General features: G+C 38.7%; 2 protein-coding genes across 7 annotated transcripts; one reads left to right on the top strand and one right to left on the bottom strand.

Annotated features, from left to right (window-relative positions):
- Positions 1-3,183: 3,183 nt before the first annotated feature.
- Positions 3,184-34,697, bottom strand: ACOX3 (acyl-CoA oxidase 3, pristanoyl). 5 transcript variants are annotated; one of them, XM_032108246.1, is made up of 18 exons: positions 34,493-34,602; positions 32,203-32,381; positions 30,523-30,756; positions 29,420-29,491; positions 28,593-28,682; positions 27,977-28,120; positions 27,040-27,128; positions 16,803-16,899; positions 16,221-16,403; positions 14,841-14,963; positions 13,060-13,180; positions 12,459-12,578; positions 11,163-11,276; positions 9,695-9,810; positions 6,974-7,148; positions 6,434-6,501; positions 5,653-5,739; positions 3,184-3,603 (listed from the first exon to the last, which is right to left on the bottom strand). In XM_032108246.1, exons 2-18 carry the CDS (start codon positions 32,368-32,370, stop codon positions 3,484-3,486), a joined length of 2,121 nt encoding a protein of 706 aa, XP_031964137.1. In that variant the 5' UTR covers positions 32,371-32,381; positions 34,493-34,602; the 3' UTR covers positions 3,184-3,483. The 5 variants fall into 5 exon arrangements, 4 of the variants coding, with proteins under 4 accessions (XP_031964137.1, XP_031964136.1, XP_031964138.1 ...); XM_032108245.1 differs by lacking the exon at positions 34,493-34,602 and adding an exon at positions 34,329-34,480; XM_032108244.1 differs by lacking the exon at positions 34,493-34,602 and adding an exon at positions 34,611-34,697 and having other exon boundaries at positions 3,185-3,603.
- TRMT44 (tRNA methyltransferase 44 homolog) lies at positions 34,626-51,309 on the top strand. Of its 2 annotated transcripts, XM_032108242.1 has the most exons (12): positions 34,626-35,101; positions 36,620-36,737; positions 37,616-37,835; positions 39,049-39,117; positions 41,317-41,424; positions 42,818-42,889; positions 45,497-45,603; positions 46,212-46,395; positions 47,040-47,427; positions 48,275-48,391; positions 49,470-49,673; positions 50,790-51,309. In XM_032108242.1, the coding sequence occupies exons 1-12, from the start codon at positions 34,699-34,701 to the stop codon at positions 51,020-51,022; spliced, it is 2,223 nt and encodes a 740-aa protein (XP_031964133.1). In that variant the 5' UTR covers positions 34,626-34,698; the 3' UTR covers positions 51,023-51,309. The 2 variants fall into 2 exon arrangements, with proteins under 2 accessions (XP_031964133.1, XP_031964134.1); XM_032108243.1 differs by lacking the exon at positions 49,470-49,673 and having other exon boundaries at positions 34,631-35,101.
- Positions 51,310-60,948: the final 9,639 nt, after the last annotated feature.

Raw genomic sequence — 60,948 nt, 5'->3', positions numbered from 1 at the left:
TCTCTGATGTCCATACAGCTGAGAGACTGGTCATGCTGGTAGCATGTGCTGGTATGAAATCACCACTCGTGTTTGAAAACACATTAAGTCAGTAAAGAAAATATATGAACAAAGGCAAACAGAAGAGGAAATTGCAACCCTGCAGAATGCATGATAAATCATTTATTACAGTGGAAAGGAGGCTTTCAGACAGAAACAGCAGCATATGAGTCTACTTATTCCTGCAGAAAACAAGCACCTCTGAATCCACATCCACAGAACTGCAGCTGTAAAGGATGGCAGAGCTTCCATCTGACCCATAAAACATTTCTCCTGAAACTATCAATCCTAAAAAGGTGATGTGTAATATTCATGTATTTATCTTGACACATCAGCAAGGGAGGTGTGTGCACTCAGTGTTCTAATGCACATAAACAATTTAATTCTTTCTGTTAGAAACTTCTTGCTTTGAGTCACATCAGCAGAAGTATTTTACCATAGAAGAAATACCTGGTTTGAAATACCCTGGGCAGGTAGGTGGTTTGACAGTCACAAAGCAGAAAACTGCCATTCTCCAGGAGAGAAGCAGGGCACAGGGCACTAGGGAAGCAGTGTTAGGGCTCTTTCAGGCCTACTTGGATTCAACTTCCTGGTGCCTTCACACAGCAGCTTAAAAGGACAGATTCCTGTGGCCAGATTGTTTTGGACTGAAGCTATTTGACTGACTTTGACCCAGCTCCCCAACCAAGATAAAATGACACATCCAACTTTATTTGGCATTTGAAGTGGAGGGAAATGACTTCTCTGTTCTGCCAGAGGCCTCTTTTATTTAATGTTCTACAAAGAGGAAGAAACTGCATATAATAATGACATCTTGTGGTAGTTGTTGAATTATTGCCCTATGATTTAGTAGATAATAGGATGCCAAATTTCATGACATCTCTTTCTTTCCATGCTGCAGCTCTGCAAGTTCAAACTTAAAAATTCTCCTGCTCTGAGAAGCTGGATGTAGAAGACCTCTGGAACCTTGGCTGTTGACTTCAGAGGAAAAGGATTATTTGCTCATTTGATTACACAGGTCTGGCTAAAAATACAGGTCAGAAATTCACAGTCATACTCAATTAAAGAACCTGATCACAGTTATCCGGTATTCATACAGAAAATACTACTTTTGGATAATGTTGAGTGCAGAGTGGCTCTGGTCCACAGAATGAGCCTGCCTTTACCTGCCCATGGGCTTTGTACTGGGTGTGAGGTAAGAATGACAGCCTTTGCTGCAGCATGTTAAGCCTGACAGCTGCTGAACACCTGCACTGAGCTTGCAAACAGCCCTGGTGAGCAGCCACCAGCACTCCATGGCTGGGGATTTTTTGAAGAGTAAATCCCCAAGGCCTCACAGTGTATCTACTTATTTCAGCTTTGTGCGCAGGTCTGTGAACTCCTGCCATTAACCAGGTATCCAAGGGTCCCATGAAGCTCCAAGCTTACTGCAGGCTGTCTGACGTTCCATATTAGGGTCCATAATCGTGCTATTAAACTGAGCATCCACTTTGCCTGCCCATAATCATGTCCCTTCCTGGTGCAGCCTCTGCAGTGCTTGCTTTAGTTGAAGTTAGAAGCTTTTCAGAACAAACAGCACTTTTCCCTGCCAGTTTGTACAGTCTTTATCAGCAGAGAGGGACTCAGCTTTTATCAGGGAGTTTGGCTATTGCCAGAATAGTCATAATAAATAAGATTAGCAGGAACAGCTTAGGGATATATTTTTACAGGGTGTCTGTTTATCTTGTCATGTGTTTGGTGAGTATCCTTGTGGTTCACCAGGTCTTCAGGTCTGTGCTACTGTGACACAGTTTTGCTGTGGTTTTATTGGGATGAAGGTGGCTTAAGCTGTATGCCAAATACCTTTGTGTTTTCTTCTGGGCTAACAAGGCTTCATAAACAGACTTACAGTTTATATGCAAGATTTACACACAGCTGTTTCCCAGCTGTGAGGAAGGAGGCAAGAAAAGACTGTATCACTTATGAAGAGCTCAGAGGTGATGGTGAAATCACAGACATGTATGACAGTGAAATAATGATGCTGATCAGCATTAATAGTACGGAATGTGGAGTGACAGATCAATGCTACTACATTTCATGTAGCATGGCTTCTCTTCCCCATTTGACTTTTTCACTGCCAAAGTTCCTGGTGTTCACACTGGATATTGGGCATAATGAGCTCTGCCTGTTTCCTTCAGACCTGCAAAAATCCAGGTAGGAGACACTTGTTGGATTCCCTAAGGATATGGAAAATTCCTAATTATGAGACCCCATGATTCCATAATATCTAATGACAAGTGTTTAGCTGTATTGATCTATTTTTTTTTTTCATAGGATGATGCCACCTATTAGACTTTATTGAAAGAGGCAAAACATTTCAAAGAAAATAAATACTTTATGCTGGGTTTTTTTTTTTTTTTAGCAAAGAAGGTTAAGCTTTCTTACATTTCAGTTGCAAGAAAAAGAGCTCCTATTGGGACATCCTGAATTCTGGTACCTCACTAGAAAAGAAGAAAAAATGGAGGCAAAGTTTAACAAGATTTTTTTTTATCCACTTTTCCAATGGAACTCTAAACAACAGTTACAGAATTTCAGGCTGCTTTTTTTTACATTTTTTTTTTTAACTGAAGTGTGTTGAGGGTGATCATTTTTAGTTGACCTTGAACTTGTGGTGGAAAATTTATTAATATTCAAGACTGCTCTGGGTCTAGCTAGGAAGTTATCTTTACTAAAAGAACATTCCTTTCAGCTAAAAGCTGGGTGACTGTTTCCAACTTCCCACTTCTGAGCTAAGACAACACAGGGTGCCACTAATCAGAGCCATCTTTTGATATTGCCACGTTACTCACTGTTTGGTTCCTTAGAACTGGGGCAGTTAGCAAGCTCCCAAAGGCATCCCGTGCCTCCAGGGATGAATACCTGGCTTTGTTAACATGGAAATAATTGCTTCTCCTTATCTCTTCTTTTTTTCTGAGAGGTGATATAGGTTGGTTCTCTGCAAGATGCTCCCCAATTTTTCTCTCACTATGATCACTGTTAATACAGGCTTTTTTTTCCAAAATTTGTCCTAAATTTTTTTTTGCTTTTATCAGCTTATTCATAATCCCTGGTGGCAAATGTTTTTAAATTATTTACCTTCTATAATACGAAAGTAACAACAAGAGACTGATTGGAAAATTTCTTTTATATAAACTTTGCAAAGCAGCAATCATAATGAATCTTCATTTTTTACATTTAATTGAGTAAATATGTATAGTGTGCAACGTGTTGCTCTTGCTCTTGTCATTATTATGTTAACAGTCCCTGACATCAAGTTGGACTTGATTTCAAAGTTATTTTAAAACTTGGCAACTCTCATGAAAATCTCTTCCATTTTCAGTGTTTGACATATGGTCTTGTTTCCTCCTGATGTTTGAAATGAGGTATCCATCTCAGGCCCATCCAGACTCTTACAAGTTGTTTGGTTTACAATCTTGACCTCAGCCTGCCTATAACAGGCTTATTAATACAAAATTCTGCCCACCATGAAGGTCTGTTCAGAGCTTTGTTGCCTTGAAGGATCTCTCCCCACATATTTTTATATAACTGCAAAATAATAATAAAAAAGGATTAATGCCTTTGAAGAAACAAAGAAAACTTCTGCAAGGTAAATTATTTAACTTATTGATTGAAATGAGATTTTGATTGAATTTCTAGATAACAAATGTGAATAATTATGTACAGGCAAGAATAAACATAATGATAACAATGAATAGAGGATTAAATATAGACAGCCAGGAGACAAGGATCTTTATTAAGTTTTTTTTTTTTGAGTGAGAGATTGGCAGCTTTTATCAAATTTCAGTTGAAAATATTTACACAAATTGAAAACCACAGACTTACAGGCAGTTCAGAAAACCTTCCTGAACTCTACAGAACATGGATTGAAGAGCACTGATTGAAATTATTTTCTCAATGATTTAATGAATTTATAAAAAATTAAGTACATGAGGAAGTGTTTAAGGTTCCTATGTGCATTTCTCACATATTATACTCCTAATATTAATAAGTCTCTGTGGCTTCTGCATTTGCAAGAGCTAAGAGCTACCCAATGAGGAGACAGCCATATCCATCACATGACAGCTTTATCAGCTGCTGATAGGAAAACTCCAGGTGACTGCTAGAATACTATTAGGATACTATTCTAGGAACGGGTCACTGTGAACTTGTACCATATTTTATATTTCTGCCTGCAGCATTTGCTCACTTCTGCTAGAGACAGAAAAATGTGTTAAAATGGGCTTTTAGCCAATACAGAGACTCTTAACATTCATACAAACTATGCTCCTTAACTGAAGAGTTACCTTTGGAGCTTCCCTCCCATGACCTCTTGCGTTAATTTAACCTCAAAAACCTATACAAATGGAAACAAAGTTTCCAGTGATGATTACAGACCTCTAGGAGATGGCTGGATAGGTAGAGCCAGACTTCCCTGTCTCATTTGCAAAGACTGTGTTAACAAAGTAATCATTGAGTTAGGTCAGCTTAGAAACATCTGTTCTGCCTTCTGTATTGCTTGATCACCATGGGAACAATGGGCAGCTTTAGACAAGAAGTCACAGGGAGTACTGAAAACCACAGAGTCCGTTTGATGCAGCATTCCAGTGTCAAACACCCTGGCAGTGGACCCAGGCTCCAGGGACTGTCTACAGTGTCCACCCAAACTACTGTACTGTGACACTGGTCTCTACAGAACAGTTATCCCACAGCTTGGCCCCGATGAGCAGGTTTGGCCCAAGAATTCTGGTTTGCTGAGACTTTGGAATAAAATGCAGATCTTGAACTATGTCCAAAAAAAAAAGGCAGGGAAGGACCAGGAGCTGTTGTAGCCAACTCCATGGTGCACCCACATTCTGAGTCCTGCTTGTAGGTCTGGTTATGCCAGTTCAGAAAGAATATGGTAGAAGCAGAAAATACACAGAGAAGGAAAACAAGATCTGTCAGAGCAATGAAAAGGCTCTCACAGACAGTAAATAGATATGGACTGGGATTAGGAAGTATTTTCTCACAATACTCATAATTAAATTGTAGAAATGATGGTGTGATATAAGCAAAATGACAGCTGAATTTGAAAATGGATGGAAAAAATGAAGAATAGACACATCTCTGGCTACTACACAGAATGATACAAACAGAACCTATGGCATGAGACATCTCTTAAACTTCTAACAGCTGAGACATCAGGGAAAGAACACCTCACTGTTTCATCTGTTTAGCAGCATTCTCTTTGGCCATCCGTCTCTGTCAGTCACAGAGTATTCTGCGAACTGAATCCAGTATGGCCATTCCTATGCTCTTAGCTCTTACTTTGTGTAACTACACCAAAAAATTTCCTTCAGCCCTTTTTTGGTTCAGTGCACAGATGCCCACAACAGCAAACTACAGCAATACTGCACAAGTTTCCCAGTGAAGCTTATCTCCAGTAAATGCAAAACCTCATTTTCTGCTGACATCATTTAACTCGGGTAGTATTTTCTGCTGAAAAAGTGTCTTTCTTTTCTTTTGTACTTGTGAAATGTCTTGAATATGTTAAGGCTATTTACAGGCAATAATCTTCATGATTAAACTTACAAATTTTACAATGGGTTTGCTTACCTCTCCACTTGCTTTACCTATGGGAGAATTGAGAATGAAGTCGGGAGGAGCAAAGACATCAACGAGGGCAACTGCATCATCTTTCAACTGTTTAAAACCAAAAGACATACTTTTGACAACTTCTGTAGTTGTCTATGGCTCAACTACAGAGCAGCATAAAAATTATTTTCATAAAGTACCAGCTTCGATAATTTAAGAGAAATCCACAATAAATAGCCTAGTTTTATTTTGATTTTTTTCACTCCCAGGGTAAGTGCCAAAAGAGACTGTACTTTAAATGTCTTCCTCCTTTACTTAGGGGGGTTTGAACACATGTTAACCAATATACTGCTGTTTACACATATAAACACATATACTTTTGGACTTTAAAAATATAATGACCAGATTCTTCTTTGAAATTTTGCTGACCTGCAAAGAATATGTTACAGTTTGGAAAGCTTTTGTGCTAAGAAAAAAAAAAATCACAAACTAACTCAATAATGAAATAAAAAGAACTGGATTGAAATATTTCACTGGCTTTCCACTGAAGATTGCAAGGCCACAGATGCTATGGTGTTATTTTGTAGGACATACTGTTTTCCATTTACTGGTAAATAAATTAAGACTAGATTCATGGTCAATGAGTTGCTGAAGTTTACAGAAAATTATTCAGGAACCATTAATGTAATATCCTGCTAATTTACCCCTTGAAGTACAGAATAATCTGATGACTATAAACCATGTATCTCTTTTTTAGTATTTATATACTATATTATTATTTAATCACAATAAACAGGCTTACCCTGTAGCAGAGCTCCAGAATAGCATTCTGAATAAATCTCCCAGGTTGTTCACCTGAAGCATAGCCACCTTAAAAACATTCACAGATAAGCTTATACCAGTTAAGATTACACTGATACAAATTTTTTGCGAAGTTCATGAGTCCAGTAGTCAAGACTAAGTAGCTGCACCTGTGTAACTGAACTGACAGTATTTCATTAATGAGCTGACTGCAAAATTGTTCATCTCAGCTACGTAGAGCCTTTTGCAGTGACAAGCTATGCTACAGCATCGTGCTGCCTACGCCTCATCCTCTCACACAAGCACTGGATCACAGCAAAACTTGTAATCTCTCCATTATCTCTGAGGTAAAATAGAGCCTTTTGGGTTAATTTTCACTGCAGATTCCTGCTCCTGAAAATTTGGTGGAGAATGATTGTTTTATATTAAACAAGCAGTAAGAAAATGCTCTAGCAGAAATCATCACTAGGATTCCCTGCCCCGGCCAAATCAGGACTTTATAAAAGTGACATGCACAGCATATTCAGGGAGCTGATCTCACCTTGGTAGAGCACAGCCAGGTGTTTACTCAAGGACCAGAGCCCATAGAGAGCACTGAGGCTCCTAAGCACTGGCTGCAGAGCCACCGGGACGCTGGTATCGTGAGTGTAGTCGTGGTACCGTTGTAAGACTGTTTGCTCAATAAAAGCAATCGCCAGAGACCGACAGTAGTACACCTTAGGGGACAGGGAAGAAGGACACTCAGTAACAAAATGCAAAGAACCAGTCCTCAGCCAGTGCAGAATGGCATTGGTCTTAACTTAGTGGAGTTCTGTTGATTTAGGTGTGATGATCGAGCTTGAGAAATTCAAAGAAACAGCAGGAGAAAACACTTTCCACAATGTCTATGCAAAGGTTAGTTATGAAATGTCTCATGAAATGCCTCTTAGAAATAAGATTTCACGCCTATTACCAGTGTAATTTGGCAGTTGCACCCAGGCTTTATGGGATTAAGAAGCTACAGCAGAACGAAGACAATGTAAAGTAATGTTTGCTGATTTTAGGATTGTTAATAAACCTATATAACTCTAAGAAGTAAAAGGTAGATTTATATTTACTTAATACGATCCAGAGTTTTATAAAGAGGATAAAATATTCCTATTGAAAAAATTTTACAGTCCCTTCAAATAATAGACAAAAATCTGATCATGTCAGCATGAGTGAATTCTGTTGATGGATTGAAACAGATTGCAGTATGTTTTGAAGGAACTATGCAACTAGTCCTTGCCAACTATCTGATGAGAAAGACAGGTCACCAGTTACTGTTAATGCAGAGTATAAAACCTTAAGTGATTGTATGTACTTACATAGGAACACTTGTCTACATTTATATACTGCACCTTTGCTATATGTACTACCATGAAATAGATCACTGACTGACATTCTAGCTGGTGAACAGCAGGGGAATGTGATGCCATTGCTGTCCTGGCTGACTTGTTGCAATAGTGTAACTCTTGTTTGGGTTTAGCTCACTTGTTAAGGGTTAGGTGGTTGGGTTGTGTTTTTTCATGTAGAATTACTTGATCAGTTTTATTTTTTTCTTTTAAATACTTGCATTATCCTTGCATTTAAATCCACTGCGGCATGTAAAAAAGGCATATTCCAAAGATCACTGTCTCTCTCAACAGCTGCCCAGTGGCACACTTATGTCCAAGCTCAGATGCATATATGAACAGCAAAATACACATTTTGTCTCTGCAGGATTACAGAGGACTGCCCACTTACTAGTTGGAGTTTTTGAGATATGAATGTTAATTCCCTAGTCAGAATGAAATAAGTCTTAACAAATGAAACATTAAGAATTAGTTTCCTGTTATTCTCCCCTATAATTTTATTTTCCTCTTTACCTTTGCTTGCACTTCTGTATTGTTTCTATCAAGTTGCCCCCAAACCAAAATAACCTAGGCCTAGGCTAGGAATCTCTTCCAGATCCCCCATAGCATGAACAAATATTTTGTATTAGTCAACCACTGGGCTGACAGAAAAGTGTTTCTTCATGCCCAGAAAGTTTTAAATCAAATATGTACATCTCTTCAAAGCACAGCTTGTAAATAATTCTCAGATGTTTTTGAGGCATGACATTAAAATAAAAAGTCCTCCTGTCCTGAGGATGAATTGCAGGGAGAAAAGAAAAACTAATGACCTAAAGGATATCAACGCCTGTTTCAAAAGCAGTTGTGTGCCTGAGTATCTTTGAATTTTAAATATAATAGAGAAGAAAATCTTCATACTTCTGAGCACACCACTCTCTCTAATGCACTGGCCCCAGCACCAGCTTCACCAAAATCTGGCCAGCTGACAGGCAATCAGACTGGAATTTCTGGCAATTCCCATTCTGGAGTGGACCCTGAAGAGTTTCTTTAATAAGCTGCTTCTAGGGTAAAAACAGGAAAGATTTTCTCCACTCTACCAGTGGTTTCAAACAGATCATCCCCTGTTGAAGACAGGCTGGCTCTTTCTAGGTGCAGAGTTAAATATTAAATATCCCTTCCTGCTGTTCTTTAATGAGCTTTGCAGATAAGGTAAATGACACTGACCATCTTCAGGGAACTGATCTTTCTTGGTGACAAATAACAAGTGTTCATTCTTTGGATGTGAGCCAGTTTTTCTCATGGAGGTAGCAGAGGAATCTGGTGAGCTTGGGGATATATACTGAAATTTGGAGTTAAGCCATTCCTAGCTGTTAAAACTCTCTGGTGAGATTGTGGATCTGCTATATGTAAATTGTCAATGTTTCCTTTTCAGGTTCCAATGCTGTCAGTCTGGTATCTTTCACGACTACTTTGCACTATAGGAATCAGAGATGAAAAAGACCTATTAGGTCATCTAGTTTACCTACCTGCCAGAGCAAGATTCTTTCCCACAGTATGTATTTGGCCACAAGCACAGATGGAGAAGTAACAATCAGATGCTGCAGTGTATTTAATACTCGCAGATTTAGTCTTCAGAAGTTGTGCTATCAAAGTTGCCAACATCACACAGCACATGCCTGCAACATTTCTGAAGGGAAATATATCCTGGAAGACTTTTGCTAATGGCAACTGTCCTGCTATCATGTTCTATGCAATGCACATGGTCAGGTATTAAGTTTTATTAGTTACTTGACTTACTGCTTTATGGTTTGGGAAATTGCACTTTATGACACAAGAAGGTAAAACTGACAGAAGCTGACAGACTTGGATGAAAATAAATAAATAACATAAGAAAGATTAATAAGTATTACCTGACAGTTGTTTTTTGCCTCAAAATCACTTCTTCCAGCCTGTTTCTCCTTATTCATTTTTAGGGCACTTTCTCGGAGCAGGTAGCAAACCAGCCATTTATAAGCTGCTAAAGGAACTATGAGAAAGAGAAAAGCTAAATTCTTAACCTCCACATTTATGATGCAAGAAGTCACATGAAAATTCTACTGCAGTCCCAGATTTTGTTACTTGAGATAAAAAGTGAAAGCATTAGTTAATCAATTTATTGACATGACACACTGTCCATTAATGCAGATACAGTAAGTATCAGGGGAGGACAGTCAGACTGTGAGTATACAATGAACACATAACCATGTCTGGCCGTACACTGCTTCAAACTGACCCCAAACTGGAAGATGAGGTATATCCACAGCTCAGTTTAGACTTCTCACTTGAATAATTTTTTCAGATTGCTATTTTTTTGCCATATTAAGACTTAGGCCTGCAAGGTACGAAATCTCTTCTGAGAATACAAGAAGAGAAGACAGTCCACAATTAGTGGAAGCATGTGACTTCCAACATTGTTTTCACTGGTGGCTGAATGTAATCACATTTAAACTTTGTAAATAATTGTGTCATATTTCTAAGAGCAGCCTAGAACTATTAAGTTAAAAAGTTATTCAGCATAAAGTCCTTGCATGAACCCTACTTGCTTGTTTCTTAGCTGAAGATTTAATGTAGAGTATACCTTAGGGTATTGGGAGTGTTTACATGCTGCTGAAATTCAGGCATCTAAATTAACAGTCCGGTTTCTAACAGAATGGATCAATAAACAGATTCAGATATTTTTTAAAACTGTGGTCTGGTTCAGTTGGTACTACCTGAGAGAAACATGTGCTGTTGCTCTCCTCATTATGTGTTGGTATTCCTTCTAGTTTTTTGCCTCCAAGGGCCAATCTGGGCTCACAGTGATACACAAATGGGAACAGCATCTAATGTCATTACTTGACTCGATTACGCAGAGTAAAGCAGGGAAACTGCAGGGAACTCTTTTTCCACCATTAGTCATTTTTCTCTATACAACCAAAAGCAACTGTCAAAAGCAGGCAAACTTCATGCCTTTTCAACAACTTGTCAATCCCTTGTACAGTTTTCTAGAGGAAGATATTTTAGTGATAGAAGGTAGTGGCAATCAATCCCCTTAGAACTGGAAAACAGCAATACAGTGGCAAAAAACCCTAACTCAGAGATGTTATTTTAGAGGAATGAAAGAGAAAGAAAAATATCTGATGCTATCCTCCATTCCAGAAATGAAGTTAGGGAAAATAGAATGTATTTTGAAATGCAAGCTATGTTCTTAGTAAATTAAAATGCATATAATACAAAAAATGTCAGCAAATATGACAAATACCTAATAAGTAGCAGAGGTTGAATCTCAAATTTGTGGATCCTTTCCTTTGGAAAGGAATTTAAAATTCTAGAATCAGTTTAATAAAAGCAGAAGCCTACCTGAGGAGTCCATGCAATCTTCAACACTAATGGCTGTGAATTTCCAGCCAAGGATATGATGGTAGTCTTGCAAAAAGTTTATTGTTCCCAAAGGGGATTCAAAAGGAGCTTTATCTGAAATACCAGAGAAAATAAAAATGATTTATGAGAAAAGAAATCAGACTTTTTGGAACTAAAAGCCTGTTACAAAGCCATGCATACACTTGACAGGCCAGATGCAATTAGGCCATAATATTTATTTTATTATGGCCTAGTCCAGCCAAAAGAGGACTGGTGGACAAGTGTGGAAAAACCTGACATCACTGCCTATAATTATCCCCCATAAGATTTCAACTCCAACTTCTGAGTTTTCCAGCTCTGTAAGATGCTAGTGAAACTCACTGCTGGAAAACTGAAACAAAATCTAGAGAACTACAAGATGTGATGATGGATATTGCTACCAAGTCAGGTGATAGGAACCGTCCCAAGTACAATAAGCAGACTTATGATGACTTTACCAACACAGAATCATAGAATCATAGAATGGTTTGGGCTGGAAGGGATCTTAAACGTCATCTTGTTCCAACCCTCCCATCCTGGACACGGACACCTTCCACTAGACCACGTTGCTCCAAGCCCTATCCAGCCTGGCCTTGAACAGTTCCAGGGATGGGGCATCCACAACTTCTCCAGGCAACCTGTGCCAGTGCCTCATCACCCTTGCAGAGAAGAATTTCTTCCTAACATCTGATCTGAATCTCTCATCTTTTAGTTTAAAACCATTCCCCTTTGGCCCATGACTATCTGCCCATGTAAAAATAGCTCTCCCTCTTTTTTATAAGTACGGGGAAGGCCATAACAAACCAATGGACCCTCTCTTCTCTAGGCTGAACATAATCAACTCTCTCAGCCTGTCTTCATAGCAGAGCTGTTCCAGGCCTCTGAGCATCTTGGTGGCCTCCTCTGGACCCTCTCTAATAATTCCCCATCTTTCTTGTGCTTAGGACCCCAGACCTGGATGCTGTGCTGAGGTAATTCCATTGAACTAAACTGCCCTTTTCAGGGAGTAAGATACGACTTAACCTGAGCAGGAATGGCAAAACGACTAGCTAGCTTCTGCAAGACAGAAGAAAGAATATTTCTTGCAGCAAATATTTCTGTATTGTGAATGTACCATATGATGGAGTCTGAAGCACATTATTTATGCTCCACAAAATTATTAAATGACTGTCAATTGCTTTCAGTATGAAATTACCTCCTAATTCCATTAGCTACGCACTGTTGGGTCCAGCATAAGCTTCCACAATGAAAACATACCTCTTATGCAATTCATCCAGCTCATTAAGTAGTTGCTGGTTTGCTGAAGCAGGACGTTGTTATCTCCCTCATATGTGCAGTTTGGATCATTGTCATTTCGGATTTCACCCAGACGATTCACTTAATAAGAGCAAGTGCGTAGTTTAATATATTGCAATGTATTAGTAGAAGCTAAGAGAGAGTAAATAATTTTTCTGTGACAAAATGCAAGAGAGCTGTCTATTCTTGTACGTAGAACTATTGTTACAAACAGATGAGCTTGAAAGTTCACTGATTACCTGGTACAGTAAAGATTTTAGAAAAGTGTGGCATTTAACTTATATGAGGAATTTTCATCTATAAAGTCTGCATCTTTATTTTTGAAACTGAGACTGAATTACTCATAGAGTCTGCCCAAACGCTGGTGCAGATCCTAAACGGGTTTAATGGGGTTTTTTTGTGACTTCAGGTATGAAATAAAATTTAAAAATATGGATATGAGGATAAAATACTTTCTAAACACATTGCTAAAATTCAGACATCATGGCACAACAGCAATCAAAGAACACATCAAAATAACCAGTCTCTTTCCGATCAGTGCATGCAGTGGCCTGTAACTTACTGGCAAGGTAACCATGTCCTCCACAAGCTTCTCGGCACTCCTGGGCTGCCTGCTGAGCAGTCCAAGATGCCAGAGGTTTGCTGGCAGCAGATAAAGCATGAATCTCACGTCCCAAATCCACCTTTGTGAAAGGAAAGATTTGTAACTTTGTGAAAAAGAAGTTACAAATGAGGAATAACTTCTACAGAAAGTAAGTTGGTGACCAGCTAAAGCTATAGATACGTGTACTGCTTTATAATGAACAGTAACTGGTAATACAGGCATAAAACTTTCTGAGATCTATGTAAGTGCAAAGCATATTCTTTGGTGCCACAGAAAAACCCTGCCACAACAGAGGAACCTTCAGCACCAACTTTCTTTTATGGGACAGCAATAATTTGTGTCAGGTAATGGACACATGGGTGCATCTTAGCTCAGATGTACCAGCTAGCACAGCATTGAGTGAGTTAGTTTACCACCTGCCAAGCTTTCCCTCCCAAAAATGGAGAGGCAGGTGGTTGAGGGTGGCCTGTCCAGAAAAAGCTTCTATCCCTTCTGTGACATAAGCAGTATCTCTCTTCCCAGCCAGCAATAGGATATTTATAATATTTATTGCCTTACATAGTTTTCACTGATCTTTTAAGCATCAGTTTTGCAAAGAGCAGGAAAACTTACATATACACCCCCAGAGATTCCAGGGAATCACAATAGCCTGCATTTACACTAACTCTGTTGACTTTCCTTTGAAAACATGTTTGGAACTCTGGTTTCTGGAGATAGGGGCATGATACAACCAAAGCTTGTTTAAGAACACCTCCCTGGTTGGTGTCATTTGTTTTAAGATCTCCTGTAGAAAAAAAGAAATCCATAAGGATTACATTCTTAAAATTTTCAACAATGAGATTCTTTCCTATCATGATTTTTTTTCCTGATAGCCACTGTTTTCCCTAAGATTAGTGACTGCACTGAAGATCTACAGAGATGAAGTGTCAGGAAAAAAAATCAAATAGATTCTTCTGTGGTTTGTGCCAAGAGGAGAAATTAAAATACCCTGCCATTAGTACAAAAGTATTTAATGAGCTTTACTTTAGCTGAAAAAAGCTTGAGTATTTAAGTAAGACCTGAGCAATACACAGCCAGTTTGTAGGCCCTAAAACTTTTTATTGCCAAATATTATAAAACTAAATAAAATTTATATGCTGTAAAAACACAATACTGCAGCTAATTTGATTAAATCAAATTTTTGATAAATTAATCAGTCTTTGCAGAGAGGCTGATAGGTTAAACTATTTCCTCTGTAAAGGGATGACTTCCAGTGGGCTGATTGTGGATGAAAAATTCAGTGTTAAAACTCAAAAGTCAACTTTTTTTCTCTAAAAATATTTATTTTAATGCATGAATTTGAATTGCAAATTCAAGACAGACACACAGAGTCTGTGCAGGAATTAAGATAAGTATATTTTCAGAAAATCTTTGATATATGCTCCCTGCAGAATCATTTACAACAGTTATAAGCTGAATTTACACCACCATAATATATTTATGATAAAAAATTCTGCAAGAGAACATAACCTTCAATCCCACAGAAATCAATAAAACTTTAATCACTCCGTCAAAACTAATTTGAATGCTTTTCTAAATGCAACTTTAATTAGTATTTTGTATGCCCCATATTTCTGAGACATTGCTCTATCACTCTTGATCATAAGGGAGCCTAAGACTTCTAAACAGATCCTCCATTTAACATTTTACAGTTTATTATAGTAAGAATTCAGTGAAGAAGAAATATGTAAATATCTCACCTGTCTCTGACTCCTTTGCTTTGTCAATACACCTGCAAAAAACTCTACAAAGTTCCCACACAGGGACTTTGAGAAATAATCTAAGGCATATGCAGCAGCCAGATAAGGAAAAAGACGCCATTGCTGGAATAAAAGAATTAAATTGATTTGATCAAAAATTGATATATATATATTTTTAATAGTTATTATATTGAACCAACCTATTAATTTTTACTGTGTTCAAAATGGAAAACTGCTTAATGGAGAAGAGAAAAATAACCACCTATAACATAATTACATTTAGTTATGTAGGTGCTTATTGTTCTCTTTATACAAGTTATGGTTATATTATTTTAGTTCTCACATTTCATGAATTTGTGATAAGCATTTCCGTTAAACCAGGGAAAAAGTTCACTGAAGCTTTGGGGACCAAAGACGTATTTTTGCCATGTGTTTATAAAATATCTGGCATGCCAGGGTCAGTCAGGATTCATACATTTCTTCAGTATGAACATGACAGAGGTTGTTAGTATTTCATGCGGCTCATGAAGGAAAAGAAAAACTGCTTGAAAGTCTTTGTGGCAAGGAGGAAGGGAGTGAGTTTCACCAAGCAGAACCCATAGAACAAGCCAAAACTGGGAAAAATTGAGAGATTCAAAGAATAGTGGAAAGCAGGCCCTGGCTTATTCAGAAATGGTGGAAGAAAGGCACCTTTCACCAGTTTGTAGAAACCCATGAAATCTGTCAACATTGCAAGGTAAATGTCAACCTGGAAAAAGGCACCCACACTGCAAGGACAAACTGGGCAGGTTTGTTTTCAGCACTTCTTATATATTAACCTTTGTCATTCAGCAGATCTGAGTTTTCCCTTTTTCCCAGTTACTTTACATATACTTTTTCTATTTTTTTCATCTGCATAAACTACAGGTAAACCTTGGTTATAATCCTCTTCAAATCAGTACTAGCTTGAGACTTCTCCACAATGAATGCCATACTTTTAAAGCATACAGGCTACAAATGAGAAAATTAGTGTAGCAGCAAAAGAAGCACTGATATTTTGAAGCAAATGCTAGTTTCTACATCTGCAGTACTTTCACATGTGCATGTAAGACAGTCTTTCTCTGAAAAGGTTACTATTTTAGAAGACAAATGTTTGCAGGTACTTCAGAGGAACATGAATTGTTTTGGTTTTGCTATTCCAAGAATTTATGTTAAAAGCCTGGTCATGCCAGGAGAAGGTTTTGAGTTGGAATGAACCCCCACAGCTGAACTAGAATGATGCTTCAGGTGACACAGACAACGTTAATCCACTAACTTCACAGTCACTATTGTGATCTGCAGTAGCTCTGAATGTGAGTTTCATTATATAAAAATGTTTAGGTTGAATTCCAAAATATTTACCTGTGTTTGGTATTCAAGGACAGGTATTTCTTCATCCTCAGTTGGTCCAAACTGATGGCGAGCTGCTGAGAAGCGAATGGCTATTGCCAAGGCAAGCTTTAAATTGGTCATGCAAATTCCAGTGATCATAATTCTGCCAGTGGACAAGGATCCCACAGTTGCACTGAAACGCTCTTTAGCATCCTGAACAAATAGAAGACACAGAATGAATGCTGAGGCTAACATTTCATTTTACCCCCATGAAGATGCAACTTGGTAGCATGATCAGAAGCAATTTTGGCAATTTTGTTTCTTGACTCCTTCAGATGAGGTATTCAGGCAGGACTCAGAATAGTCTTGCCTGAACATAGTCACACTCTAAACTCTTTGGGATTAGTAGGGTCGTGCAAAGAGCACAAAGTTCAGTAAAGTCAGCAAGGTGAGTTATCTCTAAAACGCAATTAAAAAACTGACATTCATACTTCATGTGAAATTGTCAACAGTTCAGGTATCCAGTACTTCCCAACATAAGAGGCCCATTGCTCTGTCTCTTAACCTACTTATATCTTTGTATATTTAATGAAACAAGGCCTTGTTTCATACCTTGACTGAACTTGAGTACTTCCCCTCAGCTGTGACATCTCCAGCTATATTCAGTATATTTTCTTTTGGTATCCTGACATTGTGGAACATGGCAAATCTGTTTAAACAAATACACAAACAGATCTAAATCTAAGATGTCTACATAGTCTGAGGTGTTTATATTACAGAATAAAGGTCACAAGAAAGACGGGATTGCAAAATTATCTCAGGCATGTCAGTGAACCAAAAACAGTGTCCTTCAAGCCAGGTAGGTGATTTTAGGGAAGTATGCCTGGGACAACAAAGACTTTCAGAGCAGCACAATAAATTCAAGACGAGAAATTATTTGTTATAACTCTTCTGATTTTTGTTTTTTTGTTTTAAAAAGATGATGTTTACAAAACCAAAAAAAACCCACTTTAACTCTGGGAGACCATTTCAGCAGCTTTGTAAGGAAAGAAGTCAAAAAGAAATGGAAGGATGAGCAATGTATTCTGGTTAAGGGAAGGGACAAGTAAAGTAACTTATTAGAGACCTTGTACACAGGCAGTTTGACAGGTACTTTCACTGACACTTCAGAAAGCTGAACTGAATTCTCAGGCTGCATGACTTAAGTTCCTTAAGCTGGTATCTCAGCTGTAAAAAGCTTGGGAAGATGAACAACGTCCTTCTCCCACCTAGAATGTGACTGGGCCTTTCTTATTCCAAATTCCCTGCCCCAAACAATTCTGCCCTAACTATATTCTTTACTGACGTGTTGTTTAGTCCAGTCTGGAGACTGCTTTGGGACAGAGACACAATATATTTTTATGAGTCTAGAATATAGATCTGTGAGGATCACTCATTCTACTGCAGTACAAATAAGGACATAGCTGAAATAGTGCCCTGAGAAGGAACCAAAAGGAAAACTTTCCTTTGTTTAAACTCAAATTAGGAATTCTGTTCTGTGAAATGTGGCATCTTATAAAAGGAAGAGCAGGATAACCCTTTCTAAATTGCAGCACCCTAGCAGCAATAAAGAGGGAAGTTCTTAAGATAGGGAGAATGTCCTGAGTACTCGTATTCTTCAGGAAGAAAGTGATTGAACTGTTTCACCCAAATGGGCAACACAATTTGGCACAATAGCAGCAGTATCAACCCCACTCACAAATATCTCACTAATAGCGCTTGAAAAGCTGTATTTGTAATCAAAGAAAATTCCTTTTTCCTGCCAATAAAGGCTGATATATTTAATATGGCTCACGAGAGCCAGGTCTTTCACATTAATAAATTACATAAGGGCTGCATTGCTGCTTGTGTTTTTAAATTATGAGTTGTTTCCAAGGAAACGTATCTGAATACTGAATTTATTCAGCCTTAGAGATACACAGTATTTTCAGACTTATACACAAAGAAAGGCATGCTATCCTAACCAAGAACCAGCTGCCTCAACAATGCTAATAAGTGCTTTGTTAAATGCCAGTTTCAGTGAGACAACACTACTTTGTAATAGAAGCAAATTCAGAATTTCCAAAAATCTGATTTCCATCTATATTAATATTTTTTTCATATCACTGAAAATAAAAAATCTCATTTGAGAAAGATCTTTTGGCTAAATTCACATTCTCTGCTCCCTATATCCCAAACAGAATCACAACTAAACCTATACAACAACCAATATTCTTGAGTAATAGCATGCATCTTAGAAAGAACTTGAGCTTTTTAATTATTAGTACTCATTAATTACAGAAGAGTGTGTGTGGCAAGGTTTAGGTTTCTAGTTTAGTATGCTTTTTTTCACAGTTGCTGTACATCCATAGAATTCCAAGAAGGTGCTTCCTCCTAGGACCTTACAATGCAAGCATTAGGCAGGAAACTACAAATATGTTCAAATGGTGAAGCAGACACTAATTGCTGAAGAATATTTTCCTGACAGGATGCCTGTCAGTCACAGTACACCAGCAGCTAATCAATGCTATTTTTTTACAAGCCGTTAGAGCAAATGAGAATTTTAAGAAGGAATCAGAGTGATGAAAGTAAGGGAGCTCCATGGATGTTTATAAGGATCCCTCCCAAGCAGGAAGGGATGCATGGAAGAAAGCAATGAAATATTATTTTTAAAAGCTATTGAATAGGTGATTGAAACTGGAATTATAAACCAGACTAAAGGAAGAGCTGACCTCTGATACAAAGATGATACAATCTTTGGGGCATAGATTAGGATGATATTTCAAAGGGCTCCAGTCCTTGGGCCTTCTATCTGCAAATACATATCTGGAACATGCTTAGCCTCATATGTGATGAATGGTAAGATTCGTGGCAGAATTCACAGAGTCATTAAGGCTGGAAAGCACTTCCAATATCAGAGTCCAACCATTGCACCAGCAGCACCGTGTTCACCACTAAACCATGTCCCCAAGTATGACATCCACACATCTTCTGAACACTTCCAGGGATGATGATTCCACCCCTTTTCCCTGAGCAGCCTGTCTCAATGTCTGAACACTCTTTCAGTGAAGAAATTTTTCCCATTATCTAACCTAAACCTCCCCTGGTACAACTTGAGGATATTCCCTTTTGGTCTGTCATTTGTTACCTGGGAGATAATGACAATGAATAAACCAGCAAATTATCCCTATTCTGTGTTGTGTTTTACACTGTAGTGATTAGTTCAATTCACTAAGCAAAGTTGTGCAGTTGTAGAAAATTTTTATATTGGCCTGCCTGAGACTCAAGTGTTTCTAAAAAGCAAATTCAAAGCTACTACTTTATAAATCTATATACTAATTACATACTTTTAGGAATCCCAAGCCTACTCATAAGGAATATGTGACAGATGTGCGCTGAACAAAACAGCTCCCAAAATGACCTAAACAGTTTTACCCACTTTCATTTGCTGTGATACAATCCCAAACAGTTAAATCTAAGGGAAGGCTTCGGTCGGAAAGAGTGAGAAATCTTCAAGTTTTATTATAATCTGACACAAATACAAGGAAGCTAATTCTATACCACATAAAAGATGACCTAGAACTATTTTGATTAAAAACTACATGCACACCCTTCTTTAATAACTTCTTTCACAGCTAGTGAACCAGAATACTGAATTTCCTATCATTATACGATAACCTATTTTCTTAAAATCAAAATGAATTCAAGTAACAGGTTTTGAAAGTTTAGATTTTTTCCCTTGATATTATCCATTACAGATACATTATATAAGATATGTTGCTATGCATATCAGATGGAAAAGACTTTAAGAAGCAAAGCAGAGTGGCAGAACTAGCAATTAAAAATTCAACAGAAAATTTCCATATGCGAAGAAACAAGATATGCCTGTAAGCACCAGTGTTGAAAATAAAAGCAGAACCTCACAGGACTGGTGGGTTAAGTGACCTTGTGAGATTGCTGCCAACTGCTGTTATGCTCCTTCTCCAAGAACTTTGCTGTTGGGAATTGTTAGACATACTGGCCAATTGGAACTTGATATTAGAACATATTAAAAATAAATAGTAAGATTTAATGAAGTCAACGATCACATTTTTAATGGTTATTAGCCTAGAAAGCATAGACTTGGCCCACATCTGTCAACACATTTAGGGGAAAAATCTCCTTAAAGAATTGAAGAGATATCTTACAATAATAGAACTGTATACACAGTCATGGGGATATCATGTACCAGCAAGTTTGGAAAATGGCTAAATTTCACATGGTGATGACAAGACCAGAGGGTTGAAAGCTGCCCTACTTAGGGCCTCTTCAGCACAGCAAATAGCGTGACTGAGATTAAGACCTCTCAGCAAGACAACTGACAGCTGTCACTTTAAATAGATATCACAGGGCTCTACAGCAATGTGCAATTTTGCATCATGTAGACACATTTTTTACCACAGATAAAAAACCACTGTATCACACAGATTTCTACCAAGAGCAGCTGAGCAGAATGAAGTGCCATTCCAATAGTAGCATTCTTGTTTGGGTTCTTTGGCCACTAGTTGAGGGAACATTTCAAACTAAGTTAATCTCACTGACTTTAAATCATGCAATAGAAATTCATCTGGTGTGCAGTGATGCTGATAAAAGAGAAGCAGCTGGAAAAGCTATGAGCTCCTTTTGCCAGTACTAAAGTAATAAACTGTTACCTATAGTACAAATAGCTCAAACATGCTTTGGTGAACTTGAGACTCACTAAAATGCCTTTTCTGCCAGCTTTTGTTACTGACTACATTAGAGATGGTGCAATGACACCAGCCATACTTCCAGCCAGAAACAGAAAGCAGGTGAATGGTACAGGAAGGCTGTTCATGGGATACAGTAAACCTTGGGAAGAGTAACATTTCAGAGGTTTGATGAAAAACTTGCAGAAGGAAAGAAAATTGCCACATATTCTAGGCTGAAGCTCACAGAAAGGTTAGAGCTGAAAAAAGTTACAGAGAAACGGGGGAAAACTGCATGGCAGTATTTTAGCTTTATTTTCTACAATCAAGGCTCTAATCTAAGAATGCAGCTCTGTACAATAATGCTCAATAGCAATGATAAAACAACATAGCTGTTTATAGACCTCCTAATCCTAACCTAATGGACTTCACAGACACACAAAGACGCACTCACACTAAAGTTCTTATAGTCCAAGTGTCAGTGTTGCAAGGAGCTCTGAATGTGCAGACTCCTGCAGCTGTCGAGAGGTGACAGAACTCTAAGGAACAAAAATCGTTGGTTGAAGTTCACTGCAGATGTGAGGCTGTATTTCTGCGGGTCAAAAAACAAATGTGTGACCAGATCTAAATCAACCTTTCCCTATTTTCAACCACATCAAGTGCTTTTCAGTGTGAAGTAGCTATGGCTGAAGAGTTTTGAGGCACATGAACATGACAAAAATGAGGGGATAAGGCAGCACTCTTCAGCAATGTGACCACAGCCTAGTAACATGCACAGCACTGTATGTACCCACATAGTGTCCAGCCCTGACTGCAGAAACTACATGAAGAGGGCAAAGCAGGGAAATGTGAAAGATTCCACTGCAAAAATCATGACTTTAACTTAAACTGCAAACATGCAAGATGTGTTAGGAAAATACCTAGTTTTAACCGAGGAAGTGGCACTTTTCACAAGGACTAATGTGGCAGTGCAAGCGGCTACAACCACCCTGACCCCTGAGAACAACACAGACACCAAGAAGTGGTGGTCAGGCCCCGAGGTTTAATGCCTCACTCTGTAGTTAGGGTGAGAGCCCATAATCCCCCAGTTCAGTTATCTGCATACTTTTGTATGGTTGGTGAATGTTTTCCCCTTTCTATTTTATATATAATTCTATATATATTTCTTTCCCTTAATTTAATTTGTATAAGTTCTAGAAAGTTCTGTTGTGTTCAACACTCCATTGCCTCCTTCCCCAAGTCCCTCCTTGGTGTTATTTCCATTGGTTCCCTCAGCCTAAACCCCACCTCCTGTTAAGTATTCCATTGGCTGTATCCCTTATCCCTGCATTTCCTATCCCCACTATAAAGTCCCTGGACACCGGCAGATCCTTGGCTCTCTGTCTCCTCCCCTCATTGTTTCACAGGAATAAACCTTCTGTGTGGAACCTATACGGAGAGTCCCCTCTCTCTGCTTCTTTGCCTCCGCCTGCGTGCTCTCACACTCTGCTCAAGGGACGGCTCCCTGGGGTGAGGAGCACCTCCCCTCTGATCCTTTTGTGTGTGCCGCCCTAAATCAGAGGCTGCGTGGCTAGACCTCCGGGCTTCTCTTCGAGCCAGCATGTGTGGATATTATAGACTAAAGTATGGATGGTATATTCAGATCATGTAAATATAGGCACAAGCATTTTTAACATTAATTTTTCTTCTACAGCCACTTCATTGGTATTGCTATTGCAATTGTTTGTGACTTAGAGGCTGTAAGTCAATAAAAAATATTAAACAAGCCTAAGCTGGTTTATTTGGGAAGCAGGACCAATTTTTACACTTGATTTCTTACATCTCTGCTCTTTTTCCTGTACTGAAACAGCCACTCCTAAGGCCTTGCAGTGAACCAGACCTGACAAATTATCTGACTGAAGACAGCTAAAATTGGTGGGGTTAGTTTCAGGTAGTTCCAGTTCCCTAGCTGAGTCCCCTACACAGCTACATAAATGTTCATCAGAGCAGAAAGGAAAAGACAGTGTGGGAGTAGAAGCAAATAACCAAAGAAGCTGATATGAATATTATCTTCACTGAACTACTGTTTCAGATTGAAAGATGAAGCTCCAAAGACTATTTAGGCTTCAACTGTGTATTGTAACTCCTATCTTCCCAGTGAAATAACTTCAACAGTTGCAAGATCTAAATGACAGGGAAGAGGATGAATAGTACAAGACAAAAAGGACTAGACTTTCATTTCTTCTGTCCTTAAACTAGCAGTAGCAGAATCATAGTGTAATTGGCAGTGATACTGAAATAGTAACAAAGAAACAAACTATGAATTAACCATTTAAAGCAATTTGTAAAGGCGTGGAAGTCATGTGATGTATGCCATCTTTGCCAATATACAAGGGATTGTAGTGAGGGCTTTCTGAGCCTGCAATCTCTTTCCAGAAGGGATTCTTTTACACAATTTATTGCTTGTCTCTCCAATAAATCCCCTTTACCCATTTCTTCTTGGGCGTTTTTTTTCAGTATCCAGAAAAGTGAATCTGGCCTCACTGATTGCTAGAGAACATGCTGAACATCTTAAGTGTGTTGTATGTGCGCAAAGATTGACCACATTTTAATTGTAAATGAGAGGCTGTTAAACAGCTAATAAACCCCATCAGTTTTCCCAAACCCACCATTATCATTAGATGCAGTTAATTCATCCTCCAGAAAGACCCTTTAATCCCCTACAAAGACTTAAGGTAAAGTGACAGCTTTATTGTTCTAGTTCTTCCCTTACCATAGGTTTTATCTGCTCTACAAACTATATACATGTTATCAGTGGACAGAGCTGAACAAGCTCATAACATGTTTTACAAAGAGAGGCATGGTAAGCACCACTTCAGAAATATAATTATATCTGATTTTCACTCTTCCCATGCTGATTCAGTTGGGCATCATTTTCATCTCTGGAGAGGGGAAAGCAGGAATTTGCTGCTAGTTAAAACGGGACAGGAAATTGGTTCACCACCAATTCAGTGCCAAACATTTACTGATGTGCACTGAAGTAACAGGTAATGGGTAATTTTGGCAATGTTCCATTAGCCAAGGTACAGCTCCTCCCAGAAAACCCCAACCAAAAAACCCCCACACCAAAAGAAAGAAACAGAAATGCACATCAACACTTAGCCCTGCTCTTGCTTTATGTGTATGTCACCCCCCTGCCCCCACTCCTTACACCTGCCTTTCATTTTATTGAAAAGCCCCTGAAATCCCAAATACTCAGGGATTTTTTCAGTAGTTTTTTTTTCCCTCAGCTACTACCATTCTGGGTCCTCAGTGAACAGCATATTTCAAAGATTGCCAGAGCACTAGCAACAGGGGGACATTTTAATATTATAAAATAAAGACTGAAGCATTTGCACCCCCTGGTGGCAGTCTGATTTAATTTTGGTAACAAAACACAAAACCAGTCTAAACTCTCCATAAGAAAAAACAGAGTTCTATTTTACCCCTTTATGCAATGATTACACAAATTGTTGTAAATTTCCTAGGGAAAGGAAAATATTTTAAAATATTTTACAGTGATTTTGTCTTTTTTTCTTTTTTCTTTCTTCTCTAACTAAAAAAATTACACTCTGCATTAGCAGGAAACCAGCTTTCAGCCAAACAACCCAAGAGATTAATTGTTTTTCAAAGCCAGAATGGACAACTACTATCAACCACTCTGTTTTCTTACATAGCATAAATCAATAGCATTTTCCAAGGAGGCTCTGGAATTTCTTCCCCATGACCTTCATTAGTGTTCAGGAAATTAACTGTCTGTATCCATACTGAAAATTATTACCATAAACCTCTTGAAGCAGAGGAACAAAATCAAACATCTCTGTAAGAGATCTCAGACTCTGATCCTCACTGTGACCACATATCCTGAGTGTAGCTACATGGAAATAGACCTGATTTACTAAGTGTTCATGGTAGTTGAACCAGACTTCACACACACATTCAAAAAAACCTGGCAATGCATCCAGTAGAAACTAATACTTGTAGTCACAGCATAAGGGAAGGTTTTCTCCTCTCCACATACAAGTCCGTGCTTCCTCTGGGATAAACTAGGATGTAAGATTGCTAAATGGCCAAGGAGAACACCTTGACAAGGCAGTATCTGGGGAAATATCTCTCTGTGGATCCTGGCATTTTGCAGATCATGCAACCAAGAGTCCCTTTTCTAGGGTGGCATGGCTTGTTGTCTCTGCAAACAAATGCAGAACTTCCTCTCTAGTCCCCATCCAGACCTTTGTGTACCTCTGAGAGCCAACATCTACAAGCCCTGACACTTCTGACATCTCAGTGTGAGCAGGAAGGTTACAGAACAAAACTTGGTTCCCTGGTTCGTGAGAAAAATGTTGGCCTGCCTCTAACCTTAGACTTCTCCAAAAAAACATGAGCTGAGGTAGTTCAGGAACACAGGCCCCTGGAGTTCTTAGCTAAATGAAGGGTATCTATTGGTAACCTTGGGCTCCCTCACCCTTCTGCCTTAATCTGCAAGAGCTGTCTTAAGGTTTCTAACACACAGACTGTCTTGATGCACACTTAAGAGATCTAGATCCATGACTGGGGCTCTTTGGGCACTACTGTTTGAACACAATAATAATTTTTTAAAAACAACATATACAAAGTAAACAGGAATGCCCTATGACTGCTTTAAATGACACATGATGCCAACTAAGATAAGGGACTCCATCTGACATTAAGGTAGGAAGTCACTGGTATCTCATTTGCACTGTATTTTATGGACTATAATTTCAAATTATTCAGTTATTACCAACATTTTAAGAAATACTTTATTTTTCCCCAGTAGATAATAGAGAAATGGACCTAAAATTATGTACAAAGTCACATAACAAGCAGACTCTTCTTTCCTGAGTTGCACGTAAAACTGTGTTTCAATATAAGAATGAACAGCAGAATTTGAACACTTCTACAGAAGTATGACGTTGAATAACATTTAGATCACTCAGGCCCATGCTGCTGTGCCATCTGGTGGCTACTAGTCTGTAATGCATAAGCAAGAAAAAATACCCACCAAACCTTAAACATCCCTCTTTTCAAAGTCTTTCTCACAGTTTTCCCCTATAAATTAATTTTGGGTTGTTTTGGTTTTTTTACATTTATTTTTTTGGTGTCTTCAGAAAACAGAGAATCAGTGGTAATGAACTACATACCCATAAAATTCCTACAATCTTCTGGAAAGATGGTCAAAGCCATTATATTTGAAACCAGGATACTTTAAGATGTCTATACTGTATTTACTGCAATGACATATTTTGAAGGACAATACAGTATCTGTAACAAACTGAATCAATAGAAAGAAGTAAATTTGAGGCATAAAGAATGAAATCCTTGTTTACCATTTTAAGTTTCTGTCTTTATACAGAGCTACATAAGTAATACAACAGTTTAAATAATTATTACATAATGATGTTTTAATGCAGAAATCTACCTCTGTTTCTTCTCTGTATCTCCTCCCTATCAGACACCTTTGGATAGTAAAGTAGACACAGTAAGGCCACTGGAGTCCATGACTAAGAAATGGAGCCAGCTTCTTTTTTATTTCAACTGAACATACATAATATGGAATAAAATAACTAGCCTTCTCTTTCTTGTCTGTAGTCTAGAAATCCCATGGTTTAAACAAGATACATCGTTTCTCTCTTGGGTCTCACTAATCTTACATCTTTACTAAAAATAAAGCTTGTCTGTGGACCACCACTACCCTTCCTGTGGGCTAGAAATCAACAGAGAAAATAATTAAAGGCTTACACCCAGATGGGTGCAGAGGTTGATAAAGTTCTTTACTCAGAACTTAATGCATTTTTTTTCCATTATTATTGTTGCAGAGTCTATAACTGCAAGACTGTCTGGGGATATTCACAGAATACCAGGAGCACTTCACATTTTAAAAAGTGAGGAAGGCTGAAAGACTGTTTATTCAGATAGAAAATACTGAAATCCAAGATCTTTCAGTCTAGGGTTTTTTTAGAAATATCAAAAATTTAAAATCACTAGTGAACACTTCAGGAATAAAGACAGAACTGATACAGGGGGATCTTTGCAACCATTACATTTTGAATGTAATTAGAATATTTTCTCTTTCAAATGTATTGACTTACCCATTATCCAACCCATTCTGCCCAAGTTTCTTTCCTATGTCACCTACCATCACACCTGGCATTGGTAGGAGAGTTTTTGTATCTCGAATCTGTAGAGAAGTGAAACACAACATTCCAGTAGTGGAACAATGTAAGTTATTGGCTGAATTTTTCAAAGGTTGAAAATATTCCCATCTTGTACCCGTTATTAATGATAAAGAGATGTCTCTGTTTCTTTCAAGCACATAATCCTGGATATAACTTGTACTTATGCATCCTCTCATTCAGGACATAGATGCTTTAATGAAAATCCCATTGGAAGATGACACTAATCACATCACTATGTTAAATATCCCTTAACACTGATGACTGCTCTCATCAGATTAGCACTGAAACCTCTTCAGGTGTACACAGACACAGCAGGAACCAATGGAATTTTTATGTAAAAATCAGCTTTGAGATATTCCCTGATTCTGTAATAAACTCTGTTCAGTCTGCAACTAGTTCATTTTACTATGTACAAGTTTTCTATTGCACTGACATATTTTATGATGCCTTTAATCTTCTAAAATGATTTCTGTGGTAGAAGTTTGCAGATTTCATGCAGATCAGCCTGCAGCATTGGCAGACATAAATCATCTTAAGCCCCATGCAAGACTTTCAGGACTTCATATAACACAGATGAGTTCTAACTAAGTACCACGATCATCTGGAGACTTTTCAGCTCTTTTGTATTTTGAGAAATTTTGCAGAAAACTGACAGTATAAAACTAGCTCTACAACCTTCACAAAATCAGTGACCATTTAAAAAAAGTACACTGGTTACAACTGCAATGAACTGTGAAGGCATTAAATAAGGAATCTGCTGGTCGGGTATAAATAACAGCATAATGAAGTTTTTAATTTGAACCTACTCCTCCCCAAAAGAAAAAAAGGATTAGCAATATTTCCACTCTACCTGTACAATAAAGGAATGTAATCCTTGGCACTGTCCATCAGGAGTATAGAGCTGGGCATACAAAACGGCATGAGTAGCATGTTTCCCCATATTACCAACCCAGAACTTTGCAGCTTCAAAGTCAGGTGTATTGATGACAAATTCCTGTAGCCAGGAAAGAAAAAGAAAATTATATAAATAATAAAAATCAGGTCACAGCTTTTCTTTTTCATTACCCTGGTAATGTTTTGAAAACATTCATTAATTGCCAGGATTTTATTCTGTACTGCATTCTAACACCTGAGATCTCTCTTATTGTGTTCAAGTTTGGAGAGAACACATGTAGTAAGGAAAAAATTTCAGAGTTCAAAAATCTCATTACTTCATTTACCACTGTAAAGCCTGAAACTCAGCTTTTTTAACTGCTCATTTAAGCAGTTAAAAAAAAAAAATAAAGCAGACTAATGGATTGGGAAGCATTTCCTAGATCTTAGGTTAAACTGAGCTGTGAGTTCAAGTAAAGAACTGAGAGGGCTGTTTCAACTGTGAGAGCTGAAGCCTAGGCAGGGACCAACTCCTTCTTACACAGTTTTGTATGGAAAGGAAGCCTGGTTGACAGTGTGCATTAAGGACTGACCTGAGTGCTAGGATCAAACGTGGCCGTAGTCCGTATGCCTTTGGTGTTAGTTCCATGGCTGAGTTCAGTCAGAGCAAAACATCCAAAAATCTAAATAAGGAGATACACTGCACAGTTCAAGACCACTTTCTGACATTAATTAAAACTGCAAGACTTTCAAATGATTCCAAATGCAGCTATTGGAAAGTAAATTGGCAAAAAAACCCCCAAAACAGGAAGTGATAAAGAGCAACAAAAGAAGCACAAAGCTCAGTTGAGGTGCACTCAGAATACTTATCTTGCAAAATCAAAGAGGGTCTGGGCAGCCAGTGAATGCTGCTCACATGGCCTAGAGAGGAGAAACTGTTTAGGATTGGCACCTTCTATATCAGGCAGGCTGCACTTATTCTGCAGAGTACTTGGTCCTGAGTCTCCACTGAACTCCATGTGGTGTTTCTTCGCATTAAGACATTATTATTTCCCGTTTTATAGCATTAGAATGGAATTTTTATGGCAACACATCAAGGTTAAGAGTATCCTAGTAGGATACTCTTAAATGACTCTGGACAGAGCTTAAACTGGTGTAGTGTCATCTATATTGCCTTTTGGGAAAAGTTCCTAAATCTTGTCTGTATGTTAACTTGGACAGCTTAAAGCATATCCAGGAAGTAGTTTATGAGCTAGCAGTGAGGACAGCCAGAGCTCAGTGCTTGAATCTGCTCCATGGTCTTTTCTTTTGCCATTTAGAAGTACCTAGGTATGTAAAGAGATCAGAAATAACACAAAAGTGCAAATAGTGATGCAGTTCTGGTAGTGTCCATTTCTCACAAATTATTAGAAAAAATTACCTCCATGCTATAAATTTGTTTCACAATGTGTGCAAACCTCTTAGAAGCACTTATAACTGGTCCTGCAAATACCTGTAAAAACAGAATTATGAATGAAATCAGTGTCCTGTGATGAAAAGCACAAATTGCACATGATTTTTAATAGTGATGTCCATGATTTTTAATAGTGATGTCCAGTAAACAGACCAGGGAAAGTGGGCTGCACAGTAAACTATCATTAGACTGTGGCTGGGGGAGGTAAGTCAGGATTTGATCTTGTCAAGGCCCCTTTACAGATGACTGAACTTGTCCCAGCTCTAACCTGCTCAAGCCTTCATTGCAAATGCTTAAAAATACTTTCCACTTGTCCTTAGTGATGTTCCCTTGAGCAAAGGAAAACTTAAAAGGAAAACTTAAAAAACTGCTTTAGTTCATTTTACTGCAAATGGATTGGGAACTGAAGGTAGCTGCTTCAGGATCAAACAAGAATGCTGATTTGGAAGCTTAACTTCAGTTTTCCTACAAGGATATTCACACAGCAAAACTCTTACTTCCTAGATGCTCCCCAGCCATGTGAATAGTAACAATTAATTAATTCAACAGATATTATTTGACCAGCTATGCTGAGTATTCTTTGTGAGAGACCCATCTGGGAAGCAACTGAATAACAGAATACAGCCACTGATGTGAGAAATTTTATACTGGTTTCCATTCCTTCTGGATTCTGCCCTTAATTAAGACACTGGGGCTTAGGCAGGTAAGTTTCTGATACCTGCAAATCTTTAGCAAATACACAGCCACCAACAACCAAGTTCTTGAGCTGCTACTGCCCTAGAGAGGAGGCAGAGGAATAGACAAAAGACATCAAAATTTTTCTGTGTATCTGTCTGTACTGTTTCACCTTTACTTTCCAGGTGAGATTCCAGTGGAGACAGGGGTTTAACAACAAAGATTACCCACAGCTCTCTGATTCTTCTAAACAGTTAAAACTTAGTTCCATTTTTGGAAAGAAAGGATGAGGAAAATATCTACTTTTAATAAAATATGCATAAAGCAACAGAATTATGGTATTAGAAGTTACTTAAATTCAAACACTACCACTATAGCCCTTGAACTGTACTTACAACACAATGTAAGGCAAGCTGGAGAGATGGAGACCAATCATACATTCCTATACAGAGAATCATAATAAAACTCCTTAATGGGTTCTCTATGATCTCTTGCTGAGTAAGAAATTCATACTCAAAGAGCCTTTTACAGCGCAGGAATGTCAGCTCCTGATATTTCTCCCGGCACAAATCTTCTCCAGGATGATGTGCAAAGAGAGGATCATTTTCCAGAGCAGAGAAGATTCTGTTCTTGAAGGGGAAAAACTGACATGAGAACGTTAACCTAAAAGCATTAACAAAAACAGTTAACTTTCTTCCAGAGCAACACTGGGTCTCAAACTACAATTGTTTGCTGGAAGGTATAAACTTATAAAGCAAAAATTTCAGAGAATTAGAAAATATATTTAATGGTCTGTCATTATATATACAACTCATGCAGCTAAATTTTATGAGATCTCCTTCACCATGAAGTGATTCCCTGATTCAGTCTGAATGTACGAGAACAGTATGGTAAAACTTAACTTGCTTCCTATAGCAGCTTCATTATCTCAATATATGAAGCTATAGCCAGAATCTAATAGGCAAAAGTCCCTCAGTCTGAGGATAAAGGTAAAAATTCAGGGGTCACATTCAGTTAGAAATATGCCATGACGGTAAAGCTATTAAGCTACCACAACTACTCTGTTCCCAGATGAAAGTAGAAAAAGGCTCCATTTAATGGAACCATCATATGCAGCCCTTCAATGTGGGGATGTGCATCTTTTAATGTTTTAATTTGGATCCTTTTAGTATTAGATAATATATTATGGCATTTTTTTATCTCAGAGCTGTGTCTTCAAGATATCCACATCTTGTCTTTCACGTGAGAAGGAAGAAACCCAGACTTCCTGTGCTTTCCTTTGAAAGGCAGTCATTCCCTCTCTGTGTAAACAACACTACATGCCCACACAGCTTTGAAATTCCTTCAGACGCAGAGCACTTGTGGTTTCTTCTGTGCTCTAACACACACCAGTCAGATGCAGAACCAGGCCTTTTTGATTTCTCTGATCTACCTGCCAGGATTTTTATAATTATGGTGAAGATTCAAGATTAGCTTAAATCCATGTACATCTACACCACCTTCAGAAAACTAGTTCCTTCTCCTCCTACACCTCCAAGTCATGCATTTCCACACCATCTCTTGTGCTGCAGTTAATCTCTTCTCTTGGTAGGGTTAGCTTTCAGTGAGGTACACATGCTCATCTCCAACTGCAGTGCCACATAAGCATTAACACAAGCACAGAAGATTGTAGGAAGTTAGGTCAAAGTAAGACAGAAATACTGTTTGACAGTGGCTTGAACTTAGCTCCCCTTAAGTGCCTTGCAAGACCATGGGGTGTATGATTTAATGCAAACAGTAAAGAAATATGGTAGAATGTAGTTCTTTCTCAGTTTGAAATGAACACTCAAGCTCTGAAATGCACCATCTGCTGGTCTCCCCTGTACTGATGTTCAGTAATTAAATGAGTCTTATGAGACAGCAGAGTAGATTGCTTAAAAGTTCAGGTCTGTTCTGAAAATTGGCTGTGCAAATCAAATTTCTTCATGCTCCATATTTACAGAGTATTATTAACCATACTCCCTTTAAAAAAACCATACTTACTTCCACAGATATCTCCACAATTAAAACATGCTTACAATTCTTGCAAAGTTTACCTTCAGCTGGATGATATCTTCACCATCTATGAACACTGCCATCTCCTTCCAGTTGAAGGAAGCTTTCTTACGATATCTGGAAAGCGGGCCTTTAGGGAAATCTGGTAGCAAGCTATCCCATAAATTTTGGTGGCTAGTCATTTCTTTCTGATTCAGTGTGGATGCCATTGTTAGCTAAACTGAAGCAAACAAAAAAAGATAAAACACAAACTGAAGCACCACAGATGTCTGCTTTTTAATAATAAAAATAAATTTAAAGAGTCGTTAATTAAATCCATGGACTTGTTTAAATGTATGAGTACAGAAGTGCAGAGCCAACTAAAAGCTTGCTCTTCCGTTTGTCTAATTCAAGTGGTTGGATACAAAGTAAGAAAAAACGTGTTTGATCCAATGTAAATGAATTACATGGCCGTCGTTATTAAAATATGAACTAAATATGAAACAGGGACACCACAGGTTATCACCATATCATGTAATAAGAAAGGGAGAGATAAAAGACTCCAGCAAGAAAATACCACGTCTTAAGCAACAAGCGGAGTAAGGTCCCATGAAGTCTGCTGGCAACTTGTGTGCATCTAGGGGTCAGGCAAGAGCACCACAAAACTGCACAGACCCTGCAGGATTTCCTTGTCAGTAGGTACAAATACACTGGTTCAGGAGAGAAGGAGAATCTTGCTTTTCATTAGAACCCGGCACGAAGAAGTAGAAGCTGGTGTTGGAGGGCCCTCTGCTGCTCACGGCACACCCAGCGATCCCTGCCCACACACAGACGGCAGGAATCTCTGCTATGCTTGGAAGGTGCAAAAACCATCGGGCAGGGCGGTAGAATCTGGCCACGATTCAACACGACTGGCTGAAAGAAGCAACTCAAAGGTGTAGGTAGGACATCCTGGCCCAGGGCTGACCAAGTGCTCAGTATAGACTTTGAATATAATGAAGTACAGAAACTACTACTTCAGCAGTCTGCTTTTACCACCCTTTTTTCTTTCCCCCTCATCAGCTTGATGTATCTCCTTGATACCTCTCTTTTCTTTCAACCTTATCCTTTTATGGAGGTCATCCTCTAGTTCTGAACAGTACAAACATAGTAGAAATGAACAGTAGGACAGTATTTCTGCATGTGACTTCCAAATCAGTTCTAGGAAGATGCAGCTCCAGTACTGAGCAACAAGTTTGGAAAGAGAGAGGAAAAAAAAAAGACATTGAGAAAGTGTTTCAACCGCCAGCCAAATAAATATATACTACACTTCTAACTGGAAAATAGGTAAATCAAGCAGCAGTTGGAGGCTTTTTACTCATAAAAGAGAAAAAAATTACATTGTAATATTGCATCTAACTTTATTTACATTGCAAATCAGTGATATTACCCAAATGAGGAAACCTAAGAGTTCATAGAAAAAGCATTCTGTACTTAAAATACATTACAAATTCTCTGACTTCGTGTAATGTTTTAATATGATTTGGCTCCAAGTCAACAGTTTCAAATCTAATAAAGACATCAAAACAGGTAGTAACAGTAGGAGATAACAACGGGCTCCCCTAAAGAATAACTTCAGTGTTAATTTCAGCCTTGCTCTGGAATTTTGAAACGTTTGTGAAGGTGGCAGTAAAAACCACGTTATTTTCAATTTGCGAAGAACTGCTGCAGTTTCACTGTGAAATGTTGAGTTGGAAACCCTTTTTTCCGTGGAAAGTGCTCCTGGTAGTAATTCAAATTCATACCCGGACACCAAAACCGGGTCACAAATCACGAGGGCAAAGGTCAGTTTGCAGGGTACTATCATCAATTATCTTGCGTAACAATGACACAGCTCAGACACTCGGTACCCGTCAAGAATAATGATACCGTGCCTTTATTCTGCCAGATGACATAAACCAGTGTTTTGGTTTATTCCATGTTCTAGCGGTTCTGCATTTCCGAGCAATCTGCTGCTGGCAGTCGCCCAGAGCAGGACAGCCCCGGGCAGGGTAAAGGCAGGGGACGAAGCGCTTCTGCAGGAGCCCTGTGAGGGCTCATCGCACGACCGCTGTTCGAGCGGCCCAAATTCATGGCGGGGCCTCGCTTCTGCTCAGACAGGGCAAAAACAGATTACATAATGTACTGTTATTTGCTAAAAAAAGTGTACCGAGACGTCTCCCTGATGGGCCGGGCTGACTGTCAGCCAGCCGTCCCGCTGTAGAGTTTGCCCTCAGGAGGCGTTTTCACGCTGCTGCTCCGCACCCGCTGTCGCAGCGGCACAGACCTTCCCCAAACAGAGCTGCACATCCGCTGACGACCCTCCAGCCTCACCCCCTGCTGGGAGCTGGCGGCTCCCCGTGTTTTCAGCCGCAGGACAGCACCGCAGCGGTCTCTTGCGGCACTTGGGGCCTCAGAGCCGCAGACCGGGCCGAGAGGACCCAGTACGTACCTGCAGCCGCCGCCGTCTCCGCCTCAGGAACTGACGGGAGCAGCCTGCGACGCGCTCCGCCTCTTGGCGCGGCGGCAGCGGGCGGTGGATGGGGCTGGTGGGGACGGCGGCCGTGCGGGACCCCGGCGGCGCCGCGCTGCCCCGCGGCTTCTGGGCGGCAGTACGCGTGTGGCTGGAGAAGCCGCAGGTGGCCAACAGGCGGCTGAGCGGCGCCGCTGTCCAGGCGGAGGGGACGGTGCCACTCGGCGAGGGTGGGGAGAGATCTCCATCCTTCGCCGCCGGGAGGGCTGGCGTGGGCGGCGGCGGGCAGGAGGGGCGAGCCGCGGGGCCCGCGGAGCTGGGGCGGCTCTGGAGGGAGGTGCAGGGGCAGCTGCCTCTGCCGCCGCCCCTCACGGGCTGGGGCGGGCCCGGCGAGCTCCGCGCCGTGCTGAGGACGCTGCTGCCCCGGGGCCGCCCCGCCGCGCCCCCGGCCCTGGAGCTGGCGGTGCAAGGTGAGCGGGGACGGGCGGGAGGCCGGGACCGCAGCGCTCCGTGTGAGGGGCCGGGGCTGTCGCAGACCTGTCCCCTCAGAGACTGGCTCGCAGAGAGAAATGCCGCTTTTTTCTCCCGTATTTGTGGGAACGAATTTTGTCCTGATCGTGTACTTTCGTTGTTGCGTTAGGAAGCACTGAAGTTTCAGCAGTTGAAATCCAAATTACAGAGGTCAAATTCCTGTGATACTCAGGAGCTCCTGTCATGAGTAAGCTGCCCGCACACAAACGCTGCTCGTAGCGCAGACCTAATGACGGGCTTGTAAGGAGTGGCTGTAGTGTTTGGAAATGCAGAATTACTGTAAAGAATAGGCAGCTATGGCACCTGCCTGCAAGTGGAAGTGTTTGTATCGACTTTCTTAAGAAAGAAGCTCAACTTGTTTTGTTGGATTTTTGTTTTTTGTTCTTGTTTTGGGGTGGTTTTTTTTACACTGTATGATGATAATACACTGCAGTAAATCCTGCTAATATAAAGAAACTTACATAGGGTAGAATTTGACACCATTTTCAAGATAAATTTTGGAAAAAATGTTGATACGGATTAAATTCTAGTAGTAATGTTTTGAAAAGAGTCAATTCTAGAAGCAATTCGATTTATAATTCAGAAAGACATATAGTCATTTATGGGGCTGACTTGGGATATTCTTGTGGCCTAGGATTCTTATCTGATAACTTCAAAAAAATCGGAGCCTTCAAAAAAAAAAAGTATATGTTGCAGTTTTATTTTTTGTTTTGATGTTAAGAGAAGATGCTCCTGAGCTGCATCTAGAGAGCCTATCTCTAAGAAAAAGCCTGGGGGACTTTTTAAAATTAATTTTTTTACAATTAAAAAATGGTAGAGGTGGAATTTCTAAGGATGGGACAAGACAGCACGACTTAACATTTGCTCTACTGCTAATTATTCTTTCTTGTCTCAGAAAATTTTGGAGTCCATTGAAAATTGATTATGTAGCCAGTACAGCATTTTTACTTGCAAGAATGTTTGTTTTGATGGTAATTGAAAAACCATTTTCAAAACTGAGAAGTTAGTAAGTTATTCTGAAGAAATTGCCCAGAGGTACACAATAGATAAAAAGATTTTTAAATTTTTTGCATGAAGTAATACTGCATACACACCTGCTTCCCAGGACTATGGATTTTCTGTGGGATATTGAAAAGCAGCAGTCGTATGCTAGGAAAATCTTATTGTTTAGTTTTTACTTTATTAAAATAGTTAGATTTGATGAAAATGAATGCTCCTGGTCAGCCTTAGATATTTCTGAAAAATCATGCAATAGAATGCTAAATTTTGAGAATTTAAATGATCCAGTAGTTTGAGATGTCAGGAACACCAAGAAGCAGGTATGTTCCTAGCATTGTGGTTCTTCCTCTGTTGTCTTAGATCTCGCCTCGCTGGTTTGCGGGCAGAAGTTAATTTTGTTGCTAACCAGGGTGGGCTGCACCATGGAATAATAATCTCCTGTTTGCATATCTTTTCAGATGCTTACAACGGAACTGTGACCTTTCTGCCTTTGGAGGAAAACAGTGAAGGAAAATACTTGGTTAAAAAGTGCAATATTTATCAAATTCAACTTAAACACATAAAAGACGAGGAATGGTAAGTGTGGGAGTGAGAGAGGAAGCAAACAGTAAGTTATTGTAAGAGTCACACAATGGTTTAGTATTGGTATGTAGGCAATTTAGATTTCATAATTTTTTGCTTGATTAGTAAATTACAGTAGTGGTGTAATATGAGTGCATAGTGTTCTCTAAAAAGAAACATCTACAATACTCAGAATAATGTAAAACAAACCTGTTTCACCTTTGAATGTATACATTGACTATACCTGACTGTACCTGTGTGTGGTCTAGAAAAAATATGCCGCTTGTGATCACGAGGGTGTAGCAGTGCCTGTGAGAAAGGTTCTGTGGGTGTTAATAAGGGTGAGGGTCAAACTGGAGTTGCTGTAAACTCACTGAGCTTCAGTCACTGAAATGTAGATCATTCACGTTGGTCCTGAGCATCTGGGGATGTAGCTCTAATAAAATCTGTATAAAGTTAGAGATTATGAAATAATGAGTTGTGACAATGGATATATTTTTCTCTGAAATTTTCCTGTTATTTTTCAGGAATTTCATGACTTGACTTATGCTGTTTAGTGTTTGGCTATCTTGTGAAATCAGGTTGCTCATCATATGTGAGTCCTCATTCATTGTGTTAAATGCAGCATGGACTCTTATGTACAGTGTTTGAATTGAGAGATAATGAGCTACCAAATTCAGGGGAGACTGTTTCATGATTCAATAACTTCAATGATTTATTTTCCTTTTGTTTCTCTACGTATTTACTCATTTTCCAGTCTAGTTTTATATCTCTGATCTGCTGATTTTCTCCATTTAATCCTTGTTTTCTCTGTCCTTGAGATGGCTGAAATAGTGAAATACTATATTTATACAGTAGTGTATATATAAGTTATTTGTTTGTTTGTTTTTAAGGTCCATATCTGTTGTAGCTCCATTTCCAGAAGATTGGTTTTCAGATGGAATTTTGTACCCCAAACTAGCATGGCTTGGAAACAAACTTTTGTCCAAACTGGCTAAATGGTCCGTGGAGCAAAAGCCCAGTGAGTTTAAAAGTACACTCTCACTCATTTCAGTAGCAAAATACAGCAAGGTTTATCAGGACCTCAAAGAAAAGTACAAAGTGATGGTAAAGGTAAGTTTAGCAGTAAATGCAGTAGTATTATCCTTCCATTTTTGTTTACTTTGTGTAATGAAGCTGCTTCTTTCAGTATATTTTTTTTATAATAAAAGAAGCAATTGAATTATAATATATGGTTTTTGGTTTCATGTTTTGCTTTTTTTTTTTTGTATATATGGAGAATAAAACAGTTTAGTACTTGGAACAATTTAATTGGAAAAGCAGGATTTAGAGCCAAATTCACTATAAATGTTTGGAGGAGTTAGGCATTTTTCAGGATGTATCACTTGTGATAAAAAGGAAGGAGTAGGTCAGTGGTATAAATAGTCATCCACATTTTAGAAGGCACAAATAAAACACCTCTTTCTCAGAAACCTTTGGATACTATCTTACTGTGTGTTTGAGTTAGAGGAGCAGTGTTGTAATGTTTTTTTTCTTATCCCGGAGATCCTGAAGAGCAGCAGAGTGCTGTATGAAGTAATGTCTGTGTTATTGCAAACTTGGCTCTAGGTGCAAGCAAAAAAATTGGTAAATGCTTTTGTAAAACATAAAATGAAAATGCTAAAAGGTTTTACTGTTAATATTTCTGTACTAACAGGAAGATACATAGGAGAGGAGAATTAGACTTTTGGGCAAAGCAGTGATTCAATCTTTAGTTCTGCAATAGAATTGGTGGTGTTGAGCCTTTCAGTCTTTGTTTCAATTCTTTATTTACAAAGTAACACTTGGGAATAATACTTGCGCTTTCTGTCTTCCTACTTCAGGTTTTGATTCTTCATGTTCTCTTGTGCCAGGATAATTCTAGGTCTGTTCCCTTGTGAAATGAAATTCTCAAATGTTCATGTTGTCAATGTTGCACAGGTATAAGATACAAATTTTTCTTGTGAGAAAGTTAAGCAAAAGATCCATGGTTGTTACAGAACAGAGGCAGCAGTTTACTTGTAACCTGTACACGTGGAGCCAAAATATTCTTAGAAACTTTATTGTTTGGTTGAAAGCAGACATTCTTTACACCATCATTCTTTCATGTGACTCACAAAACCAATGAGTCTTTATATTCTCTGTGTATATTTTAATGAGGTTAAAATGCAAAATCTGTGAAGTCCAGAAACCTATTGAAGTGAATAAGTATCCAAATTGCTATGTCTGAGCATTTTTAAGGTTATTTCAAATGATGCAGAAAATAAATTTTTATCTATCTTTTAAATCAATTTTTTTTTTCCTGAAGGTATGGCCTGAAGTGACAGATCCTGAGAAATTTGTTTATGAAGATGTTGCCATTGCCACTTACTTGCTGGTAGGGAACTGCTTTATCTGATTAATAGTTTACCACTAATTACTAATGCTGTAAGGTTCTATTTCCTAGTAATAGGACCTCTCTAAAGAATATCATTTTATAAGTAAACAAAAACTTCTTCGTGAAGATATGATGAAGATTTTCAGTGCTCTGTCACAGAAAATTTATCGTCTACATAGACAAGATTTTTTTATTTCTAAGTGAGAAAGCCAAAAGCACTGGTGTAGAAGTCGTAAAATGGACCAATTGGAGATTAGGATTGATTGTTTTATAAATTTTTCTATTGCTTGTTCATTTTATACTAAAGGTTTTTCACTGCTATGCCTTTCCCTGATAAAATTTCAGCTCAGATCCCATCTTCAAATGTAATAAGGCCAGCTGTAGATGCTAGGAATGCAGATAAATGCTTGTTGCAGTTTTCTCAGGCACCTACCTACTTAAGATTCTATGAAACTTCTGCCACCTGCAGTTCCTAGAAACTTCAGGTTTTTAAAAGGCATTAAAATATAGTGTCACTATGTAGGCACAGAAATATTTTTTTCTGCCATCCAGGGTGTGGTAAGAGCATGTCTACCTTGAACTATACTTGTAGCATCTTACCTAAATCAGTATTTGTAAGTAAGTTAGCTCATTTAGAGTACTCATTGAGGACTCATTTATTTTGATAATTAAATGTTTAACCCCTTAGAACCTTAGATACTGGCTTGTGGAAAGATCTATGTAATAGACTCATCTTTACCATTTTTACCACTGTCTTAATATTCGATGTTGAAAATTAGGAATTTAGTTGTAGCCACAAGAAAATTCTGGAGTGATAGCATTTTTGTACATGTGAATGTTGGTTTACAGTGATTACGTGTTAGCTAATATATCAGTAGTTTTCAGAAAGTTATTTATGTCATTCAATATACAGTCTACATAAATGAAAACTTAAAGTATGGTATTAATAACCTAACCTGCCACAAAATGTTCAGGTATCTCTATGATGGTGAATGAAACTCATTGTTTAGAAGCACATTACACAAGTGGTTAAGAGCAGGCAGGTTCAACGTTAAGTTATTATGGATTTGTGGCATCTACATGTGACCTAATTTTATTCTGCAGTCATATTGAGGCCACCCACTGTCCAGGGGCATCCCCAGGGGAGTAGCTGTTGAGTTTGTGTTGCGAAAAACTCTGCAGGAATTGGAGGATAGGTATGATCTGTAAAGGAGGTAATTAGGGATTTCTAGCATACTGCCTAGTGCACCCACATGCAATGATTGGTAAATCTAAAAACATAATCCATAAAATTATCAGGCTATGTTTATCTTCAGCTTCTTTCCCTCTAGCAAAACTGATATTCAAAAGTGACAGTGTTACAAATACTAATTTTCATAGTTAAATACTCTTCAGGGTTTTTGGTAGTCATAGTAAAAAACCAGAGTGCAGAGTTATGAATGTGTGATCTCTAACTTTTCATTGAAGGAAAAAGAGTTGGAAAGTGATAGAGATTAATCCACGCTCTGCAGAGAAACATCCACTTGTTAATTATGAATTACATATCTGTGTAAAAGTAGCTACTTATGTACAGATCAGGGACTAGAATTTGGCTAAAAGCTTTGGAGTCCCTTAGCTGATGTAGAATTTGGGGGAGTTAACTTGCTAAGTAACACTGTTGCTTTGTTCTCTAAAAAGGGATGTTGCATGTACCAGTATATCACCGAGTGATTACAATGAATATTTATTTTCAGCTCTGCCATCAGTGCTTTCTTTAATACAGTGGATATAAATGCATCTGTGGTGTTACTTGCAGAGACACTTTTGAACTTTACTTGGTACTTCTCTTGCACTGTTCTCCTCTTGCACCCATTGTTTTAGTAACTTATTTTACATTTATGCTCATTCTAGCCCTGAGTGGTAAAGCCCTGATTAATTTCAACTCCCAGTGGCTCGAAAGGGAGGGGAGGATGTGCTTAGCAGTTAGAAACTTATTGATATTTTGCAACATGATTGTTTTCCCACTCCATAAACAGTGGCTTTTTGGTTTTGGTTTTTCTTTTTTTTTTTCTCTAAAGTTATTTTACCTGTGAGTGCAGTGAATGTTTTCTGTCACATCTGCATTTCCAGCTTTCTCCTTTCATCTCCAATAACCTTTGATGCTTTCTTATAGGGAAACTTGAGAGCAGAAGTCTAATATGTTTTGTTTTCTTGTCTTAGATTCTTTGGGAAGAAGAGAGAAAGGAAAAAGGGTTGACCAAGAAACAGTCATTTGTAGATCTTGGATGTGGAAATGGTCTGCTGGTTCATATTCTAAACAATGAAGGGGTAAATAGAATGCTTTTTAAAATAATGATTAAAAACTAGATGCTTTCCTATTATCTGGCATGCAAATAGCCAAAAATAAATTAATTCATGTTGCTGAAATAGTATTTTGTCACTCTAATTACTAAGAGAAAATTGTACCAGAGCACTAGAAACCTTTCATTTATTTATCTATTTTTATTAGTGCATTTTATTAAAATTCAAGGCTATTTTCTCTGAGGTAAGAAACTAAGAGGAAAAAGTAATGGTGTATTTTAGTTATGCAAAAAGGAATGTGGCAACTTGACGTAGATTCTCTCTCACAAGATGTGTTCATGAACTTATTTTTATCCAGACTGAATTCTTCTTGCGATGTCCTGAAAATGTTTTTCTGTATCTGTGAAAGCAATCCTTTCAAAGATATATAAAATTTCTTAATTGAAAATGCCTAACAACATACTGTACTTTTGGGAGTGAAAATGTGGCAACAGCATAGTTCAGTTTCTTGAGGCATAGTTTCTGAAATAGCAACAAAAAAAAATAAGACTAAACAAAACCCATTGAAGTTAGGTCTGTCTGTTCCAGAAAATTGCATTTTCCACTTTTGGGAGAACATGGGAAAATTTGTAGAGGAAAAGAAGATCTCTTATTAGATAAATAGATGTCATTGGGGGCATAGGGAAATGTTCCAAGTTCTCCTAACACAAGGTTTCTATTCTTGCATGGCCAGAAAAATTTTGTCTAATGAAAGCTGCTGGTTTCCCTGTGGACTTTTCATTCATTCAGTACTGACAAACATGGACTGTCAAAAAAATAATGTGTGAGAGTTTTATGAGCCTTTTTTTTAATAGTCGATTTTGCTTAGTTCTGCACAAGGTTCTTGAATTTCAAATACTACACATTCTTCATTTCTTGCTTTAGTTTCCAGTCTATTTCCTTTTCCCTTTAATTCAAACAGGGGAAAAAGTATTTGGGCTTCAGTAGTTAAAAGGTGGTTCTCCACTAAGGACTGCTTAGAGTAGCATTCTTCTTTGAGCCCTGTGGGCGCTGCAGTAGTACTCACCTTTTGAAAGGTTTTGATGCTTTAAAAACAAACAAACAAACCAAAAATCAATACCTCTGCTTTTACATTTGTAGAGATACAGATTTTCGAGAGCAGTCTCCATAGGTGTGCCCAGATAATATTTTGAACCAGATATATTCATAAGGTTTCCTTGTAATTCCTGTCATATTTCAAAAGGAAGAAAGGAATTAAAATTCAGGTTCTGCCTGAAATGGCAAAGTTGGTTTTTGTTATGTGTCTAAATTTTACCATAAATGAAATAATCAATGTTAATATGTACATTTACTGAGCCTGTTTGAAAATCTCTGCTAAAAGTAGTATTTCAATTGACTTTTTGTTGTTCAAATATTTCAGCATTCAGGCAGAGGAATTGATGTGAGGAGAAGAAAAATATGGGACATGTATGGACCAGAGACACATTTAGAGGTATTATGGAAATATATGTCAGTCTTACTGATACGTACATTTATTCACTTGTTCATTGTTTCAGGTTGTATTGATGCAAGTGTAAGGAAGCCTACTGGGTTACAGACAGTTGTCTAAGTGACCCATGGATTTGGTATGATGCCACCCATATCCCTTGGGGGTCTGTAAAGTACGTTGTAATGGGAATTCTGAGAAAAATACTGTATCGTACCCTTGCATATATATTTGCAACTTGCTTATTTTTCAGCCAAGAACCACTGGCATGATTTCTTACTGCATGTACAGACATGCACACCATGAAACAAGCTTTCTTTTTAATGGAGCATCAATATTAAGCAGCTTTGTTTGCACTACTAGTTCATAAAAGATAATGAAGCCACTCAAAATTTTGGGTATTTTCTTGAAAGTGATTCTGACCTTACAGTGCTATGTTCTGTTTTGGAGACAAAATTGTTGTTGAACCTCAAAGGAGCCAACCTAAATAATTGCAATAATGGCTTTTAAAAATGAAGAGGAGAATGAGTCTGAAAAAGGGATTATATTTCAAGTTCCATGTTAGCGTTTTTATGAATAATTTGAGCACAGAAACATTCACTTTGATTCGAGGCATTCTTAATCTGATACTCATTAAAGCATGGTGCCAATGAACAGTTGCCCTTTGGAGATGAGGTGTTCCTGGTTTCTTGTTCTGCAGAGTCTAAAATTTCTCACTATGTTCTCTCAAAACTTGTCAGCTCCCATATAGTAAAATAATTTTCCACCTGTAGTTATTCTCTAGTAGTATTTTTTAAAGTTCATTCAACATATCTTTGAATGCTAACACTTAAATTAGTGAAAGAACATCAGTTTTCGCAGATGGGAGGTGAAGATTTCAGTGTTGTGTAGCCTTCTCTTTGCCACTCTGCCATTTTGGGTACAGGTTGCCAAAACTGCCATATTCCTTTGCTCCAGTCTGCAAGCAGTTCTTACTGAAAACCTTCAACAAACAACCCAAAACATCAAGCTGTGGTGCTCCTTCATTCCTGTTGTACTGCATTAGGTCACATCTGATCACGCTGAACAGCATTGTCTCTTTATCTTTGTGTTACATGGGCCTGGTTTTGCCCAGAAAGAAACAATAAAAATACATAAAAATATATGCATATGGGGAAAGTGATGATTTATGCTGGAAGGAGCTAGACAGTGAACAGGGAGGGTGAAATAGTTTTGCAAGGCTCCTGTAGCCGTAGGAGCCACAGAAGGAAAAGCACCTGCTCACAGCCTGTTGTTACCCCTGAAGCTAATTTTGTTTTGATCTTTACTTACAGCATGAGTTGCAGGGTGGATGTTGCCATCTGTGATGTTCAGTACAATGCTAACAATGTAAATGGATGTAACAGGTGGCACTCTGTATCTCCAAACTGCTGTCAGACATGGTGAAGACAAATTTGATTATGGGTGACTGTCAAAATGGGCAGTGTGGCACTCATAATTCATGCTATGCCTAAATTGAATGATCAAACCTGAAAGGTAAAGTATGAGTAACGTGTTTAATCAACCTTAAGAAAACACTTTCCAAAGACTTGGGGATTTAATATCTAGTAATCTGCCAAAAAGAAGCTTGTTACATTCATTACCTAGAAATGTATATACATATCTAAAAATGATATATAGTATTTAAAGTGAACAATTTTAAGTGAACGATAGTATTGATCCTTAAGAGGGATTTGGAATGTAACCAAGATAGTCTGACTTCCCTAATAAGTAGTTTTGTTTTGTTTTATTCTTTAATTCCTATATAGATACTGCTTTGCATATATATGTGAATTTTAAGCTCTTAAAACATACATTTTCTATATAAAAGAGATTATGGGCATCATTTTCAGAACTTTTCCTGAGGGTCTGTGGAAATTCAAATCTAAAACTTTTTTCGAATTTGCCCAATAATGCTTTTAGTGTTCATACACATTTTCAGGGAAGAGTGTCTACTTGCATGGTATCAACATCTTTCAGTACTTTGCTGAACTTAATTCAAAGTGAGAAAACATATTAGTGAGGCACAAACATTAGAGGCACTCTATACTTTTGAATTTAGCCTGGATGAAGAATTCATCCTGTTTGTTTTATCTGGCAGGTTTTTTTGTTTGTTTGTTATTATTTGTTTTATTATATGTGAATGATAGCGTGTGAAGAGTGGTGTTCTGTGTACTAGGATTTGATTTGGGCAGCATCTGTGAAGGAGGAGAAAATACCAATGAAGCTGTGTTCTGATGAATTGCTATGTGAGTCCTACAGGCTGCAAGACAGCAAATTAAGTGACTTTCTGAAAAACTGAGTTTAGGCATACAAGTGGCAGAAGGAGATTGGCAAGAAATCACAGTTCAGTGTATGATATTTGTTTATATATATTGAAATGCTAGATATCTTAATCAGAGTTGTTATTCCACTTCTTTTCTGACCAATGTTTTGTGGGTGTTTTTGTTGCTAAATTACTTCTCTGTAGCTATAAAAAAATGCTACCTGAGGAAAACATTGTTGGTGTCTGTGGTGCTCATTCACCTTGTATTTGTAAAATCCATTAAAGAAACCTGTGATAGGATTAACTTACTGTGTTGCTTTGTTTTCTAGGAAGCTACAATCATTCCAGGTGACAGTCATCTCTTCCCAGATACTGACTGGCTCATAGGAAACCATTCAGATGAATTAACACCATGGGTACCTGTAATTGCAGCTAGGTATTTTTGCAGAGGTGGGGGAGTGGAATGGAAGGAATTAAAAAAACGAAACAAACTCCCTATAATTACCTATGTGAGCTTGGTAAAAACTGACAGTTTTGGTTCCACAGCTGTTGTGCTTGGCAACTTTTGTTGCAATTTAATTATTTTTACAAAGTGTTTCTGTGGAGAAGTACAGATGCCATATTTACTTTCTCATAGAATTCAGTGCAGCATTTTGCTTTTGAAGTTGAAAAACCAGAACTGTATTTTAATTCTTTATACATTAAACAGTTGCTTGGTTTTTTGTTGTGTTTTTGTTCTTGTAAATAAAAGCTTGTGGTTCTGCCTTCCCTTGAGCTGTTGCCCTCTTTACAACTAGCAACAGTAATTTAGAGATTTACTTCTGCAAACTAAGTTGGCAAAGTAGTTTCCTACAGCAAATACTTTGTGAAATGGTATTTTTGATTAAACTAATAGTTCTACTGAAAGAGGAAGTTATAAATATTATTGTATGAAGCTTTGTTGTGTAATAAAAAATTCCATTATTGCTTTTATCTGATAGGTTGTTAATTTTTTTTTTTTTCTGAAATAACTTACTGTTCAGCAGTTTTTTATCCTTCTTGTAGGTCTTCCTATTCATGTTGCTACTTTGTGCTGCCGTGCTGCTTCTTTGATTTCCATGGAAAATATAGCCGAAGACAAAGCAAGAAGACTCAATACAGAGAATATCTTGATTTTGTTGCCCAAGTGGGATTTGTATGTGGCTTTCACGTGGAAGAAGATTGTCTTAGAATTCCATCAACAAAAAGGGTAATTTTGGCCTCTGTGTGATTTTGTCTTTTTTTTTAATCTGCTCTGTTTGAAGCATATGGATGTTTGTTCATTGCTATTGTTGTAAGGTAAGACCATAGTAAGCTTCATTACTTGATACAGTATGCTCTGAAAAGAGACTAAAAATACTTATTGTTTTCTTGGGAATTCTAATGTTATAGGTACAGTCCTAAAACAGAAAAGAATGAAAGGTTTCATGGTTTTCTCTTATGCCACTATATATGATGGAAAACTTAAAAAACCTTATTTTTTGCCTTAATTTTTCTAGCTGCCTGTCTTGCATTTTTGTACTTAATTTTGCTGTTTTTCATGTCCAATGAAATTCAAAGTGAAATGTTCTCAGAGTAGGAAAAGGTGTCCAGCTTTAAATAATCTGAGGGTCAGGAACAATATTTTTGCTGTGTGATTGTATAACATGATGGATTCTGACTTGTTTACCAGATTTCTTCTGGTGCACCAATACTCAAAAACTAGAATTAAAAACCCCTCAGATGTTACCGAGCATTCAGTTGGTGTTGAATTGTCCTATAGGTAGTGAGAAGCCTGCCTGAACATGTGGAGGTTGTGGCACTGGGTGTAAGTATGGGACTCTAATAGAGATTTACCTGTTTCTGCTAAAATAGGTCAGCTTTATTGGGAAAAGCAGAACCTATCCACCTGCAGAACATGCTCTGATTGACAACCAGATTACACAGTTTATTAACAGTCGTCGGACCTGCGCTGTGGCCACGTGTGACAAACGGGTTGGATTTAAGCATGAGGATCACTCTGATAGTCTGTGTGAAGTAGGCTCAGAACCTCCTGAAGATGAGACTGAGACAGCTGGTACAATCTGGATGCCTGGATTTCAACCCAGAGAAAAAGTAGAACAAATCAGAAATTGTGCTTCCCTCCCTCGGGATTTTGTAGATGAAGTGGTTCTCGATGTGGCCAAGTTGCTGTTAAATGCAGCCCCCCAAAAATCGTGTTCTAATATGCAGGGTGGAAATACGAATACCTGGAATCAAGGAGGTGAGGTTATCTCTCCTTTACATTATCTTTAGCTGGTAGAACATGTCTTTTCCAGCAAATTAACATGTTTGTGAATAGATTTTTAGGAAACCCTGAGAACAGTACAGTTACAATCAAAGGTGGTTTTTTTCCTACTGTGTTTTGTTGCACATAGAAGAATATTTTGAAATTGGTGTGAGGTTTTTTCCTGGTTTACACTTAAATACTATTACAGAATCCATTTTTATTAAACCAAACCAAACTAAACCCACAACTCTACAACATTACCCTATTTGGGGAGAATATTGTGGTTTAGAATATTAACAGAATAAATAGCTATAATTCTGTAAGAGTGTTGTGTAAGAAGTGCTTCGAAGTGCCATTAGGTTACAACATGATTAGGAATTTTTAGTTTAGTCTTAAGAACAAAAAGAATGTTAAGTTGCTGTTAATTGTAGAAGCAGTCAGTTCTCACTACTACCATCTTTCCATTTTTCTTTATCTGTTTTTATTATTTACTCAGTGTAGTTTGTCATATGTTACTGACTAAGTCTTCTAACTACATGCTTATAAACAGTGCTTATTGCAATTTACATGGTATTGTAAAAAAAGTAGAGCAAATAAAAAGTGTGTCTTATGGTGGACATTCTGACCTGAGTCCTGTAAAATGAAAGCTGCTGTTTTACAGACAATATACATATAAAATATATCGTACATCATATTGTGAGAAAAAAGTTGCTGTGGTACTGGTGGATAATTCAGACATTCTGCTCCTAATCATTACCTTATATAGAAGTTGAATCTTCTTATATAGAAGTTAAGGTTTTATATACAAAAGTTTTAATAACTCTAGGTTTTTTTATTCCAGAAAGCCTTTCCTTGAGAGAAGTGGCAGAACATTTAAATAAAGAGACTTTAAAAAAGCTGAAAAGTGAATATGGAGGCCTGCAGACACTTCTCAAGAGCAATCATCAGGTATTTGAAGGTAAAGGAGTTTTGAGTTTTGTTTTCCTTAATCATTTATTTTATCTCCTCTATATGCAGTTAAACTTAACTGAAAAATTACCATTGTGGTGGTTTTTTAAATGCTTTTTGTACCTTTGTGGAAAGCTGAATATTCTTTATGTGCCCATTGCTCCAAGATATTGTTAGTAAAGCTCTTAGGAATGAGATTGGTAAAGCATCTATCAGCAAAATGTTCTACACTGACTGTATCTGAACAGACAAACCTTTAGTTTAAGTGGCTTTTTTTTGTTTTTCCTATGAAGTACTGATGGTTTTGAGGCTGTCAAATACAGAGCAATTTTACTGAAGCATTTAACTGAGGCTTAGCATTTAACTGGGGCTTACCAAGCCCCAAAGTGTAAATGCTGACATAAAACAAAATTAGCTTCCATAAGAACCTATAATTGTGAGGCTTGATGTGTTTATGTAGCTTGTGGTAGCATGGCAGAAAGAACTCAGTAGCAGGTCTTTGTGTCTGGCTGGGTTTCTGATAGCAGTTTTTTGGGTTTGGGGTTTTTTTTCCCCTGTTGTTCTATGTGGTGACAGTGTGTTTTGTGTAATTGGTTTGGGGCTTTTTTGTCAGTGTGAAGTTTTGCAAAACTGAAATGTGGCTTTGCAGTAATACAAGATCTTCAAGGTTTTATCAGGATTAAAGCTGCTTCAAATTTCAAAGTGTTTTATGTCCTAAAAGTTCTATGTCTCCTGTAAAATGCTGATCAAGTAATCCATGGCAAGTAATCCTGCATATGCAACCTTTTTGTTGCCAGTGGTTAAGTTAAGCAAGTTTAGCATCCAGTAAAGATTTCTGTGCACTGGGCTTATGAAATCCTTTTGAATTGCCATCCATTAAAAAGAGTTGGTCACATGGAGTTTATTGTGTGTCTGAATTTGGTTCCCTATCATTAGGAATTGGTGAAATAGGTTTTGCAATGTGTTACACTGTAAATGGAATGAGCGTTTTAAATTGGCTTGGAGGCTGCTTGCACATTACCTGTGAAGAAAGGTCTGACTTAATCCTAGTCTTTCTCAGTAATTTACGTCACATGGATGCTCCCCAGGGCTTCAGGAGAGACCCTTTGATTCTCCCTTAGTAGCATATCACCATAACAAGAAACTTCTGGTGTTCTGGAAGGACATTGCTCATGCCCAGGAGGACAGAGAAGAACATGGCTACAGCTCTTTTGTCATCTTGACTGATTTTTCTTTTAAAACATGGGAAACGGATGTACACACACACACCCACACCCCCCTCCGAACAAAAAGTGAGTCTCAAAATAACTGATCAGTGGCAGTTATCTTGTCCAATACAAGACTGATTTCCTAGGGAAAAATTATGCTTGGTCATAAATAGCTGCCAATTTTTCTTCATCTTTTGAGAGGGATTTTAAAGCTCAGCTGAAATTGCTTCTTGTTTGGCTTAGTATGAGTTCAGGTCTGTCTGTGTATCACAAGGAAACCTGGAGACATTAATTCATCCAGTTCAGACTGTGTGATATTCAGCTTTCACTGGACTTGTGACTTTTTGAATAGCAATTATCAGAATGCAGAATGGCATTGGTTAACTATCCCAAGCTACAAGTATGTCATACAGAAGGTGTGTTTGAAGCAGGATATGAAAATAGAGCATGGCAACTTAAAAGTGGCAAATTCTTCCCTCTTCATTTTCACTGTTGTTTGCCATCCATTTTTTTCTTACACTCTGGCTAACTTCCTTTTATCTATTTTGTTTATACATTTAAGAAGTTGACGGAGGTTCACAAATGTGGGCATGTGCAGTTTATGATCCTAACACAAGAAATTAATTCTAAAAACCCAAAGTGCTGAATCCTTATTAACCAATGATAATTCAGTGTTGGTTCACATGAAGGATTAGACTTGTCATCTCCTCAGTGCAGTATGTTTTTGGGTCAGTGAACTGTGAAAGTAGTAGAAGGCACTTGCTGGTAATCACATTTTAAATGTGGAATCATAAAGTTATGAACAGGGGAAAAATTACAGTTCTTGAAGTTGAAACTTCTTTTGTCAGAACTTGTAATCTAAGTTCAGATGATTTTAGTCTAAGTGATCCCAACTGTTATATTTAAAATGAACTAACAAACTTCTACGAAGATGATCCGAAGGTGCCTCAAACTATTCAGCATCCCAGTAAAACATCTCTCAGGGAAATCAATCAAGCCTTATTTATACTGTGTCTACGTTGTCTTAGTTTGTTGTTACTTCTTTGTTACTTCTTTCTATTTCTGTACAAAATCTGGTTTTGCCTGAGTGATCCATTTGTAGAATGTTTTTTATCCACAGAATGTCACTGCAATTTTTTCCAGTATAATTGCCATGGCTGTCTATTAACAGCTGCATTTTTGTTTGTTTTTAAATCTTAGTTCTAAATGGGAGAGTTCATATTCGTGACTGGAGAAAGGAGAAACCACCAAGTAAAACTAAACCTGAAGTGAAACGGCGCCTTTCAGCTGAAGCATTTAAAACACGCCTCTGTTGGTTTTTCATTCATCATCCTGATGGTTGTTCTTTACCTTCTGAAGCTTGCCCATATGCTCATGGGACTGAGGAGCTAAGGCAGTCTCAGATAATTAAAAAGAAAAAACATATACAGTAATAAAATGTTGCCACTTGTGTTTAGGCTTGTGTACATAACAGAATCTATGATGGAAGGTGGGACTGCCTAGTGCGTGAACATCTGTACAATATGGAGAGATTTTCCTCATTTCTGTGCATCTTATTTTGCAGTTAGTTTACAAGTTCTCCTGTATTTCCAATTCTTTATTTTTTTATTAACAGGGAATAGGTATAGTAAAGTACGTATATATTTTTGGATTTGTTATGGCTTGTCTAGCATGCATTTGTATACATAGAAAAGTTTAAAAAACTTAATTTCCTGCAAAACTCCTCATGATCCTTAATCAGATCAAAAGTACATGATGCAGCATTTTCAAACCCTGAAAATTAGCCTGTTTTGTTCCACATTTTCAAGGAGTGTAGTGTTAGGGAAACTTCTCTGTCCAATCATCCAGGTGCCACTCTGGCAGCCAAGCCCGCAGCACCTGAGCTGGGACTGAAGTTCCTTCACAGTAGGCAGCTCCAGTGGGCCCACGGTTGCCCTGCTTGATTCCCTACACACCCCACACTCACACAGTCAGACAAGATTCCTTTACTCCCTGGGCCCAAGATTCCCATAGCACAGTCTCACATGTTTCAATCCTTAAAATAATTTAAACTTGGTGCAACAACAAACTTAACAGCTTGAGCTGCTGCCTCTGATGAGGGACCTTGAAGAAAGGAACCCCTGGGCTTTTAAACCCTCACAGGCTCAGCACACAAAGTCTGGGGGTCCTTGGCTCCTGTCTCATCTCTGAGTGTCCGGTGGTACCACATGTCTCCAGGTCCTTTCCTGTGCAAAGGGTGGCATTTCTCAGCCCCTTGCCTGCCTCAGCCTCTGGAGCTGCCACCACCCAGTGCTCAACCTGCAGCTCACACGGCAGCTGCTCACCTTGCTGCCTGCACTGAATGTGTTCCTCTACAGGAGGATTTATGGTTTCCTATGACTCAGTGGTTCTTGGGAGTAAGAAATGAGAGAGATTTCACTCTTTCCTGGCCTGACAGCTTTGTTTCCATGTTACTATGCAGTAATACTATATAGTACACTTCATAGTCCTTTCCTTGCTTTTTATGTTGATTCAAAGTGGTTAGTTTGCAAGAGCAACTTTCTGGGAAATTATTGTGGAAAACTTCAGATATAGGTGTAGGCTTTTAGGCGTTTGTAGGGTACACTGTCATAGATTCATAGAATGAGTTGCGTTGGAAGCAGTCTTGAAGATCATCTAGTTCCCACTCCCCTGCCATGGGCAGGGACACCTTCCACTAGATCAGGTTGCTCAAAGCCTCATTCAACCTGGCCTTTCCTTTTTTCTTTTCAAAGTAAGGTGTAAAAGTAGAAAACATGTTTAATAATATTGGGATAATGGGGTTTCTGTGTATCAGATAACAAAGGAAAGTTTAGCACCTTGAGCAGGTTATGATTTTCTTTGGTAGACTATTATTTTCTTTAAAAGGTTTAACTTTTAAAGTTAAATGCACATCCTAAGAAGAATAATGAAGCTGGTGAAGGGTCTAGAGAATATGTCCTGTGGAGGGGCAACTCAGGGAATGGGGGCTTTTTAGCCTGAAGAAAAGGAGGCTCAGGGGGACCTTACTACTCTCTACAACCTGAAAGAAGCTTGTAGTCAAGTGGAGTTCAGTCCCTTCTCTGAAGTAATAAGTGACAGGTTAAAGGAAAATGGCCTGAAGTTGCACCAGGGGAGGTTTGAATTTGATATTAGGAAAAATTTCTTCACCAAAGGGCTTGTGAAACATTGGAGCAGGCTGCCCAGGGAAAGGGTAGAATCACTCCGTCATCCCTGGAGGTGTTTAAAAGACAAGTAGGTGTGGCATCTAGGGACAGGGTTTTGTGGTGAACTTGGCAATGCTGGGCAGATGGTTGGACTTGATCTTAAAGTTCTTTTCCAATCTAAACAAATTCTATGATTCTATGAAATTAGCAGTGAATCTAATTGTTACACAGCGACAATAATTGAACTGGTGTCGTAGTTCATATCTGTTAAGTACTTGTAAAGTTCAGTATGTTCTGTACAAGGTTTGTGACAAGGGATTGTTTTCTGGCCCAGTTTGTACATTGATAGTGTGAAAACTCTGCTCTGGTCTACTGAGATGAGACTTTGATTCCAAAACCTACTGAAGAAAGGGAAAGATTAAAGTTACAGAAAAAAGTTACTAAAGAGGAAATGTTGAGGTGGGAGCAATGACACAGAAAATGATTGCAGGGGAGATCTAGGGGTGAGAGTGAATAAACCATGTGAGAACTCCGTAAAAGCTCAGGGAATCTGAAGAAGAAAGGAAGGAAACAATTGAATACAAAGCAGAGGAAAAATGACAGATGACCCTGGAAACCCTTTTCAAAGCAGTTCCAAAGCCACTTTTCTTGCACCCTAACTTTGAGCAACAGGATGCAGTCCATTGCATGAAGACGAAACAGGGTCTAAATCTATTGGCAGGATGAGAGCGAAGAACTGACTGAAGTGTTGCATGTTCTCCCTTCTTCCTTTACATTTTGCTTCTGATCCTGAAAGAAGCAGCACTTGCTAGATCACATTGACCTTGATAATTGCAGCAGCATCTTGCTCATGGATCATGTACCACATTATCCAATATGCTAAGCAGTACAGGTACCTGGCCTACCACTGCCTGGAGCTGTGGTGGGCTCTGAGCCTTTCCTGTGGCTGTGGTCTCCAGTGTTGTGTTGTATATCACATGCTGTGTTCAGCTCTAATCAGTGCTGTGTTACAGACAGTTCAGAATTTGCGCATTTCAAAAAAAAAAAAAAAAAGTGTCCTGAGGTGAATTACCTACTAAGGAGCATGTTGGATGTAGTTCAGTGAAGGTCACTAAGGGAAAGAATAGAATAAGTCATGAAGCCGGACAGCACAGAAAGGGAACACAGCTGATAAAGTAGTTACTGTTGTAAGAATCAGAAAAACATTTTGCTTATTGAGAGGGCAAGAGTTGAGAAAAGCCAGGAAACTGTATAAACTTCCACGTAATAAAAGGATGATGTTGCCTGAGTTAACCTTTGTTTGGCTATGTGCAGAGTAAGAAGAGTTCCTCAAGATGCTTATTTGGATTTACATGGTAAACATGTGGGTATGTTTGATGAGGAGGAGGTCCCTCTAAAATTAGGTTCATGCTGTCTCCAGATAGAGGTTACTTCCAAATGGTGCTAAGAGGAAAAACAGACTTTCAGTTATTTTCCAGTCACTGGTGTCTACCCTGATAATTCACCTTTGGATAGGATGTGTTTGACTTGAAAAGAGTGATTTCCTGAGTTCACCTGTGGAGCCTTTTAGGTGGGTGTCATGGCTTAGCAAGCAGTCTCGGAAGTGATGTTCTTGCAAAGGGGTGCTTACAGCTTCCTCTGTGACCTGACAGATCCTATCAGCTGGCCAGTTTGAATATGGACAATTCTTTAAGCCACTTAAATTGTGACCGCCTCTGTGATCCACACTTAAGAATAGACAACCCCCGGGCAGAGCTCTCTCTCGTTTCCGGTGCTGGGACAGGTGGCTGCGAGCCCCATGCGGGGGCCGGCGGGCCCAGCCCAGGCCCTGCTCGGGCCAGGCCAGGCCGGGCCACGGCCATCCTGGAGCCGATGGGCCCTGTTCCACCTGCAGAACCACCCCACAGCCCTGCTGTGTGCAGCCGGAGCAGCTCGGCTCCCCCTCTCCAGTGCGGCCAAGATTCAGCTGAAGCTGCACCGCTGTCCAGCAAAGGATCATGTGAGCAACAGCGATAAGCGAAACTCCAGCTGCAAGGCTGAGGTGAGATTAACCCTTTTGGTGCTGTGAAGAGCTGAAAACCTGAGAGAAGAAAGGAGATGCTTAAAGCTGAAATTCTGTTGTAAAGCTACGATGTATCAGAGTACCTGTTGTAATTTCATGAAGATATGGTGGGGTGAAGTGTTCAACTTGTGAGCAAAAGCACCTGCGCTGAGATAGGCAGATGCTGACGCAGCTGTAATTTAATGAGAAGTTTGAACAGGGAGAGATGGAAGCAATGAGGACTTTTGCTCCAAATGGAAAAGGAGAAGACCTCTGTTCCTAGAGATGCTCCCAGAGATAGTCCTAACAATGAAAATGAAGAAGACCCTTTGCTCCCAGGGAAGGAGAAGGGCCTCTGTTCTTAGAGATGAAATGCTCCCAGAGATGGGTGAAGAGAGCTTTTGTTTCTGAATGCCTCAACCTTAAAATTGCACCCCAGAAGCTCAAGATTGGACCCTCAAAAGCAGTTGTGGGAAAAGCTACAAGTCGTGGGAGGGGACTCTCACATGATGCGAGCAGAGAACCAACCCGGGCGGCTGTCTCGTGATAATGTTTTCATAGCACGAGCAAGAGAGACTCCTCTTCCCAAATGGAGTGAACAAGGTTATTATGGAAGTGGTAAACAGACTGAACATCTTAAGGGTTGTCTTTTTACATTGTCACTGGGAGAAGGGAGAAAGGTGGGGGGAGAAGAGTTCTGAAGGTGTGGTATGATTTTTTTTTCCTCTTCTTTTAGGTCTGTTAATAAACTTCTTTATATTCTTTCAAGTTTGTTGCCTGCTTTGCATTTCTCCTAATTCTTATCTCACAGCAGATAAACAGTAATGAGTATTTTGGACCAAACCACTACACTAAATTGGTGTTTCTACCCGGTTAAAAACCAAACCCGCTACAGTGGGCTTGGACAAAGTCAGGGTTAAGAAGCTGGAAGAAGGTTGGTTTTGAGGCTTTTTTTTCTCCTTTCAAATAAAAGGGGAATGAAATATGTGCTTGACTCATTGAAGTTGCAAATGTACACATGATAAGACTAGTGAATTCGTTTTAAATCTACTTTTTTTTTTATTTGTGCAATGCTGTGATAACTAGAATAGCTACTGTTACTACAGCACACTGCCTCCTCTGTATAGGCTTTGTTTCTGAACTCACCAGCATTCAGCTCTGTCACAGATGGCTGTTCCCCTCCACGTGTGGCATCCCTGCTGGTGGTGAGCCAGCCAGCAAATCTGGAATTACAGAAACTTCCCTGTTGTTTGCAGAAGTCGTAAGAGAACATTTTTGCATCCAAATGCCAACCTTATATAATTCCATATTTGTATGTGAAGGTAACTGCTGAAGGCATAAAATGGCTCTATTTTATGTAAATTCTCTATCTTGTTGCTTCCTATGTGATCCACAGCTTTGAAATGGCATTAATTCAGCTTTGGCAATGGATGAAATACTATGCAGAGTAAGAATCAGCTCAACTCGATAAAAAAGCTCTTGATCCACAAGGAATTCAAGCATAAAGTCTCAATTGTTCACGTGATGCTGTCATTATACTCCTTAGGTTTTTACCATCACTAGTTACCATCATTAGTTAATTTAGCTTTATTTGAAGCCTATTTTATAGAGGCTAAATACTTGCTGTGTAGATATCTGATGAGAGTGAGAGTATAAAGAGAAGTTAGGTGTCAGATTGCAATCAAAAATTCTGTCTTCCCATCTGTAGATTAGCTACAGTTTCATCTGTAGAAATATTCTAAATTAAATAACAAAGAAATATGTTTGCCTTCTCCCTTAAACATCAGTAAAGGATTGTATTTATTTGCTCATCCCTAAACTGACAGCAAATTGCAAGACTTATGGAATATATACGTATAGCCTCAGAAGAGTTGATTTTTTTATACATCTCAAACCAGAAAATTTTCTCTGTGTGTATTATTTGGATTGTCTGTTTACAATATTACTGTCAGTACTTCAATTATTAGCCCAGATTTAGAGCAATTTCTAGATATGCTTTATTATAAAATTAGGCTGCTTCTTACAGGTTTTGGGGCTTGTTTGTTCAGATTTAAAGTTTTAAACGATAGTTTGAATAGTTTGTGCTTGTTGAACTTCCTGAGGTTTGCACAGGTTCAACTCTCAAGCCTGGTAAGGTACATCCCCCTTAACTCTTTATCTTTGGAGATCTTATCATGTTTTTATGAGCTGGAACCTAGCTTTATTTGTATAAAATAGGCAAGAGTGAGCCATCAATAGCTTTCCTTAGGACATAGTAATGGTAGATATTTGAGAATCAGCAGAGATGAAATATAAAATCTAGCCATCCTACCAAGTGACAGCTAAAACAAATACTGAGGCAGGTGTTCACTAAAATGTCAAAACTCTTGGCATCAACTGATGTCAGACAATATGTTTTGTTATTTCTGGTTACTTCTGTTTGTATCACTGAAAGTGTATTTTCATTAAAAAATTGCAGTTAATTGGGAATTCACACAGAGTGTAATGCTGATGCGTTACCACAAGGAATAGTTTTCACAATCAAGATTTTCTGCTGTTGTGTTGTGCTGGAACTGTGAGTAGAATCTTACGATTTTTCTCTGAGGCGTTGGCACATTTCTCGTGTGGGAGCCTGGTGCAGCAGCACTGTGTTTACATGGCACTGGTTTCATGACTGGGCTTTGTGTTCTGGGAGCAGGTTTCAGTGAACACTGTTACTTGAACCTGGGTCTATGTGTTAGTGCTCATTTACGGTCTCATAAACACTGCTTTAGGCCAGTTCTAACTGGGTGCTATTACAATACTACCAAATGAAAACTGCTTAGCAATTGCAGCACAGCTCCTCTCTTCCCTCTGCAATTTTACAGTAACAGATCTAAATAGGTGCGTGTGGCTTCGGTTGCCTTTGTGGCAGGAGTGTGGTGGCAAATTTTTGTTCAGAGACCAGTGGACCCACCTGCATTAATTTCTCTGTGAGCCCCCCTGTGCTTGACTCACAGCTGTGTATCCAGCCTTTCTCAGGTAGAGGTGCTGTGGATGGATGCCCAAGGAGCAGCACTTGGCTGCTGAAGCTGGATGCACCTGCCCCACTGTGAGAACACCTTCGTTCAGGCTGCCCATCAGTGTTGTCTGACAGCTGGTCAGACATTGCAAACAAAATCCAAACAGTCTTCTCCTGGAAAGCCTGCCCTGAATTTGGAATACTTTGGTGTTTGGTTCGCTGTAGTAGCAATAAGGAAAGTGCTGTCACTGTTTATTTATATTATGAGTGGGGTGTACACAGAGATACAACTGCTGCGAGATTAGAGCCCTTTTGCTTTTTTGTTTTTGTTTGCTTTGCCTTTTTGTTTCGCATTAGTAGTTTTTAATCCAGTCTTAAAAAATAGAGCTGGGAGAGGAAGGGAAAATTGCTTGCCCTTTTCTGAGGTACAAAATATTGAGACAGCAGAGATTTTTAAAGTTGTCTGTCTTTTGCCAGTACATCATGCCTTTTTCTTTCTTTTGACTGTGTAGCCTTCCTAGGAGCAACGCTTTCACTTTCACCACCATGGCATATCTTTACTGGCCTTCCTTTGGTGCATTGTGAGGAAATCCATCTGCTACAGACATTGTTATCCTTATCTCTGGTATGCTATGGAACTTTATAGACATAATAATTTTAAGGGGTTTCTTTTGGTTTTTTTGTTTATTTGTTTGGGGTTTTTGTTTTGTTTTTATTTAATGTTTGTTTTGGCAGATTATTTCAGCGACTTTAAATCCCGTAGTGAACACATCACCTGTTATGATCTGCAATGATCAGCTATGATCTGACAGTGCTGTGAACATAATTACTGAGTTTAGCCCAGCAGCCGTATTCCTTCTTGTATCTGGAATCGAAGGAGATGGGGAATGCTTTCAAGTGAACAAGTGAAAGAAGTCTCTTTTCTGAAAAGATTTAATGATCAGGTATTTTGCACTTTTCTCATGGGTTTCGGGTTTTTTTGTTTATTTTTTTTTTATTGGAATGTCTCATCAGGGATTCTACTTTCAATTTTAACAGTAAAAAAATAGCAGAACAATTTTATTAGTGGCCCATGGAAGTACCTGGGTGTGAGTACAGAATCTCTTGAATTGGGTTATTTTCCCGTCACAGAGTACGTTGGTGCTGTGCTGCTTCCCATTGTGACCAGCAGGTGGGGAAAGGGACAAGGCAGCAGAGACAGTTCTGCCGCAGCAGCTGTGAATCCCGAGTTCAGCGGCTCCTGGTGCTGCTTCTCCAGCTGGGAAAATTGGGCTGGTTGGCTGCGTTGCGTTTCTTTAGATGATGTAGACAACTGGGTCTTGAATCTTTCTTTCAAAGTCTTCCTGTATTTCTCCCTTTAAAAGATAACCTGCATCTACTTCTCTCTAGGATCTTCCTTCTGTATAAACATGAGTAACCGAAGTATTTTACTAAGTAACTGAAGTATGCTACAAGTAAGTGGCGTTATTTTGATAATTGCCCTAATTACATGAAAGAGACTCGATTATTTCAAGTAATTTTTCTGCAAGCTGAAATAAAATTATTATTAAGAAGGTGGGTATTTAATATTGCATCTTTTTTTGGTTTTTTTGTCTGCAACATTGCTTTGCTTTTTAAAAATGCCTGTGGTGTTCTAGGTGTTGCAGTAGATGGGAAAAGAATGGTGCCTTTTGCCAGCTCTCCGCTTCTGGTGAGCTTGTAAGTCCTGAATGCCTCCTGATAAGCAGAGAGCTGTCAAAATCTTTATTTTTAAAGGCTTCTTGGAATCTCTTTGACTGTAGTGGCCAAAACAACAAATCACAGAAATGCTTCACAGTGGTACAAATTAGTGTCCTCAGGGATCCCTATGTGGAGAAGTGTCTACAGTGCAGTTAAGTGTCTTTGTGAACTCTCTTTTTTTTGTTTGTTTCCTTGCTCTGTCAGATTTTGGAGGTAAAATGATCATTATGATGGGAAAGAGTGTTTTAAAGATATTTATGAACTTTGTACCATCAAAAGAATACTATAAAACTAAATGAGTAGCTAACTCCAAGTGTCTCTGTAAAAATAATGGATGTGTCAGTTTGCTTATGGATGTTGAACAAGAAGGGTTGATCAGCAAGATGCTGGCTGTTACCTTCTTAAAATGTGTCTCAGGCATGTAATTACTCGTAGCTCAAGTTCCCAAATAAAAGAGCTTGTCATCTTTCTCACTCTTTGCCACCAGATATTTAACATCAATTTGCATCTGTCACAGGGCTTGTAAAGCTGATTTGCGTGGGTCTCAGTTACTGAAACTCTCTGTTTAAACATTGATGCTTTCCTCAGAAAATATTTATTCTTTGGATTAAGGGAGGTCCTTCAGTTTGTACTACCGTGTTTTTTTTTTTTTTTTTTTGGTGATACTGTGTCATATTGCAATGGTGCTAAAGCTAAGCAGCATTACTGATATGGGGAAAGTGAAAGAAAATGGGTAGTGTTGGTGTTGGCTACTGTAGCCAACTAAGCAGTAGGAACACCCATCCTGGGCAAATGGGGAAGGAACTTCCCTGGACAGCAATTTAGCAAAGGGTAGAGAGATTCTAACTTTAATGATAGGAAGGAATACATTGAGCCATATAAGTGGCACTTGATGGTTGTGAAAGAAAGTTGTGGTGCTGATCTATCACACCTCTGTCAACCTGGAAGCAGTTCCACGGAGCCATGCTTCAGTTCATCACAGCTGGACTCTGCCACTTTGATCACAGGGCAGAGCTACCTCTGCAGCTGGACAGGAAGCCCCACCACTCCCATGCCTCATTTATTTACAACCAGATTCTGGTGTTATGGAAAAAGGGAAAATCACCTCTTTTCTCCTCTGTTCCAAAAAAAAAAAAATAAAAGATCCTTTATTAAGGCCCTGGAAAGGTCATGAGTTATTTTCTGGTAACTTCTATGAGATACAGGATGAAGCCTTGATGCAGGTTCAAGTTCCTTTGAACACCTTTGCTGCCATTACTCATCTATCACAGCACCTCTGTACTGAGTGGAATATGGGCTTAATTTTGGAAAATCCAGATTTATTTTGTAATTTTGTTGACAAGCAATCAGCTTTGGCTGCAAATACTGTTCTTAAATGTGTGCCTTGATGGGAAATGGCTTTTTATGTGTGTTTCCTCCTTTGATTTCCTTGTCAAAGTTTAATCAGTGGTCGAC

This window comes from Corvus moneduloides, chromosome 5 (assembly GCF_009650955.1).
Source record: "Corvus moneduloides isolate bCorMon1 chromosome 5, bCorMon1.pri, whole genome shotgun sequence".
NCBI lineage: Eukaryota > Metazoa > Chordata > Aves > Passeriformes > Corvidae > Corvus > Corvus moneduloides.
This window is presented reverse-complemented; position numbering and strand designations above follow the sequence as displayed.

Coding starts and splice junctions, on each gene's coding strand:
- ACOX3 (XM_032108244.1), bottom strand. CDS start 32,370: ATGGCATCCACACTGAATCAGAAAGAAATGACTAGCCACCAAAATTTA. Junction 30,757..32,202: donor AAGATATCATCCAGCTGAAG/GTAAACTTTGCA, acceptor TTCCCCTTCAAG/AACAGAATCTTCTCTGCTCT. Junction 28,683..29,419: donor AACAAATTTATAGCATGGAG/GTAATTTTTTCT, acceptor CTCCTTATTTAG/ATTTTTGGATGTTTTGCTCT.
- TRMT44 (XM_032108242.1), top strand. CDS start 34,699: ATGGGGCTGGTGGGGACGGCGGCCGTGCGGGACCCCGGCGGCGCCGCG. Junction 37,836..39,048: donor AGTACAAAGTGATGGTAAAG/GTAAGTTTAGCA, acceptor TTTTTCCTGAAG/GTATGGCCTGAAGTGACAGA. Junction 49,674..50,789: donor CACCCCCCTCCGAACAAAAA/GTGAGTCTCAAA, acceptor TTTAAATCTTAG/TTCTAAATGGGAGAGTTCAT.